Source organism: Neopsephotus bourkii, unplaced genomic scaffold, assembly GCF_033783945.1.
Source record: "Neopsephotus bourkii isolate Nb327-2 ecotype Australia unplaced genomic scaffold, CSIRO-AGI_Nbou_v1 NB_942, whole genome shotgun sequence".
In the NCBI taxonomy this organism is placed as follows: Eukaryota; Metazoa; Chordata; class Aves; order Psittaciformes; family Psittacidae; genus Neopsephotus; species Neopsephotus bourkii.
The window spans coordinates 346,021-408,812 of NW_026901436.1; the positions used below are offsets into that span (position 1 = coordinate 346,021).

Sequence of the window (62,792 nt, forward strand, 5' to 3'; positions counted from 1 at the left end):
CCCATCTCCAGTCGGGCCTTCTGAAGTCCCATGACAGTTCAAGGAGATGTTCACAGCAAGACTAAGTGCAGAGTAAGGCAAAATTTGGTCCACTATCATAAGCAGCAGATGTTTGATTTTTCATCTGCTTTTAATACATGACAAGTACTTTGTTCTCCACTCTTAAGGCTACATAAAGCAGAATTAATGATTTACTAAGCAGCATCAATGGTTCAACACTGGACAAAGGCAGAACAAGCCTTTTTGTTCTTTCAACAGACTTGCAGAAAGCAGCTCTGAGCTTTTTTCAAACACCATACCATAAACAGCACCAAAACGTGTTACCGAGTTCCTGTGACAAACCCAAAGTCAAATACTCATGCATGACTCTGGATGGTATAGGTAAGGTTGGATTCAGTAAATAGCTGTGCAATCTGCCCATTCAATGCACTGTAAGAAAGCATGTTATATGTTTGTATTTATACTTCTTGCACTAATCCTGACCTTCAGCTTTTGGGAAACATGTTTTAATAGCCTCTCAGCTCTTTCTTACTGACCTGAAAGTTGCTGCTGTCTTCCAGAAGTTCTGCTTTGTGAATTTTCACAGCAATAGGAATAGTATAAACAATAAAAAGAACATTTAAAAGAAATCTCATAAATCCTTTTGACTGGAACATAATTTTACCACAGATTTTTAACAGGACATATGAAAATACTTTAGCAATACTTCCAGTGCTTACTATGAAGACCCACTAGTACAAACCATATGACATGGGACAGTGAGGGCTGTTCATTCCTGTTTATGTGGTGTGTTTGAGTAACAAGCAACGGCACTGTCATTATGTGATAATGTAACATGGCATATTTCTGAAGCCTGCTGAGACTTGAGGAAAATTCTTGACCACATTCTAACTGGCCTAATAGTTACTATTCCTGAAATCATTTATGGAAAATGCTGGCTGGATTCCTTATTTGCTCTGCTCTATTCCATCCACAATGCAGCAGGTAAAATTAGTTACCTGGGTCAACAACTTCCAGGCCTTGTGTATTCTCTCTCTAACATCTCATCTAAGTTCAAATCACTTCACCTCTATCGTCTCTTTAACCTTCTCACTTCAGCATCTGCTTACAATTTAGTTAATATACAAGGTTCTTTTCTGTGCCACTAGCTATGCATGTGATGCTCTTCTTCTTCTAGACCATTCTGGCAGCACCCTCTCCTCAAGCAAAAATCAGACAGTCACTATCCTTATTTAGCTTGTGGTTGAAAGGCAACTTTGTTGTAATTACCAATACACAGAAGCATCTACCCTCAAGTGTACTGATGGTATTGATTTAGACCTGTCCTCTCTCTTCTCCAGCCTCTCATTTCTTCATCCTGACCTGTATCATGTCCGGAATTTAGACCGAAGATGTGTTTAGCTCATTCAACACTGGAACAGCAGGAGGATGCTGTATCTAGTGTTCCTGTGAATAAGGCTCCACAAGCACAAGGACAAGCACAGCCTCTGCCAGCTGACTTTGCTACCAGTGTATGTTCTGGTTCAGGTCCCTCCTCACCTATGAGAAGTATAGAACTCTCACTACATAAACACATAATAAAGTTGGGGACAACAGAATTAATAGTTCCTCTAAATTTTGAAACAAAAGGTAGAGGAGTATCAAATGTGAAGGTAATGGTCGTAATTCTTCCTCTTGCTTCTGATTAGGGACTGTAGGGAGAAAATTCATCCATAAGAATTTTACACATTCTTCTAAATGGGCAGCAGGACCAGAAGGGTTAGATTCAAGCAGAGCTTTTTCTGACATACAACTTGTTTTCTGCATTCCCTCATTTTGGCAACTTGATGATAATCACCCCTGTAACTCATGGTCAAAAGATAATGGTGATAAAAGACTTGGACCTTATGCTGGGTCACCAGATTATATTAGGAGCATCAGTATGGGGTTGGATCTGAGTGATTAAATGAGGCTTTATGCAAGAGGACCATCAGATTTAACAAAATGACCAACTAGCTGCCTTACCACTTCCTTTTGCTGGTTTGCCATTTGTTTAGTATAGCAGCTGTTTGCCAATTAGGGCAAATAATGTATAAATAAAGCAGCAGGATCAAAATCTACAGAATAAAATGCAGCAAATGCAGAATAAAATCCTGCTTCAATGAAACACCTGTACACAGAAATTGTGAAAACACACATAAAATATAACATCAGAGTTGAGTGAAGTTTTCTGTCTAAAAATGGGAGACAAACCCCCACGAAGCACACAGACAAGCCAGTTCATGTATTGAAAGCAAATCTTTCAGAAATGCTTTTGCATCTATGTATACAGAATGGTTGTTTAGGAAAACAGGGGAAAACTGGGGAGATAGAATGATCTGCCTACACTAAAATACATCAGGTGTGCTGTTAAAGCTTAAACATGGCTGTAAGCTGCTTGTGCTGCATTACTTCAAACATTTTAGGAGAAACCTGTTTTAAAGTGGTTCCTTTAGATATTATCACAAATTACTTGAAGGAAGCACAGCCTGCTGTTTAAAGCACAGGACTGAGTCACAAGGTGCAGATTATACCCCCCTGAACCGGTAACTACTATGTGGCTTCCTCATCTCTAAATTAGGAAATAGCACTTAACTAGTCAGAGGTTACAAGGAGACAAATCATCACTGCTCATAATTGTAATAATTGGAACAAATCCTTCAGAAGAGTACTAATTTATGAAGAAACCTGTGGGAAACAAGCTAATCACCTAGATGCTTGCAGGTCTGGTAACTTGTTCTAAGCCAAAGAGAGACTCCTGTGCTGTGTTGGTGAAAGGTTTTAGGAGTACAAAGTATCAGCCCTTGCATTTGTTAAGCAGCAGCCATCTGAAGGTCACCATGGCTCTAAAGCAGAACTGTGATCTCATTGCTGCAGTTTCTGCCCTTCCCTATCCACACCCTTTCCGTGTTTATGACTGTGACACTGGAAGGTATTGATGGCTTCCACCTGCCATATATAGGCAGCCATAGACCTTGTAATGCTGTGTAGGATAACTATACCCTGCATGGTCCTGATGGTGGAAATACAGGGAGGCAACTGCCCAGCTGACTGTACCTTAAGACTAATCAGAATCTAAACTTGTCAGAGTGGAGGTTTTGCCTGGGCCAGGAAAGTGCAGTCAGTGCAAGGCTGACTCAGGCTGAGACCAAACACTTACATGTGGGCAATAAAGCCTGGGGAGAACAAAAGCAGGAGGAGCTCGCATATAAGGGAGGCCAGCTTACTTTCTATATTCATTACTGTACTCGTTGTACCAAACAAATGTGTACTTTTCAAAATGTAAAACTACTGGTTTTAACTGAGCTATGATAAATGGAGCTGGGTGTTTGTAACAGCAGCACCCTGGCCAGTCTCTCAAGAATCACCACTTGGACACCACTGAAAGTGACTGGAAGCAGCACTACAAGGGCAACTCTATCCCTCCCTTCTCTCTGCCTTGAGCCACTGCACTCCGGGCTGCGGAGGGGCACGACTAATCTGCCCCTCCCAGCCACGACAGCAGCAGCCCGGAGTCATTTACCAGGCTCTGCCCTTCTGCTCTTCAGCCCTTCCTCAGGTGACATGAAGACAGCTCCATTTAGTACAGTACACTGGCAGAGCACAGGGATTGTCGGCTTTATAGCAGAACTCTCGCTCACCAAACCCTTCCACGTATTTTTAAAAGGACTTTTACCATTCTTTGCCATGGTATCATCACCTCGGGGCATAGGGGTTGTAAAAGAGCCGGCTTACAGAGTTAGCCACCTGGAACAAGTGGCAGAAAAAAGTACACAGGTTGAACATCCCTTGTAAGTGTTCAGGCAAGCCAGCCGTGCAGACGGCCTGCACTGCCTACCGAGCTGTGCTGGGTCAGCACAAGCGTGGCAGAATAACAGATCCATAACTACAGAGTGAATTTTAGCGGGGGATCAGTGCTCACGTTACCGGCTGTCGAAGCCTCCCTTAACGCAGCTCCGTGGGCACGTCTGTCACTAAACGGCGCTTCTCCAGAGGCGGCACGCCAGCTCTCCTCTGCCTTCCCCGTGCTCTAAACACTCTCCTGATGCTTCATAATCCTTTCCTCCAGCACTCGCTGCCCCTCAGTAACGGGCCGACCTGGCGTTACTGAAGCGTTCTGGCACGGCCCACACCCACCCCTCAGGCCGCTATAACTCCTAGGGAGCCGCGCCTGCGCGGTTAAAAGGCGGGGCGTGCGTGCGTGCGCGCGCGTGCGTGACGTGACGAGACGACGCTGCGTTGGAGAGCGTGCGGCGATCCCGGAAGCGCGGGCGAGGGCCGCGGTGCGGGCTGAGGCGGTAGGCTACGGTGACGGCGGCGGGTGCTGGCCGCCACCTCCCTGCTCCTTGCGGCCGCCATGACGAACTTCATCTCGGTGCAGCTGAAGAAGGCCGCGGAGGTGGACTTGGCCAAGCCGCTATGCAAGTTCATTCAGCAGAGCTACCCGGGTGGCGACGCGCAGGCCGAGCACTGCCGCGCTGCCGAGGAGCTCAGCAAGCTCCGTAAGAGCGCGCTCGGCCGCCCGCTCGACAAGCACGAGAGCGCGCTTGAGACTCTTCTCAGGTAAGGCCTGGCTGGGGCAGGCCTAGCCGGCCTTCACGCCCCCCCACCCAGCTCCGCCATCCCGTCCCTCTTCTCCCGTTTCTGGTGGGGCGGGCTAACACCTCTCCTCGCAGGGCACCGGGGGGGACCCTAGCGGCAGCTCCGGGCTTGGGCCTTGGGTGCGGCGCAACCGCAGCCAGGTGCGGGCGGGCCCAGGTGTGGGTGGGCCGGGCGGGGCGGAGGGCTCCTCGGGAGGAAGCGGCCGGGCCGGCTCCGGTGGCCTATGGGTTGCTGCTTGCCTCCTTGCCACGGGCCCGAGTTTTTGGTGTTGCGAGGTGATGGAGGAAGTGGGGTGCGGATAACAGGCCTTGTCCCGGCCAACTTCCCCTGCTCGTGTTTGTAATCTGCCCATCGCTGCTGAGTCTTGTAGAAAGGAGAAAAAGACTGGCTTGCTTTTAAAAGGAGAGCAGGTGTGCCTTTTATTTAACATTTTGTTGTTACAGCTGGCAGCTTTACTTAGTTATTTACTTATTTATTTATTAACTATATGTTTTCATGCCTTTTCCTGTGTTCTTAATGTATTTGCAAAGTCACATCCTTATTTTCCATTTAGCACACTTAGTACAAACTTGGCAAATTTACCTGTGCCCGTGTTGTGCTGGAATTATCATAGGTTAGAGGAGCATTATGGTTGTTAATCTGTGCCTTCTGCCTGGTTATGCATAAAGCATACTTTAGGGGTAACTGCTCCATCACCTACATAAGCACTCTTTCCTATCTTTGTAGAATATCTATGGATTGCAACATTGCTGTGGTTACACTGCTGAGCTGTTTCTCTGTGTTGGAAATATTTTGAGCCATTTCTTGTAGCTTATCTACTCACTGATGCCACTGTGACTCATTTGCTGGAGTCATACTAACTACACACTTCTATTTGCAAAGCTTGGAGCAAAGACTTGTACTACCAGAATGTGAGTTTTTACATAGTGAAAGTGACTGTATCTTTTTTTTAAGAAAGAAAAAAAAATAGAGGGATTTTTCTAGTACAGGGAGATGTCTCTGTAATAGCATGAACAAGTAGAAATACGTTTGCTGTTCACTCAAATTTCTTGTTTACCGACTTGAAGAGGAATGCAAAAGGAACAAGTGACTTATTGAAAAGAAAGCAAGATTTGTAAAATGAATTGCTGATGTTTTTTGAGCTTATCAACCCTGCATTGGGTGTTTGGACTATAAAAGCTGGGATTGTAGTAATCTTGTTCTATGATATCTTAGTTTCTTGTTTTACTCCTGTTTATTACTGTGCATGTGTTGAAGGTCAGGGAAATAACGAGCTTCTGTGAAGTGAAGGAGGGACTCTGCTACCCAAATTGAAAGGCATGTTGTTATCTCCCCTTGAATGCTAGAGTTGAGCTTCCTTTGCTGATGGTGCCCATCCCGTTTGTCATTAGTTTTTAGCTGAAATGCCTGTTTGGCTCAGCCGTGTTGTATGGCTTCACCCTATCTCTAACATGTTTACATCGCCCTCTTTTCAGTTCTGGTCCTTCTCTTGAACCATTTCTGGGAGACAGAAGGTGTACATGGCATTCTGACAAGTGAGCTACTTGGATGAGTTCAGTGGACAGTCAGATGATCATCAGAGCTAGTGCAAAACTGGATCAAAGTGATGTTGCTGAAAACCAAGGGGCTCGGTGGGACCTCTGAGTACCAGCAGGCCATTAATTAAAGCCACAGTATGCAGCTTCAGCTCAGGTTTTCTCTCTGAATAATGAGGGGAAACCACTTGCAATTGCATAATTACCAGTTTTCCTTTGATTCAGTTCCACATGCAGTTCTCTGATACACAGAAGCTCCTCTGATAAAGCACCTGCATTTTAAATTGTATCCTTTGTGAATACTTGTGCTCTTTATAGTGGCAGTCAGATAAGATGAGGGTCTGAATTAACTGTTAATTAAAGAAACTGATCAGATGTCTTTTCCTGTATCTCTAACAAGGTGTGAGTGGTTTGCCTATCTGACCATATATATTGCAGTTGCTGGAAAATGTTTGTTCTTATTCTGTAAGAATACTCTGAGATAAATTTTGTTAATACTCTATAAGATGCAGTTTAAAAAGTCAGATTGCCTGCACACCTGAAGCGTGGAGTATCCAGCTGAGCTTATTGCTAAAAGAGTGTAAATGTCTGAGTACCCTGCGTTTCTCCTGACAATGCCCTTTCCTCTCCAGCTTCCAGGATTTTCCTGTTGCTGTTTGAGAGTTGTACTCAGTCATGTTTAGGTAACAACTTTAGCAAGATTTTCATTCAAGTTGGAGTTTAGAACTGGTTAGTGAAGTAAGGTTGGAAGAGCTAATTAAGATGTGGATGCCTCTTACATCCATTTACTTCTTTGCAGCTTTTTATAGACCATAATACCTTGTAGAGTGCTGTAGACCACTAACTGTTAAGAAATGAGGCCTTAATCTGCTAATTAATCCAGGATTTGCCGACAGTTTTGTAAACTTTAGAAGCCTCATTTTGCTGACTGGTTACTGCACTTTTCTTTTATGTGCAGTAAGATATGGACTTGGTTGTGGTCCCATTTCCCAGGCAAACAGGAGCCAATAAAGCTTTGGAAGCATGTGGTGTGCTGCTGTTTGCTGAGCACAAATGCTTCTTTTGGCCAAGTATTTGAGATGCCCAGTGAAAAGGGACACAGTGCAACTGGGAAAGACCTCAGCCTGCTTCCAAGCTTTCTTTGTTTAATGGAAATCTGAGTGCTCTGAAGGTGACGTAGGTGAACTTGGTACAGATGTTTCTCCTTAAGTTCTGTCATAGCAGATTTGATTTAGTGGTGTGGGTTTTGGTGTTCTGTTTTTTTCTTCTTATGATTATAATTACAGCTTGAAGGGATTCCTTGCTGCCTTTCTTAATATGAAAGGTAGCCTGGACTTCATTTCCTTTTTCTGGAGTGGTGGGGTGGTGGTGGTAGTTTAATTTTACCAGCAATTCCTGTAGTCCTTTTAAAAACGGGGAAAATAAAGAAAAAGGGGGACTGTTTGTGTGGTTTTATTTTAAGCAGTCAATCTCTTGAGGGCTGCAGTTGTAGTTCTGGTTTCCAGCTGGGATTCAGGACTCCTGTTCTTATCTAGAAAAGCAAAGAGGGATCTTGGTCTCTTTTATGTTCTTTTGAAGGAGATTTTCCTTTACGATCCTTGGAAAGAAGAACAGGATTTGAGGTTTTTAATGTAATACTTATATTTTAATTAAATTCTAATTTAAACCTTGACTTCCCACTGGAGTGCTATAACTCAGTTTTAGTAACATTTATGAGTGTGTAATGCCTGTTTTGCTGAAAAATTGTTGTCTTTGAGAACTAGATCTGTGTTGCTGACCTCTGCCCTCCCGTTGATAACTGTTAGAACTCAGGTAGCTAATGTTTGCGTGGCTCTCTGTAGCTCATCACTGGCGTAGCCAAACACCCAACACTCACCTGTGTTGCATGGCAACTTTGTTATTTGTGTATCGATAGCTAGATTACTGTAAATGTTTTTAAATGACACCTTTATGTTTGCCATCACCTTTCAGTGTGTAACTGACTTGTGCATCTGATGAAGGCCTTTCCTTCAGTATTTCTCTGTACTGCTAGTTTTCAGCTGCTGGGATTAACATCTTTGTTTGACATTTTATATGTGTTCAGTCCGTGTATTCCATTATATTTATATATGTTAATCTACTAAACTAAATGATTTTAGGGATTTTTTATGTCCACAGTTTTAAAGAGCTCTCAAATCTTAAAGAGTATTTGAAGTTCTGTAATAAAAAGAAATGACATCACATGCTTAAAGTAGGAACAAAAATAGGAACCTAAGTTCTAAACTTGTATAAAACCAACCAGACAAAAAGTCCAGTGTTACTGGTGTTCATTGATGCTAAAAGCAGCAATGTACATGTTTGCAAGGAGCCTACACCTCCTTTGCTTATTTTCTTTGTGGTTCTGTTGGAGTACAAAGAACAATCTGCTGCAAACGGCTGATGCTTAGGCTTAGGTGCCCCCAGCTTCACACAGACATTTGGCAAGCTTTGCTTCTTGGCTCTCCCCTCTTGGCAGATGAGGACAGGGTAATTGTGGAATGTGGGAAGACAACTTGGCTTTATTAGTTGCTTTTGGTTAACAAATGAAGTTGAGGCAGGAGGAGGAAGCATGGAAAATCTCATTTTCTTTGTGATAGCACATGAGAACTGTGTTGAGACCAGCTGAAGGCAGGGATTTTCAGTGCTAGGGGTTTAACTATACTTTTTACATACTTGGTAAGCTGTTAAAAGTTAATCTTGATTAAACTGCCTTTACAGTAAATATGTGCAGACTTTTTTCTTTTTAACCTTAGGAGCAATTTCTTTCAACTCAGTTGTTAGTGTAAGTCCTGCTGGGTTACTGCTGCAGATTACTGTAGCTTTTGATTAGGCTTATTATATTGTCTTAAATTGCAGTGGCTGAAGTAGAAAGCTGTAGTATTATGTACACTGGCAGATGCAAGCCACTGAAGAATATGCTAGCATTATTTTTATTGTTGTATTTGACTTCTGAAATTGCTTCTGAGTTTTTAAACATCTGTTGCTTGCAGAACATACACCTTGTACCTCTGCTTCATGTCTAGATCAATAGTGGTATTTAATAAGGTAATGTAAGGATATGGGAACAATGTTAACGCTGTTTCACAGACTGTGAAACTCATTACTACAATGAGTTTTGTATAGTGGGAAAATGAATTCTTAAAAAAGGAATTTGACTGATGTAATATTGGGTGTATGCCTGTATGGCAAGTGTTAAGGGATAGGGTAGGAAACAGGCTTTACATATTACCTGTTCTCAGCAGTAGGCAGTTTAAAGGTATTCTGTTCTGCATCCAGCCTGTCATGTTTAACAAGTGCTGGAGGTGGAGGGTACAAGTCAGGAAAACTGAATTGCTGACTCTTGCCTGGATAGACTATGTGAGGTACTATTCTATACTTGCTGTATTATCTTTTGGGCATTCTTTCCCAAGCATCTTTCACTAGGAGTAGACAAAATACTGGCACAGAGAATGTTTTAGTTTTAATTCACTGTGACTACTACAATATAATGAAAACTAGGCTTACAAGTAAAGGATCAAGTAATCAAGGATTAGGCTCTCCAGTTGATACTGTGCAAGGCAATGTCATCTATTTCAAAGACAATGGAGTTTAAACAGAAGAGTCAGAAATTGTAAGGGAGTGGGATATAATGTTCAGATTAAGAGAGTGGAGTGTAGCTTGTTAACATTATGTTAAATGCTGTACTTAATTTACTGTTGCAGCATGACTCAATGTCTGTATTCTTTGCCTTCCTATATGTATACAGGGATTCATTAGCATGTCAGTTTTTTCTAGTCCACTGTCCCATAAGCAAGTGGAATGGGTCAGCTTCATCTGTGATACTCTTCTACTTCTGAGACACGGTTTCACCTTATCTGTGAAAGATTGCCTACTACTGAACTTCTTCTCTGCTGAAAACATCTCTTTAGGCAGAATTTCTGCCTGTCCTGCAGGTCCTCCATAGTTATGAATGAGCTTCACAACTTCTGTGTGGGATTTTTGCACACTTTTCTTTACATGCCAGTGTAAGAAACAAAACTCTTGATTTATCTAATAGCTCTTTTATTTTTTGTAGATACTATGATCAGCTGTGTTCAATTGAGCCAAAGTTTCCATTCTCTGAAAATCAGGTAAGAAGACTTCTCAAGCTGTTAAAGAATCACAGCACCTTCAATGTATGACTTCCAAGCCTGTACCTAATCCACTGAACAGTACTGGTGTGGGGCGAGGCATTTAATCTCTTTGAGCCTTGATTTCCTAATCTTAGTTCATTTTCTAGTCAGTGCTCACATGGTATACTGAAATGTCACCTCTGATGGCCATAATTATCTTCATTTTACAGATCTGGAAATGTTTGACTTTTGCTAGTGGTTGCAAAGAGTTGTGCTGTGCTGATTACTCTTCAACCTTCCTTTTTTCTAGAAGTCTTTCTCATACTGTGTTCTAAAGGCTTTTAAAAACAATTTCTATGGGAAAACCTTAAGTAATGGATGGTTTTTGAAGTAGTACAGGTGTTTTATTCACAACACTAAACAGAACAAGCCACTTAAGAGCTTACCTCTTTATTCCTGCCTCTGCCCCTACAAATGTCATAACGAATGTCGTATCTATGTAAAAATTATGTTGTTCTTTTTTTTCCTACCATTTTTCTTCAGAACTCTAAGGGGAAATTCAGCTTAACTCTTGACCAGTGGAGTGTTCCTCAGGTAGAGACTGGAACAGAGCTATAGGCTGCTGTGTTTTGGTAGGGAAAGATGTACCTTTTCTTTGGAACTGATGACAAATAGGACAGAATTTGCATCTTGTTCTTGATGAAATCATATTTAAATGGTAACATTATAATTAAAAGAAAGACTTTCTTTTTGGGCTTGGTTACAAGTAAGGGAGTAGTTCTAAAGCAGTTCAAGCTGACTTGGGTTTTGCGTATAGCTGCATTCCCTTGTAGCTGAGAGCTGCACTTTTGTTCTTAGTGTTGAAAATGATCTGATATGGTGATCTGGAAGACTGGTAAACATGAAGAGGAAGCTCTGCAGTGCTGTAAACTGTTCCATCAGAGGGAAGTAGTTGTCAGTGGAAGCAGCAATGAACAGCTGAGGGCTACAGCTTCTAGCTGCAATGCTAGTGCAGGAAAATTCATTACCAAGCAGTACTGTGCCCTTTCTGAAGTTATTCTCCCCAAGCATTTTAAAACAAGTAGTTTTGCTGTGTTTTCTGGTTTGATATGATGCTATGATACCAGTTGTGTACAACTAGTTTGATCAACTGAATAAGGAATTAAATTGTGGAACCTTGAGCTTCTTTGAAGTATTTGCATTGCCTGTGAAATACACACTGGAACTGTAACATAAACCATGCTGGTTTTACCTGAATTGTCTTTCCTAAGTGCATTTCCTGATAATGTTCAAAAAATGAATGAATTCTGGTATTACAAACCAGTTGCAAATATGCTACCAGTATGGAACAGTGGAAACTGCCTGGTTGGGTGGTTTCCTTCCGTTGTGACTATACTGGACCATCAGACTTATTGGGAGAGGAATATCTGGGTGTGGAAAGGAATTTATCTGTCACTCAGAATATGAGAAGAGCTGAAAGATTATTCTGAGCATTTCTGTCTGTTCTGCTTGAAATGTTTTGAGCAAACTTAACATGGAGGAAAAAAGGTAGATTTTTTTTTTTTAATAATCTTAATGATTTTCTGAAACCTCCATAATATTGTGGTGCTACAAGTGAATGAAGTGTTTAACACAGTTGGACTATTAAAGGATAAATATGTGAAATGGGGATATTTTCTGAAGATCTCTCAGATTAAATATGAAATCAAGATCCTTCTTTTTCACCACTTTCAGGTCTGTGTAACATTTACATGGAAAGATGCTTTTGATAAAGGATCACTTTTTGGAGGATCTGCCAAATTGGGTATGTGAATGTACTGAAAGTGCAAGTGTTCAGGATATTAAAGTTCGAGATTGTGTTTATATCATTGAGTTGCTAATAGTCTTTCTAGTATTCTCAACATAGCTTTCAAATGATGTCAACTGTATTGGTAATAGATTAATAACTTCACCACTGGTAATGAATAAATGCAAAGAATTTCTATAAAATTGAGATTCAGTATTGGTTTTTCCAGGGGCACAAACAGATGTGCAATCTGATAGCAGTTATGCTGTCTGCTCCTCAGACTTCTGGGAGCAGCCACAACTGACATTGATCAAAGTTGTTCAAGTTAACATGAAGTTTCATAGTAGCAGGTTTTAGTAATCCAGCTCTTACTCCTCCTCTACATGAATAAGATCCTCATGAGGTGTGCTTGGGGGTGGGTGAGTTTGTTCCAGACGAAGGGAAGTGATGCTAGCTGGCTTCAGTAACCTAGTCTGATAGCACATTTCAGTCAGGGGAATGGAAGGATCTTACAGTGCCCTGGAAGGATTTTCCTGATACTTCTTTATACAGTATTTTCATACAGATTTGAATGCTTGGAAAGAAAAAAAGCATTTGTTCCCTGCAAACATAAGGAGTTTTGAGTCTGTGGTTTGTTTTAGTCATATAGGGACAATTCTGCACTGCAGAATCAGGATCATTAAATGGTTTTGGGGCAATTGTCAGTGGAGAAACTGAGACTAAATCCTTTTGAATTAAGCGAGGAGCTGTTCAGTTATGTGTCATTGTTCCTCAATCCTATACCCAGGTAGAAATTTGGTTTAAAACTTCCATGCAGCTGAGATACAGGGCTGTGACTTGAGAGCTCTGGTTCTTGCTGTTGTGGCAAACTGTTTTCCTAACTCCCACTGAATCCCAAGTGTGTATCACAAGGGTAGCTGAAAGATAATGTGGCTGCTTGAAAAGTGACCCAGTTTGCAGCATGGCATGTAATCTGAAATATGTTGTTTTAGGTTAATAGGTAGAGCTATAAACAGATGGGTCTGAGGAGAACCTATGTTGCTAAACAGCTGTTCTTACTACAAATCACACTTGAGATGCAGTTCAGAGTGTAAAGTAATTCTGCATATAAAGTAATTTTGCACTTAGGAAACTTTAAAGCCATATTTTATTTCCTTTCTTGTGTTTGTTTCAGTCTTTTCAATGATGTATTAAGTTGCACAAGATGATCTTAGGAAAAAAATCTGGAAAATAAAGTACAGAAGAGAGATGATCTAGATAAATGACTATTACCGTGCAGAAATACAGTGACTGTATAACACTTTTCACTCGGAAACACAACGGGAGGAATGGCATGCCAGATTTACAGCTGCTTGCATAGAAACTTCAGAGATCTGTTAGATGAATCTGTAGCTGTGTAAGGAGGCTGGATGTTAGTGAAAAAAACCAAATGTGCCCCTATAGTACTTTGGTTTAAGGATAACTTTAAATGTGGGTTTGGGAAATTGTAAATTCGCTAGCTGAGTTTTCTGTGTTCTCCAACAAGCATCTAAACACTTTTAACAGTTGTACATATCTGCAGTCTTCAGATTTCCCAGTGCTTGCATATGGCAAATAACCTTTGAAAGCAATTAATAGCTTCAGAATGGTTCCTGTTCAGGTATTACTGTTTCTAGAAGTGTGGGCTCCATCCTCTGGGATTGTGAAGTACTACAGGAGTCGAGCCTGAACAGGCTACGTTGCTGTCTAGTGAGCACAAGTTTTAATTAAGTAAATCCTTAGCTGTTTCATTACATGCATAACCAAGATATTTGTCAGCATTTTCAATCTGAAACCATAGCTTTGAGAGGTGGAAAATTCCCTGCATTGCAATAAACAGTAACACAAGAGCATGCAAAAGTCTTTGGCCTCAATGAGGGAAGGGTAGTTAATCTTGCATTCAGGATGCAGTAAGAGCACGTAATTGGGTGGTTATTGTAAATTGGCTAATGCATACAAGTTCATATTTCAGCTTATCTTTCAGTAGTACTTGTGTTTCTTTATCTTCAGGAGCAAAAAGCTGCACTTGAGTTAGAAAGACTTTCAAATGATTTTCTGTATTGTAAGGGTTTTTACACTATGGCTTTTATGCTTTGTGCCACTCTGTGTAGTTCCTCACATGAAACATTTTGTGCAAGTACTACGTTAGACTATGTAAAGCTTTCCTAATGAGGATGACTTCAAACATGAAAAGTTCAGTATGATTGGGGTGGTTTGCTTGTTTTTCTTTGTTTTGGCTTGAAACTGTTGGTATCTTAAGTAAAGATATCAGTAGCATTGGCCTCATCTATAGGTGCATGAGTACTATGGTTTATGGCCTTAACACTATGGGTAACTGTCCATCTTGATTGCAGCTCTGGCAAGTTTGGGGTATGAGAAGACCTGTGTTTTGTTCAACTGTGGAGCATTGGCAAGCCAGATTGCAGCAGAACAGAATCTAGATAATGATGAAGGACTAAAAGCTGCAGCTAAGCATTATCAGGTACAGAGCTCTGTGCTTATGCTTAGGAATTCAGAATAATTAATCTTAGAACATGGGATACGTATCTCTCAATTCTAAAGCTGTATATACCCATACGTAAATATATACACATATTTTCTCCCTCTTAATTGCAAAGGCAGTTGGCTAAGTACTTACTTGCCAGCTTGGAAGAGTTTAATCCCCTAGAATTCTGCATGCTCCTTCCCCCAAGCGTGTTGGTAGCCTTTAACCTTCGCCTTAAGGTTTAATAATTCTAGCTAGTACAAGTTTTAGTTTTAACAAGTTTTACAGTAATAATGTCTTTCTTCATGGTATGCATTAAAATCTCCATGTTCCTATGTTGTTAGGTGTAATCAATATACATTTCCTTATAGTCCGTCTTGATAATGCATCGGTGTAAGTGGTTCCAAGAACAAGGAATTGTTTAATGGCTAAACAATAAATGAGAGACCATACTCCAAAAAAGCTATTTTTTTAATTGTTTTATATATTCTATTTGTAGGAGAGAAAGTCTTTTTTGGAAACATGGATGCTAATGTATAATTTTGTTTTACTTAGTTTGCAAGTGGTGCTTTCCAACACATTAAAGACACGGTTCTGTCAGCATTGAATCGAGAACCTACAGTGGACATCTCTCCAGACACAGTTGGAACTCTCAGTCTTATAATGTTGGCTCAAGCCCAAGAAGTCTTCTTCTTGAAAGCTACAAGAGGTATATTTTAATCTTCAGCGTGTATGTTCATGTGTTCATTACAACTTCCACAAAAAAGTCACAAGTGTGTCAAGTTGGTAAGAGGTTGTAAAGGGCCTTTCAGAAGTTAGTTTTGCCTTTACTGCATTTTCTCCCCCACACCCTTGGAGGTCATTAAAGGCAAACTACAGGTGCCACTTTTGTCTAAAGGTTCACCTCACAGTGCAGTTTTCTGCCTGCCTTTCCTTTTTATGTCCAAAACAGTTGGTCTCCATAGTTAGAAAGGATTTTGTTGGTTTATGTGTTTCCCCCTTGAGAACAAGACATTCTCTAAACTGAGAGTACCAGAAACAGTTCATAGGGGTTTTGCCACTACTCCCCTCCTCCCCTGTCTGAGAAAGGGTTTCTGGAGAATTTAGAAAGCAATGACTGTACTAGGAAAGAAAGGCAATGTCCTAAGAGTTAAGGGAAACAAAATCTGTTTGCTCCTAATTTTGACAGAGTGACTCTGACCAAGTCTAACTTTGGGTATGCCCAGTTTATCTTGGAAAATGAAGTTCTGCAGGTAGAACAAAAAATGATGTCCCTAACTGTTAAAGGGTGATTGTGAAACGATGATTCAGAGGATGCAAGTTCTAATACAGCTGTTAAAGAACATAGGCTTGAAAGAATTTTCCTGTGGAACAGTCCAGTCTTTGGTACAAGATCTTTCTCTTTCCTATTCTGCTTTTCTGTCTGTATTTACAAGAGATTGTGCATCTAGAAATTACAGATAAAGTAAAACTAAGGACATAGAGGTCATGTGTGATAGGCGATCAACTGCTCTCTCCCCGCATTGTTTGAGATATAGTGGAGAAAGGGGTTAACTGGGATGTTTCTTCTCTTCACAGGGAAGATCCTTGAAAAATTCCTGTAGCTTTACTGCCTTCAGGAGAATCTCAAGGAGAAACTCTTGTCCTCCAGCCAACTGATAAATTAAGTTTATATTCTTTATCATTCTGCCGGTACTATTTTAGTCTCTGGCTATTTGGACATTGCTTTGAAATAAATTTGTGTAACAAATGCCTGGAACTTTTCTTCAGGGCAGAAGCAGGTGCTTAACCTCATTTTGCATGAGAAATAGATCTGTCTGTCACCTGGATTCTTCTTACCCAAACATGAAAAAGACAAAGCAAAACTGGTTCCAAACCATGTGTGCCCAGAGAAATGAAGATTTTTGTGTCTGCTCCCAGGACAACAGGTTTGCCAGTGTTAGAAGGACAGTGGGGTTAATAATCATCTGACTATGGAGGCTGTAGGTGTTGCCACATGTAGAGGTTCTTTCCCTTGGCATTTGTGAAGATTCATGTTTGACATCTTAATTTATGTCAGCAGCCTGTTTTTCAAGGGGAAATGCTTCAAAGTTTGATCTCGAAACTCAAGTTTAGCTTCTTGCTGTGTTGACTGTTTACCTTAGTTGCAATCTTTTGGTTCCTCTTGTGTGAGACAGTCCATTCAGCAGCTTACTGGCTGATAATGGTATTTCTGATAGAACCAAAGTTTAGTCACAAGTTGAAGTGTTTGGCAAAACCCAAATTAGCCAGGGAAATCTAACTCTGCTGCATGACTACACATCAGTTCTTTAATTTCTGAGCCTTTCTTAATGCTTTCTTTAAGTGTTTTCAAGTCTGCAGGTAATGGCTATTCCATCTCAAGGCTTGTGTTGTAGCTGTGATATTTTAAAGTTACGTGAGTAGAACTAAAGAGTCTGATTGCAAAAGGTCTGTTTGGAGCTGTCTGCATGGAGAAATGAGTCTCCTCTAACACTTAGTTTGTTAAGGGAAATGTAGTTAATACGCCAGTATCTTCTTTTCCTTGAAGCTCAGGCTCTATGAAGGAGGATGCAGCTACCATACACTAGGTGGGGCTAGAAGGACACTCTTAAGTTTTATTTCATTTGGCTTTATTAAGTATTTAGTGCACTAGACAGAAACATTTTAACAGAGAAGTGATTTGCTGTATCTCATACTCCTTCCTCTGTTTGTCATCTAAATCCTGTTCCACAGTGAAAAGTTCTTTCTGGCATTTACCTCATAGAAGGTAAATAGATTCAATCATAGCTCATGCTTGAAGTGCTGTAGATAGATGTGTGAGTATGCAGGAATGACCACTTGGGAATTCTTTTGGTTTAATTTTGGCAGTTAAGCATACTCTGCAGATTTCCTGGTCTCTCCATATGCCTCCTTCCCCCCCACTATGGTTATGTGTCTGGCAGTATGTGAAAGTCACCTGAATTGGAGGATGCTTCTTTGTAAGGGTTGCTATTTTGAGTGGATGGCTGACATTTGTATTGATAGCCTGCCTTCTCTTGGAAGGCTGAATTGCTAGTGCAGGCCAGAGGTGATTATGGAAGGAGATAAAGATAGAGCCAGCATGTTCCTGCTTTAACAGTTTTAGCTTCAGGAACAGGGTGAGAACGTGAGGCAGGGAATACCACAGCCTCTAGGCACATGCAGCTCTGATGAAGTAGTGGGTATCACTTGGAGGAGCTGTGGTTATTTTTGTCAGCAGCTGCCCAGAGTTTTCTTGTACCACTGCCTGAACCTTCAGTGTCATGATGCAAGTAGAAAATCTGGAAACTGCTTTGGATGTCGACAGAAGAATGGAATCCCACCTTTTTGAGTTATCATGCCAAGCTGGTTTTGCTGTTTGAAGTCATTTACCTGCTCACTTGTAAAGCCTGATGATAATCATTCTTAATTTTTTCTCCCCTTTCCCCAGATAAAATGAAAGACGGTATCATAGCCAAACTAGCTAATCAAGCTGCAGATTACTATGGAGATGCTTACAAACAATGTCAATATAAAGATACTTTGCCCAAGGTTAGTAAATCTGATGGAAATAATCTGGGATGTGCTGTTATTGTGAATAACTGTTGACAATGTACTTGATGAAATACACTTGAAGTGTATCCTCAAGAAAAGCTGACATGTACATTTAAGGGAGCTGAGCCTGTAATTTGAAATAGAGTGAAGAATCTAGGAAGCAAAAGAAAGTGTGGGGTTTTGGGTTTTGTTTAAGTAAAATCTTATTACATGAAGTGTGTTTATTTGTAACACATTTCATTTAAAGTGAGCTTGAAATGTTTATGATGGCGTTAAGGGATGCCTTCTTAGCACTTAATGCCTTACTAAACCTGTTTTTCAAACTAACACTTCCTAATGGGGCTTAACTGGCTTCTAGTCTCAATGTGTTTATGTGACGTTTGCTCTCATGTTGACAGCTGAATACAGTGGTATTGTTCACTTACCTGTTCATGAAAAGCATGACTGGAAGTCAGAGTGTGTCCTCTGTTCTTCTGCCTGCCTTCTTCTCTTTCTCCACCCCAAAACAGTCTTGATACTACTTGTAAAGTGTTTCAGTTTAGTCCTGAGTGTTCATTTGAGAGCTGTTGGATTTGGAAGATGCAGAAGGATGTTTTTTTCACACTGCATATACGTACTGTGTAACAGAAATGAGCAGGTTTTCAATGTATCAAATGTGTCAATTACTTTCAAATCATAAAATAACTATCTGTTATGCAGTGTTACAAATGTAAAACATTTACTTAGTTTTGATATTCTTGGACTCTTGAAATCTGTATCTAGTTAAGGAGGAGGTTGTTTTCTCTAGTGCTTTTTTGTGCATGTCCCTGAGAAGCATCCCTTGTTCCAGATTTGCAGCTGGTTTCATAACTCTGAAGATAACTATTGAAGAGGTCTTTCTTGTTACAAAGAAGATATGAAATATACTAGATTTACTAAAAGTACACCAGAAAACATACTGAAAATATTATTACCAGTGATAAATGGAAGTGATTGATGTTTGGTCCTATAACTTGAGATGCAGTCTTAGTCAAACAGTTGCCAGAGTATTTGCTGAAAGCATTTTTATTCCCGCAGCAGGGGGGGGAAAGTCAGGTCATGTTCCCCCCACTCTCCCAGGTTTCTAATGCAGTATAGAATCTTGATAATGCTGGGAACTGTATGAGTAAGGGCTACTGTGCTGAAGTAAAAGTAGGTGTTTTTATTCTTAAGCAGTACCTTACACAAATGCCTTTGTTGGCCAGTCAGTGGCTTTTCAGGTGTATTGGAGGAGTGGGAGGGTGTTTTTTAAAGTTAACTTGATATCTTGCTTGGCTGCAGCTTGCTGGATGATTTTATGTATGCACATATTTCCTCTTACCCATTCTGTGTCCTTTTATGGATTGGGCCAATTTCTCACTTAGGTCTTATAGAATCATAGAACACTTAGGGTTGGAAAGGACCTTAAGATCATCTAGTTCTAACCCCCCTGCCATGGGCAGGGACTGATTTCTGAGAGGCAATAAGTTATAATAAAGGTGTTGCTTTGTCTTTGGTTGTGGACCATTCTAAGCCATAGATCTGCTCCCTGTTCCAGGTGCAAAGTAATCTGTCAACTGATTATGTGAAAGGATATAGTAAGGTTTGCTGGCTCCATGAGTTAACACCAGCTCTGAGAACAGCTAAGTGTTCAGGAGTGTGAAATGAAATAGAAGTTGATAGGATGTGCCAGATACCAGTTGTAAGGCCTCCCACACCTTCACATTTACCCTCTTTGATTTGTTTTCATTTCTGGGGCTGCAGCAAGTTTGCACATCTGTGAAGAAGCAGGTCTTTTTATACTGAGGTGTTTAAAGCATCACTGTGGTTTTCCAGTGCACCTGGATTTAAGAAATAAAACAATAAGGCAAAATCCTTGATCAAAGACAGTGCCCGTACTGTGGGCTGCATCATAATGTTTTCTTCATGTCTTGGTTGTTACTCCTGCGAAGATAAGTCCATTTACATAAGTGTAAAAATGATTTCTAAGTTGCTTTCCATGTCAGCAGTTACTTGGGCTCTTTATTTCTTCCTTGCTTTTGTAATTGTAGAGTTACTTTCTTGCTGGATCTGATGCTCTTTTAAGTGAAATTGCCTTCTTAAATTAAAAAATCCCAACAACCAAACCAAGCCAAACCCCTGCCAAGGACTGTATTCTTCCCCCACCTTCTCAAACCGTTGTGTCTTGGCTTTGTCTTAGGGGCATTTGGGTGCGTTCTTTCAACTGTCCTTTCTAATACATGCATGCATTTCTAATCTTTGAAGTAAATGTTGTGACTTCATGGCTTGAATTTAAATCACAGTTTATCTGAAATCATCAACACACAGTTTTGCAACAACAGACCAAAACAAGGAGAAACAAAAAAGGATTCAATCCATGCCAAGTCCCATGGCCTCTTGACATTTACCTCTAACATTTTAACCTATCTAAACCATTAATTGGGTGATTCTAATTTCCTTTTCTTCTTCCTTTTTCTTCCTGCATCCCATGTTGTCTGTGGTGGTTAATGTGGTTGGACTTTCCCCTGGTCAGTATTTTTATTTCCAGGAGGTGTTTCCTGTTCTGGCCGCAAAGCACTGCATTATGCAGGCCAATGCAGAGTATCATCAGTCTATCCTGGCAAAACAGCAGAAGAAATTCGGTGAAGAAATTGGGAGGTTACAGGTGGGTAATGGATTTTTCTGCTCTGAATACTATGGGAAAACTATGAATCCTGAAAAGCTGGCTCAGAGTACTGAAATCCAAATAACCAAGCATGAAATGTACTCAAAAACTGCAAAGTGTGTTTTTTCACATGAATTTAATCATCATCAGCAGCTAAAAAGAGGAGAGGTGTGTCTGTAGCCTTTGTAAAAATGGGTTTTAATGATTTTTGGGCAGTTTGATACTGCCTGACACCCGTAAGTCTTCATCTTTACGTTTGCAGAAGCTTTTTACCTCAGTGTAGCTAATATAACAGATTTTAAAATACATTTTCTTAAGTCCCCATAATATTAGAAGTCTGCTTGGTTAAACCTAACTCCTTTCCTGCAGTCCTGATTTAAATCTGACAGTTTTGAAAAGCATACAAACAGTTGTATTTTTAGACTTCATAGACTTCTGCCTCTCTATCTGGTTTCTAGAGGAACTTGGCTATGGATGTTGTAATGAATAGGGTCTTGTCTTAAGTACAATGGGGGGAAAATGGCTAAAAATAACTATTTTGTTCAAATCCTTTGGGGGGGGGGATAAAGAAGTGCTGTTTTAGCTGATCTTATAGGATGTTTGTGCAGTATCTGTTTCCTGATAGGCAGAGAGCTTGGAGACTTGCAGAAGACTGTCCTGTTGACTCTTTAGAAGTTGCCACTATGCCTTTATTGAGTTGGTGCACAGTGAAGTCTTAAACATGGTTTGTTTTGTATGTTTACCTGACAATGAGTTGCCGATATGAGCTTCTAATAGCAGTTATATAGTAAGTGTATTACTGGGTGATAGATGTAGGTGTATCTGCTGTTTGTTTTTGAGTTTAACTCTGCTTTCCAGCTCTCCTAGTATTTCACTGTAATAGAATACTAATATTTACTTTGTTTTTTAGTGTTCACCCAGGACAGGTCTGGCTGTATCAAATTCACTATTATTGTTAAGTTCTATAGGAAATTAACTTGTGACCATGACTTTTCTGTGGCTATCTGGGAAGCTCATTTGTTTTCCCAAGCATAGATGAAAGGAAAAAGCCAAGTTGTTTTAATTGTAACTGTATTTAAAAATTTCTTTTAGCATGCAGCAGACTTAGTGAAAACGGTGGCGTCTCGTTATGATGAATATATAAATGTGAAAGATCTGGTTGACAAAATCAACCGTGCACTTACAGCCGCCAAGAAAGACAACGACTTCATTTACCATGACCGGGTTCCTGACCTGAAAGACTTGGAGTCCATTGGAAAAGCCAGTCTTGTGAAGTCTACTCCAGTTGTTGTTCCACTCAGTCAGAAATTCACTGGTGAGTGAAGTGTGTAGAGTGCACAGGGTCACTGTCACCTTGTGACACCTGGGTACCACCACCAGCGTTCATTTGTACCAGGTCAACATCTGCTTTGGAATTCTACTGAGTGTACAGTAGTGGTTTTGAGAGTGTGGTTTGTCTTTTCCAGTTTGGTGTTCCACTACTTGGTGATGGAAGTACTGGAAGAATAAACCAGAGCTTGAAGATCATCATCTGCAATGTGTTCCTCTCTTATTTTTCTCATATTTTCTCAGCAACTGTGTTTTGTATATTAAACCAGCCTTTTTAATTTCAGAAAGAGCACTAATACAAGGGAAAGGTATCAAATTGTACCCCCTTAAAAAACCTAGCTGCTGGCTTTCCATAAGGCTGAAATAGAATCATAGAATCATAGAATAGTTAGGGTTGGAAAGGACCTTAAGATCATCAAGTTCCAACCCCCCTGCCATGGGCAGGGATACCTCGCTCTAAACCATATTACCCAAGGCCTCGTCCAACCTAGCCTTGAACACTGCCAGGGATGAAGCATTCATAACCTCCCTGGACAACCTATTCCAGTGCATCACTAATAGTGTTAGTTTGTTGGTTGTACAGGGGAGTTCTGAAAAGTGATCCTCCCTTCCTGTTCTAATTTTGGTCCTTTGAGGAAGCAAAAATAAAAATGAAGCCTTAAGAATAATCTGATTTGTAATCCTACAGTTGTTTTAAATACCATGCCTTTAAGTTAGAAATAACCTAATTTCAGTCTTAAAAACTGAAATCTAACCTAAACACCTGTAGAAATAAAACAGTGTTTTTAGGACATCCTGGGGTGTTGGGGAGTATCTTAAGCTGTTCAGCTCAGTCTCTGTTCTACAGCCTGAGTAACAGAGCTGTTAAGATGTTTGTGTCCTTTTACCTTCACGGTGCAACTTGAGTAATTTATCCTACTTGAATTGCAGACCTGTTTGAGAAGATGGTTCCATTGCAAGTTCAGCAGTCTGTGAGTGTTTATAACCAGAGGAAGGCAGATCTAGTGAACAGGTTAATAGCCCAGATGAGAGAAGCCACAAACCTGGCAAATGGGTAAGTATGGCTTCTTGTGAAGTTTCTCCAGAGGAGCTGTGGAGCAGCCTACGAGCATCAGTTGCCTTGCAGCCTGCAGACATCCAGATTGCAGCAGCAGTTTTGCATAACTGTATGGTAGGCTGGCAAACTTAAGCCATAGAGGGGTATTTAGAACTACTTTTCTGCAGACTGAAAGCTTATAAAGAACAAACAGCTTTTCGTTTTCTTCAGTCTTCCCTTATTTTTGAGAGTCTGACACTTGCTCAGAAAAAGTTCCAGTACCATGAATTTGAAGGTATTTCACATTCCAGCTTGGTTGTACTGGTGACTCAATAAATTACATCCCCCCAAAAAAAGAAAGAATAAATTGTTCTTTACAATAAATAATTATAAAAAATCATATCAAGCTGAAAGATAAGAATGTAACTCAAGGCATTTGGTTATCTACCAGATAGTTACTGCTAAAAACATTTGCCATGTTTTGTAAGTGCTAAAGACTTGGGCTTGTTTAGTGTTTTAAGAGCTTTGAAACATGTTTTTGGTAAGGTATACACTAGGAATAATTCAGAGTTTTCAGTCTGAGATTTCTGTCCAGGAGTACATTATGCTCTGTTTCCATTCTGGTTGACTGAGTGGTTGTTTGGATGGCAGTGTTATTTACAGGATAAAGCTACAGACAAGCTGTTGTTTAACATGTTGACTTTTTCAGTGTGTTGGCTTCCCTCAATCTTCCTGCTGCTATCGAAGATGTGTCTGGGGATACTGTGCCTCAGTCTATTTTGACCAAGTCTAAGTCTGTGATTGAACAGGGAGGAATTCAGACTGTTGATCAGCTGATCAAAGACCTGCCTGAACTGCTACAAAGGAACAAAGAAATTTTGGATGAAGTAAGTGAGCTCAGCTAACACTGAGATGTTGCTAAAAAACACCACCACTGAACTTCTGCCTCTTCAAGTGGCAATAGGAAAAGTTCTCAATGAACCAAAATGCCTGTAACTTCACTAGCACTTTAAAAACATGTCATACAAGTTTTGAGTCGATACAAAAACTGTGCTGTCACATGTGCCTGTTCCCTTACAAGTGTTTTGTTTCTCAGAGTGTTGGGGTGGGGAGGGAAGCATTCTAGAGAGATGTTGGGTGATTTGTGCCTTTCAAGCCTGTGTTTTGCTTAGCAAATTAAACTTAGGAAGAATGTATCAACATTCTTCATATATTCAACACTATCTGTTTCATGTTGAGAACAGTGTATAATGCATGTAACGTTTTTCTCTTGTAGTCACTAAGATTATTAGATGAAGAAGAAGCAACAGACAATGACCTGCGTACAAAATTCAAAGAGCGCTGGCAGAGGACTCCATCCAATGATCTCTATAAGCCTTTACGGGCAGGTAAAGGTCATGCTTTGGATTGTGGGGATGCTCTGAAAATGGCCATTCTCATTGTGTAAATTAGTTTGGTAAATATTTGTAAAGATACAAATGTGTGGTTCGGTTGACACACTGGAGGGAAGGGATGGCATCCAGAGGGACCATGACACGCTTGGGAGGTGGGCAGATGCCAGCCTTATGAAGTTCAGCCGTGCCAAGTGCAAGGTCCTACACCTGGGTCAGAGCAATCCCAGGCACAGCTACAGGTTGGGCAGGGAAGAGATTCAGAGCAGCCCTGCGGAGAAGGACTTGGGGGTGCTGGTCAATGAGAGACTGAACATGGGCAGCTTCAGTGTGTGCTTGCAGCCCAGAAAGCAACCGTATCCTGGGCTGCATCAAAAGGAGCGTGACCAGCAGGTCAAAGGAGGTGATCCTGCCCCTCTGCTCTGCTCTTGTGAGACTCAGAGCACTGTGTGCAGTTCTGGTGTCCTTAACATAAAAAAGACATGGATCTGTTGAAACAAGTCCAGAGGAGGCCATGAGGATGATCAGGGGCTGGAGCACCTCCCGTATGAAGATAGGCTGAGAAAGTTTGGGCTGTTCAGCCTGGAGAGGAGAAGGCTGCGTGGAGACCTCATAGTAGCCTTCCAGTATCTGAAGGGGGCCTGTAGGGATGCTGGGGAGGGACTCTTCATTAGGGACTGTAGTGACAGGACAAGGGGTAATGGGTTAAAACTTAAACAGGGGAAGTTTAGATTAGGAAGTTTAGATAAGGAGGAAATTCTTTACTGTGAGGGTGGTGAGGCACTGGAATGGGTTGCCCAGGGAGGTTGTGAATGCTCCATCCCTGGCGGTGTTCAAGGCTAGGTTGGACAAAGCCTTGGGTGCCATGGTTTAGTGTGAGGTGTCCCTGCCCATGGGAGGGGGGTTGTAACTTAGATGATCTTAAGGTCCTTTCCAGCCCTCACTATTCTATGATTGTCTGAAATGTGCCAAAACATCCTTATTGCAGTCTGGAGCATTATTTGAAGTGGAGAGATGGTGTGCAGGCAGAAAATTCCCTGCTGTTCGTGCACCGATGCAGTGTGTGTGCATGCTGAAGTTTCAGAAAGCATGTGTGATGGAAAACATCTGTCCTCCCAAGAATCTGGTTATATGTTACCTCTTAAATACTTCAGTGTACTTAAAGCCATCACTAGAACATGGTTTTGGTGTGCTTAGTGTGTGTTGGCTTGAAGCTAACAAGGGACTGATACTGCTACCTTAGTTTTTGGAGAGTTATGGGGATTTATGTCTTGGGAGTAGCTCAAACCAGTGTTTGTTCAATTACTGCATATGCTTCTGTGGAGAATTAATATCTGTGCCTAGTTTATGCACTACTTAAAAGATAACTTGGAAGCTTAAGTTTACTTGTAAGTCTTAACTTCATGATGCACAGGCTCATAGAAATGTATGGAGACTTGCTGAAAAGCATGAAAACTGCTCTGATGCAAGTCTTGGATGGAGCAAGGTTTGAAATCACCTAAACACTGTTGTGTTTTCTTCCCTTCCTACCACCAGAGGGAGCAAACTACCACAATATCTTGAATAAAGCTGTGCAAGCAGATGGCCAAGTTAGGGAGCGCTATCAGTCTCACCGGGACACCATTGCCCTTCTCTGTAAGCCTGAGGCAGAACTCAATGCAGCCATTCCTTCTGCCAACCCGGCAAAAACATTACAAGGGAGTGAGGTAAAGCATTGAAATTTGTCCTTAGGAATGGAAGTGCTATTTAGCTAAGTAAACTTGCATGAATTGGTGTGAATGCTGACCCTTAGCTGCTCTTGTTTCTGTCACAATTGATACAGGAGGTGACAAACATCTGGAATTTACTCAAGTGTATTTTGTAACACTTAGTACATGCAAGTTCAGTCACCGTGGACAGCAGGAGTGTGGATCTGTTATAAAAGGAGCAATTCCTGATGGATATTCTGAAGTAGGGTGGTGGGGTGTAGTGCTCAGGTCTTGGGGCAGTCAGTCAATGTAAAACACACGGCCTAGCATTTTAAATTGTTAGAAAGTCATGTCTCGCAGCAATACGGTTAGTTTTCTGTAGGAGTGATTTGAAATCAGTGGGTTTGCCATTTTTAGGCTATCCTATTGAAGATGTCTGATCAATTTAAAGAAGATTTCAAAATCCTCATAATCACTCAGTGTTATTAGTGAAAGCAAAACTTTAGAAGAGAATATAGCTTGAGATATGCTTGAAGATCTTCGTTCCATTGCATTTTGTCCTGGTTTGGCACCTTAAACACCTATAAACAAGTACTCATGCAGTAGTGTTGGCAGTGTCAGTGAGGGGTGTAAGATGGGAGCAAGTAATAGAGTACACTTCTGCAGTGATTCCTCCGAATGTGCTGACTTCTGACTATTTTCATTGCCTAGGTTGTTAATGTCTTAAGAACTTTGCTGGCCAATCTGGATGAAGTTAAGAAGGAGAGAGAACAACTTGAAAATGACCTGAAATCTGTAAACTTTGACATGACAAGCAAATTCCTGACGGCGCTTGCACAGGATGGTGCTATAAATGAGGAGGCAATCTCTGTGACTGAGTTGGACAGAATTTATGGGAGTTACACACAGAAAGTGCAAGAGTCCCTAAAGAAGCAGGAAGAACTCCTCAAAAACATTCAGGTACAGCATGTTGTATGTCCTCCTTAACCAAGGAGCAATGATTACTTCTCCAGTACTTCAGAAGTCTCACTTGGCTTTCTGCTCTGTTTTGCTGTCATAGGCCAGTTGATAACTCCTTTACCTGTCTGATCACTGAAAGATACAGGGGTGGTTTTGTGTTCAGTGGAAATGAACATAAATTTCCATCAGACTCATCCAGAGCTCTTAAGTGTCAATTCTCTTGGACCTTTTCTTCCCCAATTCTGCATTTTTCTTTTGCCCTTGAAAGAAGCCTAAGAGGTTTTTTTAGGTTTGTTTTGATTTTTTTTTCCTCTCATCTGATCTTAATACTTCTTTCTGGGATAACTGGAATGGGTTGTCCAGGGAAGTTGTGAATGCTCCATCCCTGGCGGTGTTCAAGGCCAGGTTGGACAGAGCCTTGGGTGCCATGGTTTAGTGTGAGGTGTCCCTGCCTATGGCAGGAGGGTTGGAACTGGATGATCTTAAGGTCCTTTCCAGCCCTAGCTATTCTATGATACTAACAGGAGGCCTGTCTACTAGAGGGCATTTTGGGTCTCAGACGTACATCTTGGTTTGTTCCTAATTGATATTTACAAAGTGCAAAGCTCATCTAAGTGAAAATTGAAGTTTATTTGTAAATTCAGCCTGAATTTGTCAGTAATGCTGGAGTCAAGTATCTGAAACATCTGGCAAAAGAGGAACTCTTGGTGCTTGGACAAGTGACAAAAAACTAACAGGGCCAGTTTGTGCACAGGATTACTTACAGCTTCTGACTGCAACTTGGATTGCAAGAACAAAGGGGAAAAAACTGTTTCCAAACGACCATATGGCTCGTGTTTATCAAGTGTTTTGTGTTCAGATATCTTTTAACATGATAAACTTTTAAAATCCTGATGGATGTTACTTTGATGTTTGAATGTCCTAGAGTTCAAGTGTGGCTGCTTCCGGCAGCTAAAATAGGCTTCTTAAGTTAGCTTGTTTGTTTCTTTTCCCTAAAGAAATGACATGTAGGTAGGTGATCCTTCTGGATGTTTTCCACTTCTCTGTCCTCTTAATAACTTGCCAATGTCAACCAAAGTTGAGGTAGCACTTCCTAAAAGTACTAACTTCAAGTGTGATTGTGTGAATATCAGTGGAGGAAAGAGCCTAATGAATATAGCCTCTGAGAGAGTCTGCTTGAGAATGAGCTGAAAGTGGCCCACAGGAGACTGATAATTAACTGATAGCTAATGCCAGTGTATAGCTCTGAAATAGTCACTGCGTGTGGCAGATGGCAAGTGTCAGGAAGCACAGTGTGTGGATGGGAGGTGAAGAAAGGTGACATGGTTTAGTGTGAGGTGTCCCTGCCCATGGCAGGGGGGTTGGAGCTGGGTGATCTTAAAGTCTTTTCCAACCTAAACCATTCTATGATTCTAAAGGCAGGTATTGGGGAAAGGGGATAGAAGCAAGGACACCAAAATATGTAGAATCTAGCATCAAACCAGCTTGCATTATTTTCACTGCTTATTATTTTCCCTTCTTCTAAGAATGCACATCAGGATTTCTCAAAGATGAAACAATCAAACAACGAATCCAATTTAAGAGAAGAAGTTCTCAAGAACTTGGCTGTGGCAAACGACAACTTCGTGGAACTTGTTGCCAATTTGAAAGAAGGCACAAAGGTACAGTAATGCTGAAGGGTGATTTGCTTACCCAGTGAGACATGGATAAACTCTGCAGGCATGCTGGAATGAGGTACACTTTTGAGGAGCTCACTGCTGAAGTGAGGACAGGGAGTTGCTTGAATTTTGGTTGTTTTGACAGCTGTGAAATGCTGCTTTGTTCCTATCTGAAAAGTAAGCTTTTCTAATTACTGATTTATATCTAAACCAGAAAAAGTTGTTAATTACAGCTGAGTAAACGATGCTGAAGTTACCCAGATGAGCCATGTTATCTAAAGAACTCTTTCATCTGTTCTCCCACGGTATTTAATCACCTTATCAAATTTTGGTTCATATACTACCATGCATATGTGAGGAAAGATGAGGAGAGCTTTATTTAGCTTGCTTTTATTGATCTGAGCATCTGGAAGGGTGTCTTACTGCTTCTGTATTAAGTACTTTTTGCTGGCTTATTGATAGCTCACTAGAGGGCAATAAAACTGAAATGTCTGTCCAAATGAAATGCATGGAAATGACTGAAGGCAGGAAAATGAAAAGAAAAAAAATACCATTAAAAATTGTTAATCACCAGGTGTGATCTAGTTTTATTCTGGTTTTAATGTGTTTTGTAGTAGCCTTTACCTTTATAGACAAACCCTCATGTATAAGAACCCCACAAAATGATCTGGTTTTACAGGGATGGACAACAGCTGACTGATACTTGGTTTTGAGAAGCAGACTAAAAGGCACTAGCAAACTTTACTGGAATGGCAGGTTTTAGGCACTGTAATAACACAAAGCCTATAACTAGATTGAGATGTAGAAACATGCAAGTGTATTGACTGAGCATGCTCTTGTTGGGTCTTTTCTCTTAACTAGTTTTACAATGAGCTGACGGAACTCCTGCTGAAATTCCAAAACAAATGCAGTGACATTGTCTTTGCTCGCAAGACTGAAAGAGACGAACTGCTCAAGTAAGATTTCAGTGTTTTGTTTAAGCTTTGTAAGAAACATTAAGTATATATCAGAAGTTAATCTTTGGGGATGTGTTTGTTGTGGTACTTGATGAAATGAGAAAGGGAGAAGAGGTGTGTAAGACTGTCACCTTTTGCCTTAATGCTAGACCCACTCTCCCCTTGTCTTTCCTATCATTAGGAAAGTGATAGGAGAAATAAATGGAATAATGTACTTTGGTGTCTGTGCTGTTCCTATGTACAGTTCTGCATGAATCTGTTTCATCTGACCGTGATTTCACTCTTAGTTCTTTTTGGCATGCATTTGTTACTTTTATTTTACTCTTTCCTTTGAGGAACCTCTGGTCTCTGCACCTTGCTCCTGCTGTGATTTTTGGCTTGAGAAATTAGATAACTGCAGCAGCATGTGATTGCCTTCCATGTGCCCAGTGTGGTGGGGAGGAACAATGTTGGTGTTCTACCTCTGCTGGGTAGTCTGCTCTGGTCTCATACTGTATCATTGGTTAGATATGTGGGTTGCCTACACTGCTGGCATATTTTGTCCTTCATGGGAAGGAAAGCATTGCTTTTGTCTCCCACACATGATCAGGTTAGGGATGGTATGCTTTAGGTGTCATTTATGGGCTCTCAAGAGGAAAGCATAACTGAAAAGCTACCTGTTAATCAGTGTTCTTTAGCAGAGCATGTAGCCTTTTCTAAACAGGGCTGGTTGCTATTGTAGTTTCAGCTGGTGAAACTGCAGTTGTGTGCATGGACCATATTGTCAATGGGATGCTCAGCCCTTAGGTTTTCTTACCTGACTTCACTCTTTGTAGAACTGTTCCTTTTCAGTTGGGCATGGTGCTTCTGACTGTATACAATCTCTTCTACTTCATATGCTCATGAAACTCAGGATCTGTAGGCTGCCTAACCAAGGCTATGGTCTGAGTAGCTCTCATTCTAATATGTTAATGTTCAGTGTTAAAGCTGTGGGTTTAGTGTTGGTCTAACATTGAGCTGAATTTTGGCGTGCTGTCTTTTACTGCCTCACGTGCTAACAGTTAACTACATGAAACCCTGTCAAGGGTTGGGGGCAATGGTCAGATTTGGGATATTTGTAATGTACATCTACAAACATTTATTTCTCAGTGCACCAACCCAAAATCTGAGTAAATGTGGGGTTTTGTCCCTTCCCCACAATAAAAATACTGACTGTGAGCTACATCTTCACTTAATAAAAGTTGTTTAGATGGTTTCTTATGTAGAACTAGGAAGGTTTTGTTTCCCCACATGATGGTTGCCTATTGGATGATCAGTTTTAATAGTGTATTAGGCATCACATTTAATGTATTTAGTCATTTTGTGGTTTAATTTATTTCACTCTGGGTGGTACTGCTGTTCTGTAAGCTATTGGTCTTTGCAGTGTGATTTGAAGAGGAAAGCCATTACTTCTGTTCCTCATGTCATATTCAAAGATGTTGTGGTTTTCTTAGCTTGCACCTTGGGCTGTAGTTGCTACCTCAACTGTGCCTTTGCTGGTTTCCTCCATCTTCTGTTTCAGGTGTCAAGTTCTAACTGGTACATAATGCTCCCCTACCACTTTTACCCAAAATTGCCTGGAATTTATATGTTTTCTAATGTCTCTCTGGAGAACTTGCCCGGCCTCAAATACTGACTCCTTGCACTGGGGAATGCACTACACTGAATATGTAGCTTAGAATTACTGCCTTAAAGCTTTCCTGACAAGCTGCCTGTAAAATGATGCTGTTCAGTGGCAGCTTGTGGTGTCCCATGACACCAAAGCCTCCTTGTGTCTTACAAAGGCTAATTCCAGCACTAGAGGTAACAGAATAGAGAACTTGAAAGCTTATTTGCTGAACCATTCATTTTTTTGCCAGGGTTTTTTGGGTAGTTGTGCTTACACAGGTGTAAATGACGTTGTAAACTACCTAGCAGACTTCTTCTATCAATTCTGTTAGATGTATGGTATTTGCATGCTATATTATTTAATTTAGGACAATCTCTAAGCAATGTGGCATTGCTTTGCTTCTGTATTTGAGCATCTTTTCACATGTTAAATTCACTGACATTTACTTGTATTCCATTCTGTAGCCTTGAGGTTTCCTTAGGTTCGCAGGAAGGCTTCCAAGTTGCTAAATGTTCTGACTGTTGTGATTTCTGATCCCAAAGCTTTTGGCTAATTCCATGATCTATACCTAGTATTGAGTTGGAACATAAAGACATTATTAGAAAATAGATGTAACAGTTAATCAGAGGGTTGGCTAGAGGATTGTTTCCAATGAAGTGATTTGGACTCCAAATTCAGTTTGAGCTGCATCAGTGGTCATGCTTTAAGTATTGGATTTACCCTGTTGCCTCTCTATAGCTTAGCTTGTTGAAGTGTATGACAACAAATTCTTAAACTAAGCTGTATGTTTGCTTGTTTGTTTAATAGAGATTTGCAGCAAAGCATTGCTAGGGAGCCCAGTGCTCCCTCTATTCCTCTGCCTACCTATCAGACCACAGCAGCTGGAGGAAGCAAGCCTGCAGCATCATCAGCTCCTACTCCAGCACCCAGAACCATGGTGGTAAATACACACTACAGAAATAGGGGGTTGAAAATACTATGGAACTCCAAACTGATCTGTAACTTGTGTATATCACTCCTTAATGTTTAACGTATTTGGAAATGCATTGAAGGGAAATAGAAGGCGAGTTCCAAAGGTGCAGAGAGATGTATTATGCCCCATTGATGTTCATAATTTGCAGATTTGAAATGCAAAGCTTGTTGGTTTTTAGATGCTTCACATTATATTTAGTTTATAGAGATAGTAGAATGTCTGCTTAAAATGAAAATAGGAATAAAAATCAGCTGATCATATACGCACAGCTTTTGGTTCCAAGGCTTCCAGAAGGAAGCATCAGCTTAATCCTTTTTCTCTTGTTAGGGGACTAAACCACAGCCACCAGCACGGCCACCACCACCAGTAATTTCTGCAGCAAGCAGTTCCTCTTCTACATCAGCACCCTCTGGAACAGCTCCTGCTCCTGCTGCTGCTCCTGCTGCTCCTCCTGCTCCAGGAGCCAGCGCACCTGCAGCAAGCACTGCACCATCACAGGCACAGGGACCTCCCTACCCAACTTATCCAGGTTACCCAGGGTAAGCTATGGGAGTAGTTAAGTAGTGCTTTGTTACTCTGTTATCTAAAAGCACTTGTTTGTTGTATGTGCTGTTTTAAAATCCTTTAGTATTACAACTGAAGATGCATTTAGTGTTTGGGGCAAGGTGATATTTTTAGTTTCAGTCATACCATTCTTGCTGGAATCATTTGCTGTACCATTTGTGGGAAGGGTTCAAAAACTTAAAGCTTTTGTAGCTTGGCTTTTTTAAAGGAAAAAGGAGATAGGACTGCAGCTCCTTAACTGTGCTTTGGGGACTGTTGCCAGCCCTTGCATAATCAGTTGGTGGGTTTTATCTCAAAAGTGTTGGCATTTCTCATTTTCCAAATCTTGTTTTTTCACGAAAGATGATGAAAAATACAGAAAATATTCCAGCTTCGTGTGCTGTCTTCTGATGCTCTTTTCCATCTTTCTGGAGTCAGGATGAGCACTTGAAGGCAGATGCTCTCCTTCAGCAGCAGGCTTGGCAAATGTGAAAATATACACAGTGATGTTAAACATGAGATAATCAATTTAGATCAGTTCTAAATGCAGCAAGTTGCTTTTACTCCACCTCCTGCCTGCATCTCTGCTACAGGCAGTATCATTTGTTTCATGTTGGATCCTTGAAAGTTACCACGAGTTCTGCTGCACAGAGAGAAAGATTGAAGGAAAGCATTTGCAGTGATTGCATGTGTTCTTGTACCTATTCACGAGTTGTCTTTTGCAAATTAAGGTTATCAGTGTTTTGTAACTAAAGTATGCTTCCCTTTTGCCACAGGTATTGCCAGATGCCAATGCCAATGGGCTATAATCCATACATGTATGGTCAATATAATCTGCCGTATGCTCCTTCACCTGTCTATCAAAACCCTGGACAAGCACCATATCCGACACCTCAACAACCTGGATACCTATTTCCTCAACAGCCTTATTACCCTCAGCAATAATGTATCTGCAAAGAAGCTCTGCTTGTTAAAATTGGAGAGAAATTGGCAATAAGCATACTAAAACTTTTAGCTTCAGTTACTGTACCATACTGAACTGTATGCAGTCTATAATTCCTGTTCGTTGTTAACTGATCAGTTCTTGATTACACTAAACACCCTGAAAGATCTGCTGCAGTGGTTTAGACTGTAGACTAATACCAGAATTAGAGCCTAATTCCGTGGTCTGAAACTGTACACTACCTGTTGGCTAGACCAAAATACTTGTCTTCAGAAGTCCTGTAAGTAACAGATGGGTTCAGATGAGGAAAACGAAGCAGTGCGTGCACTGGGTGTGATATATTCTAGGGAACCATACAGCGTTTCCTTCTCTACCCTTTTGGCTTGTATTTTTTGGAGGGTTTAGTTAAAAATGCTTATTTTGTCTAATAATCAAGGCCTTGTAAATCGTCAGTAAACAAAATAAATTACTGAAGAGTGGTTTAAACACTTGGCATTCTCATTGCAGTAAGGATGTGGTTGGGGTGTCTGTAGGTTCTGTCATTTGCCTCTTGACTTGCACATAGAGGAACTTCCCAAGCGGTTAGCCTTATGACTGAGCTTCCACCTTTTCCCTGATTCTGTGTTTTTTGGGACAGAATCTGTAATTAACCATTTAAATGTTGTTAGATGGTGTCTTGCAGGTGGAATTTTCCTGTAACTTTGAGGTGTATTGGGCTAAAACATGTTCATGACTGTTTGAAAGGAATGGTTAATCTCATCTCCAGATGCTACTTCAAAGAAGGGAGATGAGGGTCCCTCTGACAGGACCCAGTGGCTGGTTGGTCGAACCCACATTTTCCAAAGAAACATTGCTGAGAAATGTGTTATGGCTCAGAACAGGGCAACTATTGATTGTTGGAGCTTTTCAGATTATGTTTCTAATGATTGCTTTTTTTTCCCTTGAAAAATCAATGTATTCCCTCAGGGAGCTTGGTACTAGTGGAGAAACTTTGTTTTGTGTGTGGGGAAAAAAAATCATCTTGTAAATGAAAGCACATGGAACATTTTCTTTTGGACCCATCTTCTCAAGGGATTAATAATCTTGCACTACATTTTGCATTAGATAATGAAGAATATCAGTTTGTGCTTAATGGCTTCTACCAAATACTTACAAACCATCTTTCAGTCTGGTTTTGGTTGGTTCTTTTAAACATGCTTGTCTAGTGAGGGACCCCCCCCAGTTCCTTTAGCCCTTGACATGAGTCCCTTGGTTCTGTGGGACAGTTAATGTCCTGAGTGCTTCATAGAAGATGTTCTGGCCTTACAGAAGAGTTATCACAATACCTATGTTAAATGTTACTGCTTTATTTTCTATTTAAGTGCCTGATTAAAATATCGAGGTATATTTTGAGGTAGGGGTTTAGTTATTGTAGCATCTGAGTGGAAACCTCACTGGACCTTGAATACTCTTCCTCATGAAGAAAGCAGCACATGTACCCATGTGAGCTCCTTTCTTCCCATCTCAAGTTCTTGCTGTGTGATCACTCCAATGACTTTGTAAAGACTCCTTGTCTTTGATGCTCCCTGACCCCCACAGAAGATGCAGACCAAAAGGTAAAAATGAGCATTTCTTAGAACACGAGTACCTAATTCTGAACACATTTATTAACCCTGTAGAAGCTCAATGATGTGGGGGAGCAGGTTGAAATAAGAGAATGCAGTGCTGTAGATCCAACCATGCACAAGGACACGTGCTTTGCATTCCCTTATGAACCTCACTGAGTGGGGTGGCACAGGAACCTCCAGTATTTTTTGCCTGATGAGAATATGTAAGAGGCAAGCAAGGACGATGAGAAGCAGCTTGGAAGATCACGGTTTGGAACCAACAATCAGAACCTGACTTGAACTGGAAAAACAGTCGTTTTCCACTAATTCCACTGTGTCGATGTGAGCAAGTGCAAGTCTAATGCAACCTTTTCAGTTTGAACATGTCTCGTACACTATGGCCTGTAGGTTTTTCAGTTTGCACATTAGATACGTTTGAGCTACTGGGTGAGTTTGTTTCTAGTGCCTCAATTTATAAGACTTCCTTTAATGCTGTCTGAAAATGTAACTTGGTTCAGCATAAAGATTCCTAGACCTGAAATCCCCTTTTTAAAGTTGCATGGAGCTGGAATCGCTGTTTATTTTTCCAGTTGTGTTACTGCTTGCTTTAGTCTGCTATCATTTGAATATGTATAGAAATCTATGCATTGTGTTGAGCTTTCTGGTTTTCTCCCTTTTCCCCCTTTTTTTTGTTCCTAAAGAGAACAGAAGAATCCAGGGACATGTATGTATCTGCTTTTAAAATTAAGCATGCAGCTGTCATGACTTTGGTTGAGATGTTACCTTGTTCTTCTATAGTTTATTAAAAAAACCCCAGTTAGTAAAACCTGATTTCATGGCTTTTCTCTTGAGTCCTTTGGCTTCAGACAAATGTTGGTTTGGAAAGGATGGGAATAAGTAAGTTTGGGCTGTGGTGAAGGCACTTGGCATGTCAGGTGCCTCACAGTACAGCTGCTGCTCTGTGATAACAGCAGGGCTCGAATCCTGGGAGTTGTGTTGATTCCCAAGGCTGATGGAGTGTGTTCCTCTTGGATAGGAGGAGGAAATGGTGAGGTCCTTCTGCCTCCAGAAGCTTTGAATCAAAGTTTGTTGTCCTGAGCTCTGTGTTAGGCTTGGTTTTGTGTGACTTGCAGCTGGGTAAAGCCATTCCAGGCTGTCAGGGGCATTGGATGGTTAACTATTGCCAGCACATAAATGACCCCCATGGGCACACCAAGAAGCTGATTTAGTTATTCATTTACTTATTCTTTGTAGAACAAGCCTGTCTAACACCATGCATATTGCAGTTGCTGTGTGGGGATCAAAGCTTACCATCATGTCCTTTCCAGAGACTTTTGAAGTCCAGCGTTCATTTTGTCTTGCAGAAAAGCTTTCCATGCAATTAGTGGGAAAAGCAAGTCTTATGAAGCAAACTAATTATGAACCATCAGTGAAACACCAAACCACTGCAAGGCTACTAAGTAAGTCATTTCTAATGGTTCTCTTATTATTCCTTTTTTAAATGGCTTTAGCCCATATGAGGAAGTGTCTTTGCTGCCCACTGGTTTCACACTGCCAGCTAGTGCTGGTTCTGTTACTGCTGTAGGCTTAGTTGAGTGCTTTAGGGCTGATCTGTGGGATGTAGTCTAAGTCACACTGACCAGCATCCTTGCTGTTTCAGAGCCCTTTGAGGCAGTATTTGGGCCTTGGCGTTGTGAAGCAGCATCACCCATTGCAGGTAACTGACACTGGCAAGAGAACTCCTTGGAAAGCAAATCTTTGCATTAGCGGAGAGATGTGCTTGCTTTTACTAACATGGGTTCAGTTCTGAAGTGACTTGCACCGCAGAGCCTGTGTTCTGGCATGTATTTGTCCTGATAGAACTTTTGAACAGGCTACGTTGAGTGATCATGTGCTTCAAGTGTTGGTTATGTACCATTGGATGGAATCTCCTGAATTATCAGGATTTGGCTATGTTCAGTTTGAAAGCAACTCCTTTGGAGTTTCCAGCCCTTGAAAAGATGAGCTGTGCCAGCAGAGCAACACTCCAAATGGCTTTGTTGTGGTGTTTATGGGGAGGATTTGGGGCTTTTTTTGTTGTCACTTTTGACTAGAATTCGCCACCTGCTATTCAGGTTTATTTTAACCTTTGAAAGCTTCATTTAAAAATGGGCAGTGTTTAAAAAACAGCAATTTTGACTGTTTTAACCGTGCTAAGTATTGGCACAGGGTGCCCAGAGAAGCTGTGGCTGCCTCATTCGTGGCAGTGTTCAAGGCCAGGTTGGACACAGGGGCTTGGAGCAAGCTGCTCCAGTGGAAGGGGTTGGAATTAGATGAGCTTTAAGGTCTCTTCCAACCCAAACCAGTCTGGGATTCTATTACCTGACATGGTGAGATGGTTTCTTACCCGGTGCAGCAAGTGATCAGATGAGGCTTAACCGGCTGCTGTGATGAAGTGACATTGGAGCAAGGTGGATGGTGGGTGTTAGCATGACCCATTCTGACAGTGGGAGTACTGAAAAGGAGCGTGTGTTGCTGGCAGGGGCAAAGCCTGCTGGCAGCTGCAGCTCTTTGTGGAGAGCAACCTGAACAGCAGATGTTGCACTGGGGCCTCAGAAACTTGGAGAGGGAAAGTGTCCAAGTGGTCAGAGAGGAGAAGGAGCCAGGAGAAAATGGAAGGAAGGCTGAGGGAGAGCTGACTCTGGAGGAAACCATCAAATCAGTTGATGGACTAAAGGCCCTAGGGCTCTGACAGCGCGATGTCATAAATCAGTGTTTTGGATAGTGCAAGGGAAACAATTCAAGTTGAAAGAGCTGAAGACATAACTGAAACAGAGCAATGGTACCAAGGGGAAGAGGAAAAGGAGCTCTAGCTGTGCAGGCAGGCAGGGGGAAGTCAGGAAGGGATTTAAAGATTCTTGAGCAAGGGGAGAAGTAATGGTGAAGGAAAGGAGTTAATCAAGGTGATTTCCAGTGGCTCTGAAGCTCTGGAGAGCTGGGGAGTGGTGATGGGTAGGGTGGGCCTTGGGAAGGGAAGAGCAAAGATGCAGCAGATCAGGTGGACTTGGCAGCATTGGCACAGGCTGCATGTAAAGGGGGGAGTTAGGTCTTAGAAAGGAGTTGTGTCATACATGCAGTGACCAGGCTGAGCAGAGGAGCTCAGGTAGGTGCTGGCATGGCAGTCTGCAGTGCTGGAGACCCTGCAGCCTGTGGAGGAAGGGGAGCAGGTCCAGGCACAAGAACAAGTGGTAGGTAGGGGTATCTCGGAGCAAATGGAGTTTCTCATTAAGCAAGAAAGCTGACTCTATTCTCTCCTCAGCCTCTTTCTGCCACTATTATTAGTGAAGGAGTGTTTCATACTCAATATTTCCTTAGTCTTTGGTTTCCAGCAAGTGTTAATTTCCACAAGCAGAAATGGAGTATGTGACTGAGCAAGGAAACAGCCCCACATCCAGCAGAACCAACCCGCCTGCTGTGTTGCTGTTTGCAGTGCTGCCATGTGGCCAGCAAAACTTCACCTAACAGCACCCAAAGACAAAGACCGACCGAACCCAGGGTGTGTGGCAGCTTCTTACCGCTAGGTGGCGTTAGAAGGAAAGGCATGACAAGAGCTCCGCTCCTCCAGCCCCAACCGCGCTGCTGTTGCGCATCCCTGCATCCCAGCGGCATCATCAGTGTCGGGTGGAAAATTTGGAGCAGCATTGTTAAAAGTCCCGATGAAATGATGGGAGCTGGCGGGAGGGAAAGTTTTGCTGTGCTACAGGAGGAGATTGCTGTGAGTGTGTTAGAGCAGAATGCTACCTGTGAGGTTCCAGAGCAGTTTTCTGGGTTTGGAGACTTATCTCCCCCCTTTGGCTATGTGGTGTTTCAGCACGGGGCTGTCAGTGGGACCTCTCCACCCGGTTTTCTGTAGAATAACGCTTTATGTCAATTACTTTTAACGAAGGAGCAGAAGGGCAGTAGGTTATGCAAAGTACTGATAGAATGACCTGTATTATCAGTTAATAACCTTGCGAGTATAAAGTACTTCTCCTAACTTCTCCAGAACAGGTAATAGCAGATATTGCAATCTCCCCCCTCCAGACAAGGGCCGTCACTTTGGGTAACTGCTTATGCTGTTGGGTAGCAGTGTTCCCGAGGTGCCCGTGCTATTGGAGCCTCACTCCTCTCTGTAGCGATGCGGTTGACAGCAGGAACCTTTGCTGCCCTCCTGTGGCCTCATGGTGGAAGTGCTTCGTGTGGCCTCCCCTGCGCGGCAGGAGGAGCGTGAAGAGGTGAGCTGGAACCTCAGGGTAATGTAAGCAGGACCTTCTGGTGCCTTGATGTGCCCTTGAGCTGCACTCGCTGTCTTTGGGGCAGTGTGAGGAGACCTGGTCCCTGCCCAGCTGCAGTAATGCTGGTGCCACAGAGAACATGCTGATGTTTGGAGCACACGCAGCGGATTGTAGCTGCTGCTGAGCATAACCCGCACACGGGTTATTAAAGCTGGCTCTGTGTGTAGCAGGAGGTACAAAGCCCTTGTTGTGAAGAGGCTAATGCTGAAAGAGTGCTCAATTCAGGTCACTTTGACCACAGGTGTCAACAGGGCTTTCCTCTTCTAGAGGACTGACTAATGAAGGGCGCAGTGGTTTCATGCAGCTAACCTTAAGCACAAGCCATTTCTTAAAGCATATTGAAGACAAGGCTGACGGGGCTTTGTCACAAATATTCTACACTATAAATTAGCCCCTAAACCTGCTGAATAAAGGCAAATGCTCCAGCAGCACTGTCTACTCAACCAGATCCTGCCTCTGTCTGTGCTCTGAGTGATGCCTGTCGTGCAAGCTTTGCTTTGCACGCTGTGCATTGATGCTGTGTGCAGGAAGGCCAAGTACAAAGAGATCTGTGCTCAGAATGACCTTGAATCCTGGTTGGGAGCCACGGAGTAAGAGGGAGTGTGAAATTGGGCTCTGTGGGGAGGCATCTGGAGCGTGTCTCTGCTGACAGCCTGTACTGCAGTGAGCAACGGGACGGCTGGCGGTGCTTGCAAAGGGCAGGTGAGGCGTTAGGAAGTGCAGTAAAAGGAGACAAAGGTGCAGGTTGTTCTCTTGGGTGCTCCTGCAGCCTCCTAGGGAGCAGTCTCATGTAACTTAGCTCTTGTAATGGGATTGGCAACAGTGACGGACGGGCACAAAACCAGGGATCTAAAGGTTTCACATCTTTCTGCAATGAGGAATGTGGTGGTGGATGCTCAGCATTTCTCCCTCACTTAACCTGATGACACAACCTGCCCTTTTTCTTGTGTCCATGGGACAGCCTGGCAGCTCATTTGGAAGGAATGGAGAAATGAGCTGAATTTGGCTGAACACTCCATGTTTGAAGGGTGCAGGTGGCAGGGCAGGCACTCCAATAGATGGGCAAACAGGCAAGACAGATGCTATTCTGTTGGCACCCCAAACCTTCAGGCAGGATGTCTTGCATCCTGACAGTTTCTAATCAGGAGCCCTAAGATGCTGAGCAAACCCAAGAACAGATTTCCCTCTGGGTCTGTGCCTTGTGGCAGGTCATGTGTCAGTGTTTGATGGTCAAGCAAGTGCAAGTTTTCCTCCTGAACACCTTCTGGAGACGCAGCAGTCCCCAGTAGCGGGTTCTTTACTATTGAATGTGGTTCCTTTGGCTGGAGGACTCACAAGATCCCTTCTCCCTCCCTTACCTGGATGCTTTCACATGCAATTGTCCTCAGGACCTCAGCTTTGCTGGTGAATTTGTTCGAAGTTGCTGGAGGCCAGGAGGAGAATACACAGATGGATGTACACGTGTGCATCCACTCGCTCCCTTACAGGACAGCATCATCGCACAAGTGCTGTTTCCATGGAAACAAGGCTAAAAATACTGAATAATGGAAATTAGAGGCTCCTCTAACAAGTATTTTCTATCCTGGACAAGGTTATTCTCATCTATATTCTCTGTCTGCTTGTGTCTTCATGGGTTTCTAGAAGACTGTGGGGTTTACTTTGTTTTGTTGGTACTCTTCTGTTCACAAAGCAAGACCCTCAGCTGTAGCCCCTGCTGTTATCCTGCTGACGGGAAATGCTACATTGCATCGCTGTGTGCTGCTGAAATACACGTTAGGGATCCTGCCCCAGTGTTGGCTGCTCTGCAACCACAGCCTGCAGAGAGCAGCCTCTGGGGCACTGGAGTGGGCAGCCCAGAGCAGGCTGTCCTGGCTTGGAATCAGGGGCGAGCACTTGCCTTGTGTCAAGGAGGCGCATCAGACACGGATTTATCCCTGCCCTGCAGCTCATCCAAATGGGTGTTGAGGACAGCTGGGCTCTGAGCCCATGGTCTGAGGTGCTTTACCCCTGCTGCAGCCAAACAAAGCCTTTGGAAGCCTCCAAAAGTGCTCTTGCAATTTGCATATAAGCAAGACTCTGCACTTCAGAAAATCTTCATAAACATAGGCATCTGCTGCTAATTAAAGTAGCAGCATATAATTATACCCTTTCTTATTAGTAGATACAGTCTGACAGTTGCTTAGATACAAAATAAGCAACTACAGATTGTCTTCTGCACTTTAACAAGCACAGGGAGCAGGAACAATGGAATTGTAAACTTCTTCTGTGTTATCTTCAGTAAAGGTGCCTGGGAAATGGATGTTCAATCTCACTGGTAGCTGCTAATTTGAGCCCTTAGGTTCTTCAGCTACCTCTCTGCTCTGTGGACCGCAAGCTTTCCATGGAGAGGGCAGGATGCTTCCTTGGGGAAAGCATCAGACAGGAAACAGCAGTGCAGGTAACAGCCACCATTGTGCTGAGACCCCATGTCCTAGCTTTTTATGTCCAATGAAAGTATGGTTATGGATTACAAACAACCTGCAGGAGCCAGTGCAGTTATGCTGTGATTTAACCCTAGGCAGCAACTGCTTGCTGATTCCTTCCAACAGGGTGAGAGAAGAAGTTGGAAAAGTGGGAAAACTCCTGGGTTAAGGTACAGTTTAACAGGCAAAGCCAACCAAGGGAATCATTCACCCTTTCCCAAGGGCGGGCAGGTGTTCAGCCATCTCCAGGAAAGCAGGGCTTCATCGTGTGTAGTGGTAGAAGGTAAACACCAGAACTCCAAACATCCCCCCCCATTCCCTTTCTCCTTCTTTTGCCTGCTTTATAGGCTGAGGAGGTGTCTTATGGCACCATATGGAGACGGGCTGAGAAAGTTGGGGCTGTTCAGCCTTGAGAGGAGAAGCTGTGTGGAGACCTCAGAGCAGCTTCCAATGTCTGAAGGGGGCCTATAGGGATGCTGGGAAGGGACTCTTCATTAGGGACTGTAGTGATAGGACAAGGGGTAATGGGTTAAAGCTGAAACAGGGGAAGTTTAGATTGGATATAAGGAGGAAATTCTTTCCTGTTAGGGTGGTGAGGCACTGGAATGGGTTGCCCAGGGAGGTTGTGAATGCTCCATCCCTGGCAGTGTTCAAGGCCAGGTTGGACAGAGCCTTGGGTGCCATGGTTTAGTGTGAGGTGACCCTACCCGTAGCAGGGGGGTTGGAACTGGATGATCTTAAGGTCCTTTCCAACCCTAACTATTCTGTGATTCTATGATCTTTAAAAAGCAGATGTTACAAAAGGCATTATGTTGCCTTGTTTGTTGTGGGTTAAGTTGTCAGCCAGAGTACTCAGTGACAAGATGGATCTACAGCTTTCCTATTTTCCTATTGCTTCTCATCAGAAGCTTGTGATGCTATATTGAGAAATCACTTCTCTTGCCCCACAGAATGTCAGCTGTATCCTGAGAGGCTCATTTGAGTGTGTGACCTTTTCTTTTCTCACATTCTGCTAATAACCCCAACTTTCTTTGCTCACAAACCCAAAACTCTGTTGATACACCTACGGTCTCACTGCTCTTGTTATTAAACTGTGGGGAGTGCAATCAGAGCAGTTAATGCCACAATATTCCTCCTGATCCATGCCGTTATCTCTGAAGGTATAGGAAATGATGCTGCCTGTAGAAGAGGTGTGATGTATGTTCTGGTTAATTCTGCACCAGCAAACCTTTGGAGGAATGCACCGAGCTAACCTTCAAGATGCTAAAATACTTGAAGCCGTGATGAGGTTTCAAATGCCTTTGTTGTTGACTATCCAAAATGTTCAATATTTCTCTAAGGAAGTGGCTAAACAGAAGTGAATCTGGGACAAGGTCTTTCTTTCCTCTGCAGCATGGTTGTAAGAGACCTAACAAAAGGATGAGGGTAGGGTTGGGAGGCATGGGTGGACCTTGATCCTCTGGGAGTAAAACTGCAGTGCTGCTGTGGTTGGTTGAGCAGAAGCCTGAAGTTTCTTCTTCACTTGGTTATAGCAGCTTTACAGAGTTTAGGGCATGAAGACAAAGCTAATATGCAGAAATGAAGCAGGAGCTCATTTTGCTCAGCAGAGCAGGGGCAATGCTGGGGCTGCTGCCCTGTTACCTGCTGGATCACCAGGGCAGTAGCTCGCTTGCACAAGGAGATAATGGGGTATTTTCAGCCACCTGAATGGTCTCCAAGGTGTTTAAGTTCTGCTGACCAGGGTCAGATGTGAAATGACCCTCCTGTATAATGTCTCATCTTCCTCACCCCTCCCAAACACATGGTGTGGGTCTACATCTGTGCCAACTGGTACTGAATACTGCAGCCATCAGGGCATCAAGCAGGAGTAGTTCAGGCTCAAGAGGAAGGTGCTTGTGTGGTTTGTTGGTTACAGCCCCTCCTGGTGCACACAAGATACAAGTTGCTGGAGGGGAATGGAGAGCAATGGGTTGGTTACCTGGGCAGCCTGGTGGGGCTGGGAGGTTGGTGAAGTAGGGTTGTGCAGCGTGCCTGGAAATTACTTTGATAGGCTTGTTATTGTTCCAGGTATAACAAAGAAACAAAAGTGGGGAGGAGAGGAAAACAAAAGAAATAAAGGGGAGAAAAGAAGAAAGGAAAAAATAAAGAAAAAAAAGGAAAAAAACCCCAAACAATAAGGGGGGGGGAAAGGGGTTTCTGAGTCTGATGCAGTCGGTGTAAGCCTTGTGTAAGTACCCTGTGATGGCTGAATGTTGTTAGGTTTGGAACACCTCTTCCTCTCCACAAATGGTCTTTAAGCACCTGTGGGTTGTTGCTGTTGTTTCTCCTCTGAAGCATCACCAGTTTTAGGTTCTGCCTTGTTGTTTTGGCAAGCGTGCCTTTCGGTAGCTGGCTTGCCTACCTGAGCAATGGACTCAGTGCTTTCCAAGCCAGGCGGATCAACAGCAGAGGCACTCATGAAATGCAGACAAAACCATGTTCTGGGTCAAAGTTTTGTACTATGGACGGCAATGGGATGACAGGAGGTAAAGGCCAACGTGCCTCTTAGTTCTGTTGTGTTGGCCCTTGGAGTCTGAATCCCCATCCCCTTCCAGTTGCTGAGCTGGTCAGTTTGCTCTGTGCTGCACGTCTCCTTACAGCCCCCAATGAGCTGAGTTAAGGGAGGAGACACAGATCAGAAAACACCGGTGCATAGAGGTGGAGAGAACACAAGAAGGTAAAGTGCAATGAAGAACTCTTGACATCTTTTCCCATCTGTGTTTTTGCTACAGGGCTATTTCCCCTTTCTGTGCAGTGTGGTACAGATTTTATCCTCCCAATAGCATTAATTTGCCAGATTTACCTCCTCTGAAGGACTCCTGACCAGAGGGCTGCACTCTGAGGGGTTTTCAAGTATTTTGATGTGGGTTCAGAAGCTTCTTTCTTCTGCTGTTTTTATTCCTCAGCACAACCCTCCTGCTCCCCAGAGGTAGATGAGAGTTTCAAGGTAAGTGAAATGCAGCATCACCAAGTACACTTCAGGCTTTCTCACATGAAACACGGGAGCAGAACAATCCTTCACCTCTCCCCAGCATAAGCATAGCCCTGCTTCCATTGAGCAAAGTCATGCAGAAATCAGTCAACTCCTCAGCATAGGCAGCTCTGTTGGCTGCTCACACTATTGGTCTGTGGGCTGTTGACCCTTGTATGAGATGGGTTTCAGCAATCTTCTGATGAACCTACTTGTCACTTGTGTCCCCTCCATAGCACCGTGGATCCTTTTCAGGAAGCCAAATATTGAAACAAGGTAGTCCAAGAAGTTGCCTACCACTGTCTTGCTTGAAAGTTTGGCTTTGGGCATGACATGGAAGTGCATTGGTGTGCGGTGCCAAAACTGTAGCTCTGTTCTTGGTAGGAAACATCATTTAACCTGAGCTCAAACTAGTGGCACTACTGATCAGTTGTGGGAGTTTGTTCTATGCTTAGATGCAGGTACAGGCTCTACTGATGAAACATGCAAGGATCAGAAGAAAATCAACCTCTGATGAGCTTCATAGACCTCTTGTTACACCTCATTTTCTGTACTGTTCAGTTCCCTCACTTTACAATATAATAGTTATTTAATATAGCTTTGTTAAGGGATCCTTCTCAGCTTATGTGCCCATTTCCATACACTGCCTCTGGCATCTCATGTAATAGACCTCTGAGAGGCTTTAGATCTCCTCTTCCAGTGATTTGGTGTCCATTTGCCCTGCCAAGGGTTTTGCTGCTTCTAGCACAAGAACAGCAAGTAGACATTGTTAGAATGGGCTTCACAACACATGGGGAGGCAGTTCCCAGCCAGCTGTTGCTGTCAGGCTGCAGAAGGCTCTCCACATGAGCAGGTGTTTCCCATGGTGGATATGTTGCCCCCAAGGCCGAGGTCTGTGGGTTTTGTTGCATCTATGTGTGGCTAAGGAGGTAGGGGCCAGGTGGGAGAGGCTGTAGAAGGAGAGATATGGGGTTATGGCACTACAGTAGTGTGGGGGGACAAGGAGCATCCTTCCTGCTCTACCTAGGGTGCACGTGTGGGCTGGCATAGGACTGGTACCATGATGACTATGAAGAGCCCAAACAGGTTGAGTCTAAGAGAACTCCCAGAGCAAATATCTCTCACCATGTCTAAGTTACAAGTTACTGCAGACCCAGGAGTGAGTTCCTAATGCAATAATACACATGCTCTATGTACACTGTGAGGTGGGAAGGTGGTCCTCTAGCTAGAGTGGGTGTGAAATACCAAAGTGGCAAAATGGCTTTTTATGTCCCTGCATGGTCTGAAGCTGTGTTTAATTTGTTCTCACAAATGTACAGAGCTCACCAAAGCTGTAAATGCCACCAGTCTCTGCAAACTGCCTAGCGCGGAAGCAGGAAAACTGGGGGCCTAGGACCTTCTATGAAGCTTCAGTGTGTCATGGGTCAATGTGTGCCCCTTGATAAACTCCAGGTATCACCAGAGCTGGCAGTGGGGTCCCTTCTGGCTGTCTTCAGGCTGGTCAATGTTATGTGTTGTGATTAAGGGGTATCTTAATTATTATAGTTATAACTTATAATTGTTATAATTATATAATTATTCTTAAAAAGGAGAAAAATGAGTGCTCCTGCTGAACCCAGGACAGAAAGGTACAGCTAACTGGAATACCTTGCTGTATCTTGATGCATCGTATGCCTCCAGCATCAGGAGTATCTTTGCTAAAAGTGTCTTGGAGAAACCTCACATAATTCCTTGGCAGAAAAATAGATTTCAAGCACAGGTCAACCCTGCCTTTACTCATGGTTTTCTTCTGTGACTTGACTTGTATGATGTTACTCAAGAGCTTGCCCCATTCCTTTGCCAGAAGAAAGCAAACAAGTTTTGTTTTCCTCCAAGGTTTGATGGCTGTTCAGCATGAACCCCGGTGGGTCTGACAAATCTGGAATGGACCGAAAGATACCCAGAGAAACACTCTTGCACTGATAGCTCTTTTCTCTCTGCAGCCCAGGCAAAATGGGTAAACAGCAAGGTTGTCTTGATGGGGTCGGGTTGTTCCCTCTGTGGAAAGCAAAGGGTTTCTTTCAATGTGGGTTTCAACAGTTTGTCAGACACTGTTCTTGTAAAAAAGGACCTCCAGTCTTCCTGTAGCTGGGGCTTTTCCCAGGCTATAAACAGCGATGCTCGATCAAACATCCTGACACAGTAATAATGAGCTGTACCTAACACCCTGATGAAAACAGCCAGGTGTAGGCTACAGGGGACATCCCACCTACTCTGTTGCTCTGTTCTCTAATCCCCTGCAGCAGCAGTTTCGATTCCCATGTCATGTACCTGTGACTTAGACCACATTTAAGACCTTTCAGTGCTTTTCTTGTGTTCTCTGTGCATCCCTCCAAGGCACCACTGTGCATGAGGACATCATTCAGCACACACCACCTTATTCATAACTTTTCCCAGGCACTCTTCTAGACCCAGCCCACAAGGGCATTTGGTAACTGAAGTGGGATTTCAACCTCTGTGTGATGCAGCATCTGTGGTGCTGACTGAGCCTGCAGAAAGCTGACAAGAGATGATTTCTTTCGACTGCGAAGGCTTGAACCATGAAGTTCGCGGCATTGATCATCCTTTCAGAACACTGTCATAATTTGATGGATTAACCAGGGTTACTTAGCAGGGATGTTCACCTGGCACAGCTCTAGTCCCCCTTGTGTGCAGAGCTCAAGGCCAATGAGCAGCTGTGTCCGGCTCACGCCGTGCTGTTAAACTTCACTACCAGACCTATGTGAGTTTTGTTTCACACATGATTTCTCCTTTGAAGGAGCTGCTGAACTTTGTCTTTGCTGATGCACGCACTTCACTGCAACCTGCATCATTGCATCTGGTGGCACTCAGAGAGCCTTTTGCCCCAGCAGCATTGGGGAGATGTGTGTTCTATCTATATTTGTTATGAACAGTTCGGTGCATGTCAGCATTATTAATTAAAGGGTTTTTGTGCTTGAAGCCCTCTGGTGCAAGATCTGCTGATGGCTTTGAAATGGAACTTTCTGTCCTTTCCCAGTAAATCTCCAAGCTTCCTAAAGCCTGTCCTGGGAGTGAACAGCTCTTGCACACAAGACCATGCACAAGTGTGTGTACCAGTGTCCTGAGGCTCAAATGCTCTTTGTCCTGAGCCTTTTGCTAGTGAAGCTGGGGTCCTTGCTTGGCTTGGCTATGAGATGGCAAAGACAAGACCCTTAATGTTACCTGTATGCAATATGCTTAGGTCAGACTTTGTGGCTTGTGATTCTCCCTGCAGCCCTCTGCATGGAAGCCAGAGATTCAGATTTTGTTCTCCCATCTTAAAGAAAGGTCAAAAGCAAGCTAGCTTGATGCTTGCTTTCTTGTCTGCCTTGGTCTATGCACCATGCTCTCTGCTTTTGACACCTGCCTGAACATCTTGTGTTAATGCTTTGATTATAGTTTTCAGCCTTTGGTCTGCTCTCTTTTAGCTATTAATCATCTTACATTGTTCATCAGTGAAACCTCTTTTCCCCTGAGAGGAGATGCTGTCTTCCTCTGCCTTGTTTTCCCTCATATTAGAGCTACAGCATGTTCACAGTACCTGAATGCACTGAAAACACTCTGCAATGTGTTTAACACACTGCATGCAGCAGAATGCACCCTCTCAAAAACTATTTCCTCTGCAAATGGCTTGCTTTTAAATTAGGTCTCATGGATCTGATCATGACCACTTGTGTCAGAGCTGAAGGGAGCAGTATGCTTTGCAGAATGGCAGGGCTGTGTTTTGGATTGGAGTCAGCCCCTCATGAAGCAAATGGTCCTTCTGCCTCAGATCAGATGCTCAGACTAGAAAACACTGAACTTCCTCTTCTGCAACTCACCTGGGGCTGCAAGGTCAGCTTAGGAGTGTCTTATTCCTGATAATGGGAATCTTCAGAAGCTCCCCACTGCTGGAAGGCTTGGATCAACTTCTCCCCTCAAAGAGCTCCAGGGTATCAGGAATGAGCTGTATGCTCTGACTGCAGCCTCCGGACCAGACCTCGTGACTGTTTCCATAAACCCGAAAGCAAAGGCTTAATCTTTTTCCTAAGCATCTCCCTTAAAGTCATGTTCTGTTAATTGAAAGCCCTTTTTAATTAACATTTTCAGAGTACCATTCTTGAACAGCCACTAATTAATGCTTGCTCTATTTTGGCATAGTACCCAGTATGAAGTCTCTTTTTAAGTGTGTTTTGTTTAAACCATTGCAATGTGGAGAGTTTTACATCTTTCAAGTGTTTTGGTTTTTCACTGTTTAGGTAGCTTAACTGTATGGGGTTTTAATGCTCTTGTTTTTGCCTTTTCTCTGCAGTTCTGCTGCAGTCTGTCCTGGAAATATCCTGAACCATGGATTTCTCCTCTGTGCTAATTCTGTAAATGCCACAAAGTCTTCCTGCTTCCACGTGAAGGTTTTTTTAACCTTCTCTTACCAAAAACCAACCAATTCCTGGCTGCTGCAGAGGAATTCAGCTTGCTGTCACCTGATGTTTCAATACAGCTACCTCTCGGCTTGCTAAATGTTCCACTTCTAGGTGAGAGGTGGTTTTAAAAGCAAAATGTTAATAAATTGAGTATTGCATCTCTTTTTCATAAGAAAACAAGCCCCATTTTGTCCCTAAACACACACAGCTTGTTCCAGCCTCGCCACTGCTGAGCATCAGCATCATGGTGCAAAGAAACCTTATTTTACTGAGTTACAGAAAGTCTCCTCCATTTGCACCCTCCTCGATGCTCACCTGCTCTCTCTATGCCTTCCTTTGATCAGGAAGAGGTGTGTGCTGATGCATAATGGGCTGACTTCCCCAGGGCTGGTACCACTGCACTGATGGCTGGATGGTGCCAGTCCCACACCTCACACTAACACAGGGCAATTTGAGATTGCCAGTTGAGAAGTGATGCTGAGTGCTCCTGGAGGAGCAGGAACCCCAGACACAGTGCTTCCTGCATCTAAGGTCTTTCCTTTGCAGACACCCATTGTTCAAGCCCATCCTGCTGCACAGGGTGATGGATGGACCTTATTCTGAGTAAAGGTGGGTCTGTCTGCTCCTGGGAGGATGGGCTGTGCTGCTCTGCACTCTTCTGGCTTAGGGTTGTGCCAACAGCCCCTCCTGAATCCCTGTGCATCCTCAGTTGCTCTGAAATCTGCAGGTAAGAACACTTGCAGGCATGTTCTTACATTTTTGGTGTCAAAAAGATCGCACGGCTGTTTTTCTACAGATGGATGTGAACTTGCTCTAACTACCCAAACCTTTTCCATCTTCATATTAAATTACTTCAGCATATTTATTCATGGGGCTATGCTGGGTACAGCATACAGAACCGTTAATAATGGAAAAGCAAAGAAGTAAATCTGGATTTTTAAAATTCATCGGTATTAATAATGCAAACTACTGCTTCTTACCCAGTCGTTGCTTTGTTTTTACAGTGCTGTTTCACAAATCTCTCCATAAAGCAGGATAAAAACCAAATGCAACTCATAACTTTTTATGTTGCTTGTAATTTTAATGGGGAAGCTGCTGGTGTCCGTTGATTCAATGATCCAACCAAAGACCTTAGGAGCAAGGGCAGAAATGGAGGAAGGGTCATCTATTTCCTTTTGTCTTTCACTTGCTTGTGACACCATTACAGCAGGTTGTCCTGAGGCTGAGGTTTGTGTGGGGCTGTTTTCTGAGCCAGGTATGAACGCTATCAATCAGTGCACAAAAACCTTGTGGGTTTTAATGCTGCTGGCACTGCTCAACGGCTCTTCATTTTGTGGTACTTAATGGACTTACAGAGCCTTTGATATGGGGTAATTATGGCAGATTAGCATTGACTTAGAGCAGTTTAGCAGTTCTTAGGTGCAGTGTGTTCTTTGAGCTGGAAATACTTAGTAGGCAGAGTGTATATGGAAGAAAGAGCTGGGCCCTTTACCTTAAAGATACATTGGGTTAAAAGAAAAGTAGAAAAAGCTTGATAAACAGAATTTGCTGCTTTTAAGCACCAGAACAGGCCAGTTTTGGGGCCTTGAATTTTAATCCTTGATGTAAGCAGGTTGGGGGGTGCAGCTGTAGCCCCCTGAGTAAGGTAGCTCCAAATCAGTGCTCACAGCAAACACAGGACCCCCTTTGTATCCACTTCCTGAAGGACAGATCAGGGATGTGGCCTTTCCCCTGATGCCCAACTCTAAAAAACAATGAACCCTGTTTGGTTTGGGCTCCCATTTGCTGGAGGTCATGGGCAGCAAACAAGAAGCACATACGCCTTTACCCCAGGACCACATGTGTTTGCTCAACACAATCACCAGTTTTCACAACACTAACAGCTGAAGAATGTAAAAGGAAAGGGGATAGCTTCCTCATCTAGGGCACTGGTAACTCTGGAAGCCCTTTCCAGCCTTGTATTTGTCATCTGCTTCCCCACTGGGAAGCCTGAAGGAGCAAAAGTAATCTGTTTCCTACTGTTTAGCTGTATTTATTTTCCACTGCCTGCCTCTCTGCCTGCAGCACTGCTCATGCTCCCAAAGCACCTGAAGTCATTTATTCTCTACCCCTGCCTGTGGCAGTGGTATTGCACCCTAGAAAGTTTTGCTTGAAGCCTTCTGGGCTTGCTTTAGGCATGTGAGAATATAAATAGACTTAGGAGCAGTGTGTGTTAAATCCACGGTGGGTGTCTGGCCTGCCAAGGTCTGTGTATGTTTTCACTTACAATAAGCGTACATAGATAGATTACTAAGTATCTAGTAGACAAACATACTCTGGATGCTGCAGACTTGCTGCTGGTATTGTCCTCTGAGGAGCCATTTGAACAGCATCAGCTCCCCTTTATAAACAGTGTAAGATTCCTTTAAAAACTTAAATTGCTTTTGATGGTCTCCATTTAATTAGCACAGTCTTTGCTGGGTTTGCTTTGTTTTATGAGCTTTCCTGGGTCATCCAAAGTCCTCTGTGGATAAGGAGGATGCTGGGGCTGTTTAGGTCCTGCTGCTCTTAACTGAACTGTGCACACAAAGACCAAGGTTGAGGGTTTGTGGGGAGATCAGCTGAGGAAAGGAGTCAATTGGCTATTTTTTTGGTGAAGAATAATGAGGTTTGGTGTGATTAAATGGTTACAAGCTTTAAAAGTTATGAGATTTTTGTTCTTTGTGATTCTTTGTGGCCAGGGGGTGAGGACAAGGAGAAACTGAAAAGAAATGAAGAAATTGGCCTTTTAATTTATTATTTTATTTTAATTTAATTTTATTTATTTTATTTTCTGAAGGTGAAAGACATTCAGTTTTCTAGAAGATAACCTGCTCTTGCTGTGAAGCAGGCTAAGTGCCATATATTAATACAGACACTGGGGGGGGAAGTTAATGTAAACCAATATGTTACACCTATGCAAGCTGGAATGGCTGCACTATAAATCTAGAGCATCCAGTTTGTGTTCAGTGTGCTGTGAGAAGCCATAAAAAAATCAGATTGCTTTCCCCTTTGACTGAAGTTACTAAAAAAGCTACAAAATTCAGATAACAGCTGATTCCTATGAATTTCCCTTCCTGGGGGGTTAGAAATGTCTTGGGTATTTCTGTTTTGGGCTGCCTTTGGCCTTCACAGAGCCCAGTGCAGAAGGTATGGGTGAGTAAAACGCCTCTTTGGAACGTTTTGGAGGCTTCTGAGCAGGCTTTGTCCTGAGGCATAACTGACATCACAGCATCAATCCTTCCTCTCTTAAAAGACTGAAGCATAAACCCCTGCTTTTCTGCAGTGCACAACCCTGGGCCCTGGTCCAAACACTGCTGTTTGTTATCAGTGTGGGCTTTTGATAACACATGTGCCCTGCCAGGGGGTGAGGGAAGGAGCTCCATGAACTTTGCAGCCCTTGTGTTGATTCAGCTGCTCCTCCAGGCCCTGTTGTGACCCGTGCAGGCTCACAGCATCTGTCAGTAGGAAAGAGCAGAATTCCAGATGAGGGTGGTGTTGGGAGCTTTCTGAGCTCTGGGATGCTCAGCTGGACCATGGCAGCCAGCTGCAAAGAACCTGAGCATCCCATAGGAAAACTCACTGGGGAAGAAGTTCACAGTTTGCCAAGACTGGGCATTTATCTGCTGTTCAGTCAGCACCCATCAGGATAGCAACTAATTGAAGCCAAAGGGACCACTCATGGTGTAAGGTACTGGGAAATGCAAGTACAGATACCACTATTTGGCCTTTAATTAGTCATTTACAGTTCAGTTCAGAAGTAGAGAGCTCAGGGTTGGATTCACTGCATATGGGATCCTGGTGGATTAATTTGTGGCTCTCACAAAAGGTAGGAAGGCCTGGTGAGAGCAGAGCTGCTGATGTCTGCAGGTGCTCGCACCGCTCTCCTGCCATCCATCACCTGAGAAATCAGGGTTGGTCTCCTCCCTTGTCACAAAATGGCCGTGGTCTCCCAGGTGTCTCAAATCCTGCTGATTGCCCTGGGCGCCTGCTTAATTGCAGCAGTTTTCTGCAGGTTAACAAGCCTAGTTGCCTCCCAGCTGGCTCCTTTGCTGGTTGTCCAGCTGCTCACCTGAGCAGGAAAGCACTATGGATGCCCATCACAGGTCAGGGTTTGGTTTTCCCTCTCATTCCTTTCTTGCTGTAAGTGTGTTTGATGAGGTTTGAGCAGCTGAAGCCTGTGGGAATACAAATTCTTGATTGTGGCCCATTATTATCTACACAGGGAGACTGGTTCTCAAGGGGGTTGGATGGGATTTGTCTTCTTTCTTACTGCTGGGTTTTTTTCAGGGATAGATCTTCAAGGAAATCTCAGATTTTATTTGGTTCTCCCATTGTTGTGTGGGTGCTTTAAGCAGGCGGGCTTAAACCAAACACTGGTGTTTGCTGCTGAAAAGTGCTGTATGGGCACACAGGATTAGTGATAAGTTTCAGTGCACCCTTAATATATGTCCCTTGAGGTCCAAGGTCTTACGTGGGATCCTGTGCTCTGATTCCTATGACTTGATGTGGATTGCTGCTACAGCATTGCCTCTTTTTTCAGGTTTGACATTGAGGTGGTTTGCTGTTAGTCAGCTTCTCTGCTAATCTCACACATGTCCCCTGCTGTGTAAAAGCTCCCCATGAACTTGTGCTCGTTTCTTCTTGGCTTTGTCTCCTTGTTTCTGTTTGTGCTTGGCATGAGCGATTACATGTATTGCAGTGAGTAACATGGCATTTGCTGAATCCTGCCAAGGAAAACCTCTCCTATTCATAGTTGTGGGGTTTCTGTGTTTGTTGGTTTTAATAAGCTGCCTGCCATAATCTGGGAAATGAATCCTTGGCTGAAAATATCGTTCACCAATACATCTTGCTGCTTGTACTTGCTGTATCAGCACTGAAAACTGGTTTCATCTTCCAAGAGCACATGCGGTTTAGCAGTGCTCCCTTTAGAAAATGAGACTAGGGCTGAGGAATCCATTTTGGTACCATTCTCACCACTGCTACTGAATCATCTGTGGGACAGTAGCAGGTTAGATCCTCACTCAGCTCCAATTTGTTTATGAAACCGGAAGGTTTGGGCTTCCCTCAGCCCCCAGTTTAGGCAGTCTAATTCTGCTGAAGGGTTTCATAAGGATGCGTACTGGATGTTATCTCTGTTAAAAGAGGGAGAAAACCAAGCCACAAGCAGTCATGTACTTTACCAATTAGCAGATAGGAGCTGGAGAAAACATTATGCTCACCTGTCCTCAGCAGTTTTCTGGTTGCTGGGTAAATTTTGCCTATTCCTCTTGACTGAAACATACAGCTGAATATACAAGTTTTTGTGCTGCTGCTTAATATGGGCAAAGCAAGGAAATTAAAAGTCAACCTTCTTGGGGAGCAAATCTTTTCAGCCCTTCACGGTTTCACTTTTTTGCCTTTTCAGTCTGTCCTCTGAGCTGTGAAAGCTTCAATTTCCCTGCATTTGACTGTCACCCCTTGAGGATGTGACTCGTCTGGAAGGGATGTACATGGGATTTGTGCTCTGCTGCTACTTTGCAGGGACACATCTGTCCTGAGGCAGTTCTGTTTTTCAAGTAGTAGGGGGCTTTAGTGAGTAGAAGAAAGGTGGTTTTGACTTCGGGATGATAAAGGGTATCCAGTAAAAGCTTCTAAGGGATTTAGGGAAGTGTTTTTCTTTAATTGTGTGTTACAGGGCTTTCTGTCAGTGAGCATCCAAAGACAGTTTGGTCTGTGGGAGCAGCACAAAAAGATGTGGGCATCCTAAAGGGCTTTCTTTCCCTGTGTCACTCTGAGCTTGGAAGGGTCACTTCTGTGCTTCCAAGCACAGTTCCAGAAAGAAAGAGATCTTATTTACAGCACAAATAAAACTGTGGCTGTTCCTGAGCAATGAGAGAGCTCCCTGGAGAGCTCTTAGCAGCAGTTCTGTCCATGCAGCCACTTATTCTTTCCTTTGTCCCTTAGGTTGTTCCCACTACCATGGTATCAGGATGCCCCAGGGAATTTTGCAACTTCAATGAACTTGTGCTGACTTACATGTGTATATTGGCTAGCTGCTTGGTGTATTTATCAACTGTAATACTGATGTATTTGGTTTGGATTTCCTTTCATTCTAGTGTGGTCATCCCTGGCTTTACAGCCTCTGATCAACCCCAAGGGAAGCACAAGGACTTTTTAACCCAAGTAAATCAGCTCAACTAGTTGACAAGGAGTGCTGTGTCAGAGGAGGAGGCGTTCTGATCCTAGAAGATTTACAGCTGGCTTGATAAGTGCAGCTGAAGAGTCTTAGTGAAGTGAATGGAGGATGAGAACATTCGACTGAAGAAGAAACATGAGGTGGGTGCATAATACAGTGACTTTTCCTGGTTTTCAGACCTCAGGAGGAGTATGCCAACAATGAATCTAGAAGCACCTTGCATGTGTACTGTTGAGATCAGCATGGCAATTTATACACTAAAGCTGTAGTATTGACTTTGGTCAAAGGGGATTTTCTGGGTGATGGTGTGTGGAGCAGTGAAGCATTTTGAAACATCCCTCACCTTAACACTGCTCTGCTGACTGGTACCTATGGGAGACACTGGAGAAGAGCCCTCTGGAAGGGAAAGCTGCCCAAAGCCACTTTCAGTCTTGCCAGATGGGTAAGTAGTTTTCCTCTTTAAATAGATCAGCCATGGAAATGTTGCCTTTCTGACTGTCCTGGTTTGGGGCATCCTGGCAAGATATTTTATGGTGTTGATGAGCGAGCTCAGCAAATGTGTATAATGTTTCTCAAACTCTTTCACTACCATTCGGGGAACATCTGGGATTTTGCTTTTCCTATTAAAGATGACTACTGCTGTGTAGGAATATAACTTCATAAGCCCATGAATTTGAAGCAAATGAATGTTTTTCCTATGGCTTTAATCTCAATAGGCTTTGATAATATAAGAGGAGGGAAAGGACAGTTTGTTGTGACGGACAGGTTAATTCTGCCTGCTGGTAAGATGCACTGGTCAACCTAGAGAGCTGTAAAGTATAAATTCCCTTTTTAATACTGATGAACAGTAAAGGGACATGCACACACGCATAAGGAAATATTGCATCTTAACTGTAGCTCTCTGCTGGGATCAACAAATCTGGTTCATCCTTGAACTTCTGCTGTTTACTAAGTCTCTCAACACCACAATAATTATTTCCTTAACCCTTAGTAGGTTGGTGACATAACTTGTGGCACAGCAGTGATCGTGTAACGGCCTCATGATAGAACGTTTTATGTGCAAGCTTATTATGTGACCCAAACAATCAGCCAGTTGAGCATCTGGTTTTTCTGTGACTTTGTATGGAAACTCATAACCTAAATGATGTCTTAATGCAAATAGAAGGAGGTTAGCTAATCCTCTGAGTCCATTACAAGAGAGTAAGCTTCATTACTTTAGCCTCTTTGCATAGAAGAAGGATAATAGAGGAACAGTTTCAAATGACATAACTTGACTTAATCACACAACTTTAGGACTGGCAGTGACACTTGAAGAGTTTGTCATGCCCAGCCCTTCATTCTGCCCTGGGAACTGTTACGTATGGTTTCTGTGTGAGTGTTCAAAAACCCCAAAACTTGCATTTGGCCCTACAAAGGGCTGCACTATGCTGGTAGGAATGAACAGGCATTACCTTGGCAGCATGTGCCAGTTGGACCCAGGCCAAGCTGTCTGCAGTGGGAGCCACATGCTGCAGGAGCAGCTTCCTTCCCTGCCTGGGCAGTAAATTACATGTTAACTAATTGATTGCAGTCTGAGGAAGGTCCTAATCCTGTTTCACGAAGAGGGATGTTATCACTAGTTCATCCAAGAGGAGGCCTAAGTTCATGGAACCTCAAGAAGCAGTTTGGTACCCTGTCCATCTCCCAGACCATGCTCTGGCTTTCAGGCATGCTGATCCTGGCCCTCCTGTGGCACTGCTGATGGCACCTCAGTTCAGCCTGGTTTCAGTGGGTTGCATTGAAATCCTTCATAGCAAATTAAGGCCACCAAGTTGAATGCTGGGTTGCCCTGTGGGATCTATTGCATTTGCATATTAAGCATTGTTTTAGATGGCTTATTTTTCCTTCCACTGCAAGATCCCAAAACCTGAAGCACAGAGCACGCTCAGTTACCTGTGCCATAGGAGTGGGGCAGTGTCAGTGAGTATGATCATGCCCAGTGTGGCTGGCACGCAGCAGACACCAAGAAATGGCATAGGAGCTCAGTGTTCTGAACAATTAGGTTTGGGTAGGGATTTGCTGTCATGTCTTGGGGAAGAATGATCCCCTTGAGAAGAATGGGATCCACTAACACTATGGTATTGCATGGAAGAGGTAATGTTAGCGTCTGGATTGCTTTCTCTAGTGCCTGTGTGGGTTATTGGGAGCTCCCCAGTTAGCTTGCTGCTGTGGGGTGGGAAGGGCTGATGGGACTCTGTGTTTTAAATGCAGCTTGTACTTACCGCCTGCAGTTGTTTTAGGTGAGCCTGGGAGGGCAGACATGGAGAGCATCCCTTTCAAAGAACAAAAGGGCCTCTTTTGGCTTCACTCAGTGTACGTAAGAGGTGGAATAAACTTAAATATGCTCCTTGATTTTTGTTAGGAGAAATGCTTATTGCATGTTACACCATTATTAGCAGAGACAATGGGACAACTATTGGTGTCTTGTTATTTATGGGCATGTAATTGATATATATTTCTGCAGCCAAATAGCATTGCAAGCCTATTTCCTGTCTTAATATTGTGCTGTGCTGTTTGAAATGTTAATGAAGCAGCATTCTCAAAGGTCACCCTCTGAATGCATCGGCTTGTGTCTGTTTTGTTTCAGAAGAACTTAAATGAGGTTTTGGTCCTAACGTGGTCACCAGTGTTAACTTTTTTGTCTGATTAATGAATGTGCGGGAATGTGTCACTGGTCAGTGAGTGAAACAAGGAAAGCTCTGTGTTCTCCTTTAAACCATTCCTTGTCATTTTCCTTCTATGATGTGTGTCCTGTCTCTCCTTTTCCCCCAGCAGCCCCTACTTTCTTTTTATAGGCTGTGTGAAAGAACAGGTAAAAAAAGTATCAAAACCCCCACGAAACAGGAAAGCGCAGATTTAGCAGAACCGAGTGCTGCGATTTCCAAGGAGCCATTTATCATCCTCAGCAAGTTTTGATTCTTCACAAATAATAAAGAAAAGGGCTGGTAATTGCTGTTTTCAGCTAATTGACAGAATTGTGTCATGAAAGAGGGAGAATTCCCGCATTGCCTTTGCTGGTGATGTTTGTTTTAAACTTCCCATTGCTGCTAAAGTAAGACTGTCCCTTGTCTGCGTTCATCATTAATCCAGTAAGTGGGTTTTTAAGTTGTTTTTAATACTATGAGGTGGTAGGGAAGTGGCATGTGTAAAGAATATTTTCATCACCTTGGTCTATGTGATAAAGCTCTGCAGGTTTGTAACATTTACCTTAACATTGCAAAGTAGTGCCTGACTCAGCTTCTCCTTTGCCATCATTTTACTGTTTTCATTGGTAAGTAGCAGATGGAGAGGAAGAACACAGGGTATTTTATCAGTTGTACTTGTGGGTACCCAATAAAACTATGCAGGAGAGGCAAGCCTGAGACCTTCTGAAGGAAGCTTGTTGTTTCTTGTGTGATTTAGATGATATGGTCATACTGCATGTAGAGGGTAAATGTGTGAGTGGAATTCTGCCTGTTTCTAAGATGAGTAAACCAGAGCATACTTAGTACCTTCAAGAAGGTACTTTTAGCTCCCCCCTTTGTTTCTCATGTTGTTACTGAGATTGTCAATGTGTTTTACCTTCTCTGCCTGGGGCTGGAGAGTCCCTCAAATATTTCTTTACGGCACATGCATTCACCCACATCTCTAAATTTGCATGTTAGAGCACTTCAAGGGCAGCTTTGCAGGCTGCAGACCCAGCTCTCATTCAGGTACAGAGGACATCAGTCCTCTGATAGGGGTTCAACATGTGCACAACATGCAGCCATCGCACAGGCATTGCTGGTTTGTCCCTGTGTAGAAGGTGGGGAAGTATTTACTCTGTGGTGAACAGCTCTGGATATGGATATGAGAGCTATATGGGAAGAAGTCTATGGTATTCAGAGCCCAAGAACACCCACTAGCTTAAAACCAGGGTGTGACAACACCAGCCTCTAACACAACTAAGGTTGTGAGCCTCTTAATGGTCCAAATGAAAGCTGGGCTTTGCTTATGCCAAGTCTAGGCAAGCTCATTCCCTGAGGATAGTGTTACTGGAAAAATCAAACAAGAATGCTGTTGGATTTGCCAAGGCTTTGGGGACAGGTTTGTGGGAATAATTGCCCATGGAGAGCAGCAGTTGAGCTGCCCCAGACCCTTTTCCTGATGCTGGAGGGGAGAAAGGCTCTTTTTCTGCACAATTCTTACTGAGGTTTTCAAGCAGCAGTTGATGTAAAGGCTGATCTCTGCTTAATTTGCAACTGAAAACAGACTGAAAAGCCTACAGGCAGAAATTGTTCTCTATTAAACATTAAATGAGGAGTTGGAAGAATGCATATGGGTGTCTGTCTTCGACTATGCCTCTGCTCACAGAGTTTAGAGCAGTATCCTCCCCTTTCCAAAAAGCAGTCAATGCTAAGTAAAGGACATGGAGAAGTGGGATTTGGGGAGTGCCCAAACTACTGGACAATACTGTTGTAGGAAGCTAAACAGTTTAGCTGTGTTGATGTGAGCCATGCTGTGCTATTGTCCAGCTCGAACTTTTTTATCCTCATAGATTTAGTCACAAAGTCCAGCCTTGTACCCAAAGCACAAGCACATCAATCAAGATGCATTGTGATCTCTATGTTTTTTACTTTATTTTCTTTAAATAAGGAGTGTCTATTTAGTTACATATTAAAAATCAGCTTTAGAAGGTTGGTGTTTTCAGCAGATTTTGGTGTATTATGGTATTTTCAAGGCACAAAAAAGTACAGAGGGAAAACAATGCGGCAGTACCTTTTCCCATGTAGCCTAAACAGTTAAATAGAAGTTCTTTGTAGTTCCCTGGCAAAAAAAATGCCTTTGGTTTTGTTTTGTGAGATAATTATGGATTTTCATGAGCACTCCCTTAAGCCTTAATCGGGTTTAATGACACTAAACCCAAACCACATTATAGTTGTTTTCCAGGGCTGTGTTGGAGACATGCCACATTAACCCAAAAGAACAAAGCATAAAGATCACAAGAAAAAGAATAAGAATGAAAAAAGGGCACAGTAAAGAGGTAGGATTCTTATAACCTTTGGCTCTAGCTGTTGCACAGTGTGTGGCACAGCACTGGAGGAACAGACGCTGATAAAATGATTGATACATAGCATTGTTCTTGAATTGGGAATCTAAGGGACTGTAGGAAAATACGTACTCTTAATTTTATCATCTTTATTATAATGTCTAGCTTGTAAAACTAAGAAAAACCCTGGTTGTTGTTGGGTTGCATTATTTTGTTATAATGCACTATTTCTTGCTTGCTCGGTCTAGCCTTTTTCAGTTGTTCAGTAGCAAGGGTTATGATAGCCTCGGGCACAGGCTCACAAGCTGAAGAAAAAGGCAGGCTATTTGAGTGGTGGAGGAGATGTCTATAAGAAACCAACATGGAATCTCCTACCTCTGGTGATGTGTAAGGTTTTAGCAGATGGGCGTGAGATGATAAAACTGGACCAGTTATACTGATCTTGTGGAGGACTGGAAGGTGCAGGTCTCAGCAAGTCCCATCTAGCTGGGAAGCTCTTGGCTTCTGGTCTCCACAGATCACTTGTGGCTTCTGAGGACAACAACAGTACATGCCACCGTGGTTTGACCACTTCCTTCTATACTCTCTTGCTTTTACTTCTGCTCTATATGTAAGAAAATGAAATGTTTGTACCTAGTTTTACTTTTTTGCCGTGTGCACTTATTGACCCTCCCTGCATCATCCTTACCAGGTACTGAGGGGATAAGATAAATTACATCATGAATTTCCCTTTGCCATAATATTGCTTTCTACTCTCCACAAAATACCATGAGAACTTCAGCTGTAATTAGTCTGTGAGTTATTTGTGGTATTGTAAAGTACTAACCCACTGTAACCGCTGTCTTTTGGCACTATACAACTCTCAGAGATGGCGATGTGGTCTAGGACATCCTCAATCTCTTCTTTGTGGTTCAGAAAATGAATCCATTTTCTTTGATTAAAGACCATTGGTCTTTATGATTTATAAATTATTTTATCAAAAAAGCCCTTTGAAACAACAATTTGAGTTATTATCACAAAATACAACTTTTTTTTTTAGAGGTAGATGATGATCCTTGTGCCTTTCACAGAGAAGATCGGTGCTATTTTCCACTGAACTTTGCCACTTCAGAATAAGCTCTCTAAAGACCCAATATTGCCATCTGTAGTCCTGTGTACTGCTTGAAGTTAGAACTTTTGTGTCAAAACAGTATTTCTCTAGTGTCCAGCAGAGCCAAAAAAGTCTGAATTAAAAGCAGGATCCTATAAAGGAGCATTCCCTACAGCACTGAAAATCCTAATCCCCGTAAATGAGAAACATTGGCATTTTATGTGTGGTTTTCTTTGGGTGTGTGTTTTTAAATAAAGAAATGATTTTCCATCACTGGAAAACTGCTTTAGGGATCCTGCTGTAGTAGCCCTTCTATCAAAGGCCTTTCTTATAACTCAGTTTGAACATATTTTATGTTCAGTGGAAATACTTGACATGAACCTGTTCTGGGTATACCTGCCTGTACCCAAGTTATAAGCCACTACTTGGTAACTGTGTGGTCCTTGGTGGAATAGCTGAAGTTTCCAGTTGCTGGCGCTGTGCTGTTTCACTCCTGCATCTGGACTGTGTCATGTCTCCTTTGGGGTTTTGCTTTTTCTTCTTCTACAAGCAATCACAGAATCCCAGACAGGTTTGGTTTGGAAGGGACCTTAAAGCTCATGCAGTTCCAATCCCTGCCACTGGCAGGGACACCTTCCACTAGAGCAGGTTGCTCCAAGCCTAATCCAGCCTGGCCTTGAGCACTGGCAGGGATGGGGTGTGTTTTCAAGTATTTCTGTCAAAAGGGCAGAAGCTTTTCTTCATATGATGTGAAAATGGCAGCCATTGTTTTAAGGAA

General features: G+C 42.8%; 1 protein-coding gene across 4 annotated transcripts; it reads left to right on the forward strand.

Moving 5' to 3' along the window:
* The first annotated feature begins 4,348 nt into the window (after positions 1–4,348).
* Positions 4,349–34,357, forward strand: PDCD6IP (programmed cell death 6 interacting protein). Of its 4 annotated transcripts, none has more exons than XM_061358501.1 (18): positions 4,349–4,581; positions 10,228–10,282; positions 11,999–12,068; positions 14,423–14,550; positions 15,109–15,262; positions 18,002–18,102; positions 20,636–20,767; positions 21,860–22,082; positions 23,027–23,150; positions 23,842–24,019; positions 24,409–24,520; positions 26,060–26,229; positions 26,923–27,171; positions 28,698–28,832; positions 29,691–29,785; positions 32,220–32,349; positions 32,713–32,924; positions 33,705–34,357. In XM_061358501.1, the coding sequence occupies exons 1-18, from the start codon at positions 4,376–4,378 to the stop codon at positions 33,871–33,873; spliced, it is 2,643 nt and encodes an 880-aa protein (XP_061214485.1). In that variant the 5' UTR covers positions 4,349–4,375; the 3' UTR covers positions 33,874–34,357. The 4 variants fall into 4 exon arrangements, with proteins under 4 accessions (XP_061214485.1, XP_061214487.1, XP_061214484.1 ...); XM_061358503.1 differs by having other exon boundaries at positions 20,651–20,767; XM_061358500.1 differs by having other exon boundaries at positions 4,350–4,581; positions 32,220–32,352.
* The last annotated feature ends 28,435 nt before the right edge of the window (positions 34,358–62,792 follow it).

What these genes read in the sequence shown, in the direction of transcription:
- PDCD6IP (XM_061358500.1), top strand. Translation starts at nt 4,376, where the DNA reads ATGACGAACTTCATCTCGGTGCAGCTGAAGAAGGCCGCGGAGGTGGAC. An exon ending in TTCCATTCTCTGAAAATCAG is followed by an intron (nt 10,283 to 11,998) that starts GTAAGAAGACTT and finishes CACCACTTTCAG; the next exon opens with GTCTGTGTAACATTTACATG. An exon ending in ACAAAGAAATTTTGGATGAA is followed by an intron (nt 24,020 to 24,408) that starts GTAAGTGAGCTC and finishes TTTCTCTTGTAG; the next exon opens with TCACTAAGATTATTAGATGA.